The 72,089-nt window shown below is 42.0% G+C and overlaps 1 long non-coding RNA gene across 1 annotated transcript; it reads right to left on the reverse strand.

The window, feature by feature from the left end:
• Positions 1 to 16,414: 16,414 nt before the first annotated feature.
• On the reverse strand, positions 16,415 to 34,129 carry LOC115645740. Its single transcript, XR_003998810.1, has 3 exons — positions 34,119 to 34,129; positions 24,070 to 24,073; positions 16,415 to 16,698 (listed from the first exon to the last, which is right to left on the reverse strand). It is a non-coding gene; the product is annotated as an uncharacterized LOC115645740 (long non-coding RNA).
• Between the last annotated feature and the right edge of the window lie 37,960 nt (positions 34,130 to 72,089).

Below are 72,089 nucleotides of genomic sequence, written 5' to 3' on the forward strand. Positions count from 1 at the left end.
AGAACCTGAACTTACAGGCGGAGGAGGTGTCGGAAGTTGAGGACCCAGTGGTGAGCATCCTTTCAGCAGATGCACCCACAAGAGTGGCCCTACCTTTCATTAAAACCATCCACACTAATGCCACTAACATCTGGCAGTCACCGGCCTCCATCCCTCCGACCACTCGAGGGGTGGAGCGTAAGTACATGGCCCCCTCTAAGGGATACGAGTACTTGTACGTTCACCCGACCCCCTGCTCGTTGGTGGTCCAGTCAGTGAACGATAGGGAGCGCCACGGGCAAGAGGCCCCAGCGCCCAAGTCAAAGGAGGCGAGGCGGATGGACCTCCTGGGCAGAAAAGTCTGTTCAGCTGGGGCGCTGCAGCTCCGGGTGTCCAACCAGCAGGCCCTCCTCAGCCGATACTCCTTCAATACCTGGGTAGCGGCTGAGAAGTTTACGGAGCTCTTGCCCCAGGAGGCACGCCAGGAATTTTCCACCATCCTGGTCGAGGGCAAGAAAGTAGCTAGAACATCGCTACAGGCCTCCCTTGATGCTGCTGACTCGGCCACTCGGACCCTAGCTTCGGGGCTCACGATGCGCCGGATCTCTTGGCTGCAGGTCTCTGGCCTTCCGTCGGAGCTCCAGCACATGATCCAGGACCTCCCCTTCGAAGGCCAGGGGCTGTTCTCAGATAAAACAGACCCTAGACTCAAAAATCTGAAGGATAATAGAGTCATCATAAGGTCGCTGGGCATGCATACGCCGGCGACGCAACGCAGGCCATTCAGGCAGAAAAATCATCAGCAGCAACGGCGGCCATATCCTCCGTTCCGCCCGCGACAGGACCCTTCGAGGCGCCATGGCAGGAACAACCACCGCAGACAGTCCGGTGGACAAACGGGGCAGAACCAAGGCTCCACCAAGGCCCCTCCAGGGCCTAAGCCTTCATTTTGAAGGTGCGCCCGAGGGCGCAGTACCAGTTTCCCCTCCGGATCCCTCCCCGCAGTTTTCCAACCGCCTTTCCTTTTTCCTCCCGGCGTGGACCCGTATAACGTCGGACCGTTGGGTCTTGCGTACGGTGCAGGCCAGTTATCGCCTGCAGTTTTCTTCGCCCCCTCCCTCCCATCCACCATCCCCGTCCCTCTTCAGGGACCCCTCTCACGAGCAATTCCTCCTGTCAGGAAGTGCACGCGCTCCTTGCCAAGGGAGCCATAGAGGCGGTGCCGGACAACGAGAAGGGCAAGGGGTTTTATTCGCGCTACTTTCTAATCCCCAAATCCAAGGGCGGCCTCAGGCCCATCCTCGACCTGCGGGAGCTCAACAAGCATATCGTGAAGTAGAAGTTCCGCATGGTATCCCTTGGAACCGTTATCCCATCTCTGGATCCCGGAGACTGGTACGCCGCCCTCGATATGCAGGACGCCAACTTTCACATCTCTATTGCCCCCCAACACAGGCGTTTCCTCCGCTTTGTAGCCGACCGCCGACATTTCCAATTCGCGGTCCTTCCGTTTGGCCTCTCCACGGCCCCAAGAGTATTTACAAAATGCATGGCAGTCGTCGTCGCACACCTTCGGCGTTGCCGCATTCACGTCTTCCCCTACTTGGACGACTGGCTGATCCGAGGCATGTCGGACTTGCAGGTCCGCGACCATGTAGACAGGATCAGCACCCTCTTTGCAGCCTTGGGCCTCGTAATCAACATGGACAAGTCTACTCTACTCCCCACGCAGCGGATAGAGTTTATCGGGGCTGTTCTAAACTCTGCCCTAGCCAGGGCCTTGTTGCCCTTGCCCAGGTTCCAGTCGTTGTCGGGCATCATTCTACGGTTGCGAGCGGCCCCACTGACCTCAATATGGACATGTCTGGCCCTCCTAGGCCACATGGCAGCCTGCACATTTGTAACGGCACATGCACGACTCCGCATGAGGCCTCTTCAATCCTGGCTCCTTGCACAGTATCGACCGGCCAGACAGTCGTTGGACACGGTCGTCACCGTCCCTCAGAGGGTACTAGACTCTCTTCGCTGGTGGCTGGACCAATCCGTAGTCTGTGCGGGGCTCCCGTTCCATCCGCCCCAACCTTCGGCATCCCTGACCTCGGACGCCTCCGATCTGGGCTGGGGGGCTCACTGCGGCACCCAGAGAACTCAGGGTTTATGGACACCAGAGGAGATCAACCTCCACATCAATGTGCGAGAGCTGAGAGCGGTCCGCCTTGCTTGTCAAGCATTCGTCCACCTCCTTCAAGGTCGTTGTGTCGCGGTGTTCACCGACAACATGACGACTATGTTTTACATCAACAAGCAGGGCGGCACCAGGTCCTCTCCCCTCTGTCTCGAGGCAATACGTCTCTGGGAGTTTTACATAGCCCATTCTATTCACCTTTCCGCCTCCTATCTCCCGGGAGCGCGGAACACCCTAGCGGATCGGCTGAGCAGATCCTTCCATTCACACGAGTGGTCCCTCCATCCGGACGTCGCCCTCTCACTCTTCCAGAGGTGGGGTCATCCCCGGATGGACCTCTTCACGTCCAGGGTGAACGGGAAGTGTCGAACATTCTGCTCCTTCCAGGGTCGGGAGCCGGGGTCTCTAGCGGATGCATTCCTGATCCCATGGATAGCCCACCTGTGTTATGCTTTCCCGCCCATTTCGCTGATTCACAGAGTTCTCATCAAGGTACGCAGGGACAGAGCCCGGGTGATTCTCATAGCTCCAGCATGGGCCAGGCAGCACTGGTACCCCATGCTGCTGGACCTCTCGGTGACCAACCCAGTTACCCTGCCCCTGCATCGAGACCTGATCACTCAGGACCACGGCAGGCTCTGTCACCCGGACCTTCAGTCTCTGCACCTTACAGCATGGCTCCTGCGTGGTTGACAGACGCCGAGTTGTGATGTTCCACCCCAGTTCGCGAGGTTCTCTTGGGCAGCAGAAAGCCTTCCACCAGAGCGACTTACACAGCTAAGTGGAAGCGTTTCTGCTGCTGGTGTTCAGAGAAAGCTTTTCGCCCTATGGAGACTTCCGTCACCACTCTCTTGGACTATATCTGGTCCCTTAAGGCCCAGGGTCTGGCATTGTCGTCCCTCCAAGTCCACCTAGCCGCCATCTCCGTGTTTCATCCCGGAGTAGACGGATGTTCTGTCTTCTCTCATCCTATGGTGGCGAGATTCCTGAAGGGGCTGGAACGGCTTTATCCGCAAATTCGCCCTCCGGCCCCTTCATGGGACCTCAACCTGGTCCTAACTCGACTCATGGGTCCTCCATTCGAGCCATTAGCTTCTTGCTCCCTGCTCTACCTCTTGTGGAAGACCGCCTTCCTAGTGGCCATTACCTCAGCTAGACGAGTGTCAGAGCTGAGGGCCCTCACGGTGGACCCACTGTATACCGTCTTCCACAGAGACAAGGTACAGCTGAGGCCTCACCCTGCCTTTCTTCCCAAGGTGGTCTCAGCTTTCCATGTCAACCAAGAGATTTTCCTCCCAGTCTTCTTCCCCAAGCCCCATTCGTCCCGCAGGGAGCAGCAGCTACATTCGCTAGATGTCCGACGGGCTCTAGCATTTTATGTGGATAGAACCAATCCCTTCCGCAAATCCCCTCAGTTATTTGTGGCAGTTGCGGACCGGGTCAAGGGGCTACCGATTTCCTCCCAGAGGTTATCTTCATGGGCTATGTCCTGTATCAGGACCTGCTATGACCTGGCCCAAGTTCCGACGGGCCGTGTGACTGCTCACTCCACCAGAGCACAGGCGTCATCGCTGGCTTTCCTCGCCCGCGTGCCAATACAAGAGATTTGTAGGGCGGCGACCTGGTCATCGATCCATACATTCGCTTCCCATTACGCCCTGGTACAGCAGTCCAGAGATGATGCGGCCTTTGGCTCTGCAGGACTCCAGGCCGCGACCTCTCACTCCGAACCCACCGCCTAGGTAAGGCTTGGGAATCACCTACCTGGAATGGATATGAGCAATCACTCGAAGAAGAAAAGACGGTTACTCACCTTTGTAACTTTTGTTCTTCAAGATGTATTGCTCATATCCATTCCACACCCGCCCTCCTTCCCCACTGTCGGAGTAGCCGGCAAGAAGGAACTGAGGAGCGGGCGGGCCGGCAGGGGTATATCAAGTGCCATAGTGGCGCCACTCTAGGGGGCGACCTGCCGGCCCACTGGAGTTGCTAGGGTAAAAAAGTTTCCGGCAGACGTGCACGTGCGGCGTGTACACCTACCTGGAATGGATATGAGCAACACATCTCGAAGAACAACAGTTACAAAGGTGAGCAACTGTCTTTTCCACTAACCCTCTTTTTTTGTCCTATGACTGTAGAGGTGTTAACAGGCCACTCTACCGTGAATGGTCTCTCAGAATATGTGCTAACTACTTATGCTAAACAATCTGCTCCGCCTTGCATTTAACTGTGATGCTCAGAGGGCTGGTCTTCACTAAGGCCTAGTCTACACTACGCATTTATACCGAATTTAGCAGCGTTAAACCGATATAACCCTGCACCCGTCCACACAATGAAGCCCTTTATATCGATATAAAGGGCTCTTAAAACTGATTTTTGTAGTCCTTCCCGACGAGGGGAGTAGCGCTCAAATCGGTATTGCCATGTCAGATTAGGGTTAGTGTGGCCGCATTTCGATGGTATTGGCCTTCGAGTGGTATTCCACAGTGCACCATTGTGACCGCTCTGGAAAGCCATCTGAACTTGGCCTGCACTGGCCAGGTAGACAGGAAAAGCCCCGTGAACTTTTGATTTTCATTTTCTGTTTGGCCAGCGTGGAGAGCTTACCAGCACAGGTGATCATGCAGAGCTCATCAGCACAGGTAACAATGCAGTCTCCTGAGCTTCGAAAAAGAGCTCCAGCATGGACTGCACGGGAGGTACTGGATCTGATCGCTATATGGGTAGAGGATTCCGTGCTAACAGAACTCCGTTCCAAAAGACGAAATGAAAAAATATTTGAAAAAATTTCCAAGGCCATGATGCAGAGAGGCCACACCAGGGACTCAGTACAGTGCCGTGTGAAAGTTAAGGAGCTCAGACAAGCCTACCAGAAAACCAAAAGAGCAAACGGAAGGTCCGGGGCAGGGCCGAAAACATGTCACTTTTACACTGAGCTGCATGCAATTCTAGGTGGGTCCGCCACCAGTACCCCACCCCTGTCCGTGGATTCTGAGGTGGGGGTGGTAATCTCAGCCATGGCTGAGGATTCTGTGGATGGGGAAGATGAGGAGGAGGAAGAGGAGGACGAGCTTGCAGAGAGCACACAGCACTCCGTTCTCCCCAACAACCAGGAGCTTTTTCTCACCCTGATGGAATTACCCTCCCAGCCCTCCCAAGCCACTATCCCAGACAATGAAGCCATGGAAGGGACCTCTGGTGAGTGTACCTTTTGTAAATATAAAACATGGTTTAAAACCAAGCATTTTTAATGATTAATTTGCCCTGAGGACTAGGGATGCATTCGCGGCCAGTAAATTTACTAAAGAAGTCTGTTAACATGTCTGGGGTTGGAGTGGAAATCCTCCAGGGACATCTCCATGAAGCTCTCCTGGAGGTACTCCAAAAGCCTTTGCAGAAGGTTTCTGGAAGGTCAGCCTTATTCCATCCTCCATGGTAGGGCACTTGACCATGCCATGCATGTAGCAAGCAATCTGGTATCATTGCATGACAAAGCCTAGCTGCGTATGGTCCCGGTGTTTGCTGGCATTCAAGCAACATCCATTCTTTATCTCGCTGTGTTATCCTCAGGAGAGTGATATCGTTCATGGTAACCTGGTTGAAATTCAGGAATTGAATTAAGGGGACAGAGATGGGTTGGGCTGTTTGCCTGTGGCTTAAAAGAAATCCTTCCCTGCATTTAGCCAAGCAGGGGGAGGGAGGAGGTGATTGGTGCTGAGCTTTTTCACGTTTGGCTAGCTGGGATCTTCCCTGCTACCAGCCACATGGTGGGGAGAGGGTAGCTAGCAGTGATCTTCCATGATACCAGCCATGCGGTGGGGGGAGGGGTAAAGTGATCATCCCAGAGAATTGGTTGGGGACGGTTCTGGTGCTGCACGTTAACAGGAAAGAAGCAGCACTCAACGGGCTTTCCTTGCTATTTGGGAAAGGAGGGTGCTGGATATATGAAGGCTGCAGAAGCCGAAAGACAATGGCTTACCATGGCCACATGCAAGCCGAATTCTGAGGCCCGGACCTGTGTCTGTAATCTCTAACATCAAAGCTGCAGGCACTCAATATTAAGATGCAAAATGCGACCTTGGAGTGAGATCACATGTCCTATGTAAGGTAAATAGTGTTGTTCACCGTGAAAGAGTATAACCATTGTTCTGTAAAATGTATCTTTTTAAATACTTCTCTCCCTTTTTTCCCTCCCTCCTGCAGCTGCAAATTTTTCAAGTCTCCCCCCTCCATCCCGAAGGCTATCTCAGATAAGGTGGCGGAAAAAAAAGACGTGAGACGAAATGTTCTCGGAAATCATGGAAGTGACCCACAATGAAAGAGTTCATCTGAATAAGTGGAAGGATGTGGTATCAAAGTACAGGAAAGATGCCAGTGACCGTGAGGACAGGAGGGACCAATGTGAGGACAGGAGGGATGAACGTGAGGAAAGGAGAGATGCTCGAGATGAGAGGTGGCTGCAGGAAGATCTGAGGAGTTGGGATGCAACTCTGGGGCTGCTGCCTGATCAAATGGACATGCTCTGGCATCTGGTGTAGCTTCAGGAATGGCAGAAGGATCACAGGCTGGCGCTGCAGCCCCTGTATAACCACCCTCTCCCCTCACCATGTTCCTTAGCTTCCTCACCCACCAGACGACTAAGAACGCATGGGAGGAGGCTCCGTGCACCCACCCATTCTACCCCAGTGGACAGCCCAACCAAAAGGCTGTCATTATTTTGAAATTTTTTTAGTGGCCTTTTCCTTCCCTCCTATCCTCCTTCCAAACCCCATCCAGGCTATCTTGTCAATTCTCGCCCTCTTTTTATAATTAATTAATAAAGAATTCATGATTTTTAAACTAGAGTGATTTTATTTCCTTAGGAAGCAAGCGGTAATCAAAGGGGGAGGGGGGTGGCTTACAGGGAATGAGTCAATCAAGGGGGAGGGGGGTTTCATCAAGGAGAAACAAACACAACAGTCACACCGTACCCTGGCCTGTGATGAAACTGGTTTTCAAAGCTTCTCTGATGCGCACCGCTTCCTGGTGTGCTCTTCTAATCGCCCTGGTGTCTGGCTGCGCATAATCAGTGGCCAGGTGATTTGTCTCCCACCCTCCCCCCCCTTAAAGGTCTCCCCCTTACTCTCTCAGAGATTGTGGAGCACACAGCAAGCAGCAATAACAAAGGGAACATTGGTTTGTCTGAGGTCTGAGCGAGTCAGTAATGTGCGCCAGCGCACCTTTAAATGGCCAAATGCACATTCTACCACCTTTCTGCACTTGCTCAGCCTGTAGTTGAACAACTCCTGACTTCTGTCTAGGCTGCCTGTGTATGGCTTCATGAGCCATGGCATCAAGGAGTAGGCTGGGTCCCCCAGGATAACTACAGGCATTTCAACATCCCCAACTGTTAATTTCTGGTCTGGGAAGTAATTCCTTTGCTGCAGCCGTTTAAACAGAGTAGTGTTCCTGAAGGCGTGAGCGTCATGAACCCTTCCCGGCCATCCCACATGGATGTTGGTGAAACGTTCCTTGTGATCCACCAGTGCCTGCAGCACCATGGAAAAGTACCCCATTCAGTTTATGTACTGGGTGCCCTGGTGCTCCGGTGCCAAGATAGGGATATGGGTTCCGTCTATCGCCCCCCCTACAGTTAGGGAATCCCGTTGCAGCAAAGCCATCCACTATGACCTGGACATTTCCCAGAGTCACAACCTTTCTTAGTAGCAGCTTAATGATTGCTTTGGCTACTTGCATCACAGCAGCCCCCACAGTAGATTTGCCCAGTCCAAATTGATTCCCGACTGACCGGTAGCTGTCTGGCGTTGCAAGCTTCCAGAGGGCTATTGCCACTCGCTTCTCAACTGTGAGGGCTGCTCTCATCTTGGTATTCTGGCATTTCAGGGCAGGGGAAAGCAAGTCACAAAGTTCCAAGAAAGTGCCCTTACGCATGCGAAAGTTTCGCAGCCACTGGGAATTGTCCTACACCTGCAACACTATGCAGTCCCACCAGTCTGTGCTTGTTTCCTGGGCCCAGAATCTGCATTCCATGGCTAGAACCTGCCCCGTTACCAGCATGATCTCCAAAGTGCAGGGACCCGCGGTTTGAGAGAATTCTGTGTCCATGTCCTTATTACTCTCGTCGCCATGCTGCCGTAGCCGCCTCCTCCTCAGCTGGTTTTGCAGGTCCTGGTTCAGCATTGACTGCCTGAGAATGTGTGAGGTGTTTACAATGTCCATGATTGCTGTCTTGAGCTGAGCAGGGTCCATGCTTGCCGTGCTATGGCGTCTGCACAGTTTACCCAGGGAAAAAGGTGCAAAACGGTTGTCTGCTACTTGCATGGAGGGAGAGGTGAGACTGTACCCAGAACCACCCGCGACAATGTTTTTTGCCCCATCAGGCACTGGGATCTCAACCCAGAATTCCAATTGGCGGGGGAGACTGCGGGAACTATGGGATAGCTACCCACAGTGCAGTGCTCTGGAAATCGACCCTAGCCTTGGTACATGGATGTACACCACCGAATTAATGTGCTTAGTGTGGCCGCGTGCACTTGACTTTATACAATCTGTTTTACAAAACTGGTTTCTGTAAAATCGGAATAATCCCGTAGTGTAGACATACCCTAACATTGTAAGTTGGTCTAAGTTGCACTACTTTAGTTACGCAACTGAAGTCGACATAACTTAAGTTGATTTATAACTGTATCTACACTGCATTATGTTGATGGGAGACACTCTCCCACTGTCATAGCTTCTGCCTCTTGGAGAGGTGGAGTACAGATGTTGATGGGAGAGTGCTCTCCCATCAACTTAGCGTGTCTTCACCAGACTCACTAAATCAACACTGCTGCATCAATCACATGAGTGCCAATTTACTCAGTAGTATAGACATGGCCTCAGAGTGCCATAGGCATAGTGCGCACTGAACAGTAGTGGAAGGCAGCCTTGATAGAGGACCGGATTGGAGCTATTCTATATGATCAGATCTACATTTCAGATCAGTTGGACACTGTCCAGTATATCAACAAAATGAGTTCAGTATTAAATATTATACTTGGATTCAAAATAAATGATATATTCTCAGTTCTGACTCTCAGTCTCAAATGGAGAGGAGAGTGACATTTTAATGTATGTTAAAGTGAGTAATACAAAAGTAATAATAAAATTATGAGAGAGAGAAAGAGAGAGAGGAGAAAATAGAAAGGAAACATTCTAGCATAATAGTTGAAAACCCAGTGCAGAGTAAAATGCCTTTATACAATTGCAGCAGAAGCAACATTTCATTTAAATTTTCTTAAGTGAATGAGACCCTAACCTCTAAATTAGAACAACTGTGTTTTCTTTTCAGATAACCAAATTTGAAGTGTTAGGTGTGAGCAGAAATTTTTTTTCCTGAGCCTTTTTCCACACCTGTCAGAAACTTAAGCAGATTCCATTTGCCCTGAATGAGCAGAATTATTTCCAGATCTCAACTTCTGCCTTAAGATAAGAATAGCTGTAATTAGAGCATCTTGAAATTTTTTTGATGGAATGGTTTGCCATTGAAAACTGCAGTTTAGTCAAAATTGAAATGTTTTGTGGGAATGTGTCAATTTCACTAATTCTATTCTAAGGGAAGAAGCCTAAACATTTAGTTTCGACAGTGTCATTTTGATTACTTTGGTTTCAATGTTTATATTATATTAAATATTGTGTTTATATAATATTTAATATAAAACTCTACATGAAATGAATCAAAGTGACAGTATTGAAATGAAACATTTTGATGGTTCCAAACTTAATTTTTTTTTAAATTTTCATTTTATGGGAAATTTAGACTTTTGTTCTAATTCGGGCCAATTACCCTGCTGAATTGTTGGGTTTTCCTGTGGATTGGAAATTCAGGTTCCTGGTCAGCTCTAGTTGTAATGTCTTTCATGATTCCTATCATACCATCGCACAATCAATGTGTGTTTATTTCAGGCAGAGGCGGCTCTAGGGATTTTGCCGCCCCAAGCACGGCAGGCAGGCTGCCTCCGGCAGTTTGCCTGCAGAGGGTCCGCTTCGAAGCCATGGACCAGCTGACCCTCTGCAGGCAAACCGCCGGAGACAGCCTGCCTGCCACCCTCGTGGTGCCGGCAGAGCACCCCCTGTGGCTTGCCACCCCAAGTGCACGCTTGGCATGCTGGGGCCTGGAGCCGCCCCTGATTTCAGGCTTTGCTTTGTTACCATAAGACGAGTTCAACAACCTTTGGCATGCAGCCCATCAGGGTAATCTGCTAGTGGGCCGTGAGACATTTTGTTTACATTGACCATCCACAGGCATGGCTTCCTGCAGCTCCCAGTGGCCATGGTTCACTGTTCTCGGCCACTGGGAGCTGCAGGGGGCCATGCCTGCGGATGGTCAATGTAAACAAAATGTCTCTCTGCATACCATGATGGACCGTATGCCGAAGGTTGCTGACCCCTATCTTAAGAGGACTTGCTCTCTACAGGGATATCCTCTTTTCTTTCTCATCCACACTGAGCCTTAGTATAAATAACTCTGAATGTATACGTCATTCAGTATAAGTATTCAAAATATGCTGTAGCTCTTGCATTTAAAAACCCCTCAACTACTGTAATAGCCCACCAAATTATATCTGCTGGAGCAGAATAATTTAAAAGCATGGAGCTTAGTGTTCCATTGCCATGTGACAGCAAAAGGCGATTTACTCAGGATGCTGATAACAAATGTTTGTAATTCGCACAATTTAACATCCAGATTTTCAGTGTCAGGTCACGCAGCCATAATAATTACATTTCCTGTACCCAGCACTGCACACCCAGCATAAAATCCCTCTTAATCATAAAAAGTCATTGAATTGCTTTCACTGTATTGTCAATAATTTTCTAAAGATTTTTCTGAAACTCCATTAAGATGTCATGTATGTGTTTTATATTTTCTTTCTTCCTTCCTATCATTGCTGATTCACCAACCCATATAGGCTGCCCTCTCCTCCTAGATTTCTTTGTGACATGGTTCTTAAAGCGGTGGAGGTCTGTGAGGTGATTCCCTCTAAATGGCAGGCCAAATCTGAAATTTTTAAATTACTTCTTACTCATTCCTTACTTAGGAAGTTTCCCTGAATAAGTCGTCAGGACCTTCCCCATACTCAGCTATCTGCAGGAGGCTGGTCCCACATGTGTATGCTCAGGTTAGGTACAGATACTGACGGGTATCTGAAATAGGTGTGTATGCATGCATGTGTTGATTTCACCAGGGAATATCCTATTAAAGACCTGTGTTTGGAAACTGAGTTCACAGACAGCTCTGGAAAGTTAACTTTGGCTAGACTGGAGCCAAAAAAGGCTAATTATCCACCCAAAGGATGGTATCCAGCAAGAGCCTGGTCCCATACGATCCCTTCCATAAACTTATCAAGCTTAGTCTTGAAGCCAGATATGTCTTTTGCCCCCACTAATCCCCTTGGAAGGCTGTTCCAGAACTTCACTCTTCTAATGGTTAGAAACCTTGGTCTAATTTCAAGTCTAAATTTCCTAGTGTCCAGTTTGTAAACTGGACACTAGGAAGTCCATTTGTTCTTATGTCCACATTGGTACTAAGCTTAAATAATTCCTCTCCCTCTCTCATATTTATCCCTCTGATATATTTATAAAGAGCAATCATATCTCCCCTCAGCCTTCTTTTGATTAGGCTAGACAAGCCAAGCTCTTTCAGTCTGTGCTCTAGCTCAGCCAAAAGACATGGGCTTGATGCAGGGACTGCTCAGTGAAATTCTCTATCCTGTGTTATACAGGATTTCAGGATAGATGGTTGTAATGGTCCCTTCTGGCCTTAAAATCTATGAAATTCTTCAGTAAATGTTACAATCAGTCCTTAAAACAGCATCGTAATATGACTGTTCTCATAAATAAATCTTGCTACCTCCATGAAAATGATATAATTTCTTTATAACTGGAGCTGTGAGAGACTCTTCTGGATTCAGATTTTAAATTAATAGTATTCATTATAAGTGAATACAGGATTATAAATTTACAGCTGGGAGAATATACTCCCACCCAAGATTAGATGCATTTTAAATGTATCATATGTGTAAGCAGAGTCAGGATGAGCTCTACACTAACATCTGGTGGTGAATTGTGGTGAGTGTGGAAAAGAACTTCAGGGGCTGATCTTGTTTGCATAGGCGCACCCACCCCACCTAGAATGAGCCCAAATGGTCACTTTGGCTGCTGTGGGATCCCCAGTTTCTCTGTTGTCAGGGCAGGAAGAATAAAGTGTTGTTACCCTGATTATGTGAATCAAGGATAATGAAACTGTTTTATGACAGAGAGACTCGCCATCAGCTAAGTAGCACTCGCTAGACGAGGGACATGGGTTCGAAAACCCAGTAAAATGAGAGAGGCTGGGAACAGATATTTGTACCTGATGGTATAGGCCCCCTTTTGAGGGCCTCAAATACCAATTGCACCTCTTTCTCTCTCTACTGTGGAATATCAGAGCTAATTTTAATTCCATTAGGAGTCTAGTTACAGACTGCTGAACTGAATTCACTTTGGGCTAATGGTGCACCAGCACTGAGGCTCCCCTACTACAAGCTGAAATCACTGAGTGCTGGGGGGGGGCTGAAGATATGTTGCTGAGCAGATGGCGGAGCAGAGCAATTTGTGGGACAGCTGGTGGAGCAGAGCAGTTTCTGGGATGACTGGAGCAGCTTGTGGGACAGCTGGTGGAGTGGAGCAGCTGGCAGAGCGAAGCAGTTCGCAGAATGCCTGGAGTGGCTCATGGGATGGCTGCAGCAGAATCCCATGGAGAGGTGGGGCAGACGGCCTCAGACCACATAAGGTGCCCCTTAACACTGCTGTGCCTCCCCCACCCACCGGGCTGGGAGGTAAAACTCTGCAGATAAACTTTTGAACTCTGGGGCTGCACTGACCAGGGACAGAGACTTTTGGGTTGTTGGACTTTTGGGACTTTGGGTGATTTTTTGGGTTGCTGGACTTAAGATAGTGAAAGGAAAAAGATACTGCCAAACTTACTTTCTGGGGAAGGGGTCTTTTGCTCATGGTTTGTGTTATGAATCCTGTTTGTGGTGTTTCCCCAACATAATGCCGCATTGTTTCCCTCCTTTATTAAAAGGATTTTGCTACACTCAGACTCCGTGCTTGTGAGAGGGGAAGTATTGCCTCTTAGAGGTGCCCAGGGGTTGGTGTGTAATTGTCCCAGGTCACCGGGTGGGGACTCGAGCCGGTTTTGCATTGTGTTATTGAAATGGAACACCTGGATACTGAACCCGGCCCTTGTTGCTGCCAACTCAGACGGGCAGAAGGGTTACATGTATAAATGGCAAAGTAGACTATTGTTTTGCCATCAGACATTCTAAATTCATTCACCTTTGGGTAGGTTCTTTTGCTGAGGAATTTATTTGAACAGTATCATATGGGTAATTTGTTTCTATAAATATATGGGAGAAATCTGAACTTATCTTTAAGCCTTTTGGTTCACAAATAGCACTAAGAGGCCTTGCTATTGTAACATATGTCATTACATTAACTTAGAATCCCTGACACAGCTAATTAATGATCTGTAAGACAGTACATAATTTATATTCTTCCATGTTGTTATTGCCTGGTTAGCATTATATTGTCCTCAGTTTTCACAGTCAAGTTATGACTATTTGTGTCCTTACAACTTAATGTATTTGGCAACTATGTTGTGGCAAAGACTGCTAAATTGTTGCCAGTCAGCTTCTGGAAAGCTTCCTGCTCCCAGAATAGCTGCATTCATTCAGTGGAAGTTTTGGATGCAATATGGTAGTACGCTAGATAGAGGAGATCTTTTCCAATAAATACTGTATCTTTCCCATCAAAATTTAATTCTGACTGAGCACGTGCCTTTGGGAGAATTAAAAACCCAACCCAACCCAACCAACCAATCAATCCCAAACAAAAACACCTTTCAGTCTGGGCAAGGAACCCGGCAGGATTTAATACCTAATTGTGCAAAGTGCTGAGCACCCTCAACTCCCACTGATTGCATTAGGTCTCAAATGGATTATGTCCTTCTCCTGTCAAACCATCTGGCAATAGGAGAGAAAACAGCTAGTCACTGTGTATTTTTTAGAAAGCAACAGGTAAATGGTTAGAGTGAAATTCTAGCCCCACTGAAGTCAATGGGAGTTCTACCATTGTCTTCAAAAGGGCCAGGATTTCATCCTTAGTTCTTTATTAAGTAGTGGAAGGATTATCAATACTGTACTAATTCCAGAGTTGGGATGTGTTCTGTTGTATTTCTATGGTATTTGGTTCTAGTTTATTAGTTTTTATTCATGCTGAAGCACCTGCTTTCATTTTAAACTTTACGAAAGGCCAGTGAACAGAGGCTGGGAATTACAAAACCTCTGACTTATCCCTGGTAAATGATCTTTGCATTGCTACTGTCACTACTAGCCCAGAGCTGTTGGTGTCTCGCTGACCTTTTCTATAAAATTGTTTGTACATTTCCGTCCTGTACTTTCCATATTTATGACAGCTGGCTTCATGTATGTTCAAGTGGCCATTTCCCCCAAATGGTCTTACCTTAAATCCTTTCTCTGATGTAGTTTTTCTGCAGTGCTTTTAGCATATACTGTATTGTGAGGGGCATGTCAGATATCTTGTCAGCTAAATCTGTTTAGATGGGATTGATACAGTGTGTAAGGCTGTTGGATGCTAATACAGTTAATAGGCATGTTACAGGCACCCCACGATAATAACCACCTCTATAATAAATACTTTTTGAGTGTATTTCTAAGAGAAAATGGGTCCATAGATTTATAACCTGATTGTTCAGGAGTGCTGACCACCCACAATTCCCACTGAAGTCAATGGGACCCAAATTTGTTGTCCTAAATGACAAGGAACTTGCTGTCCAGGAACTGTGGGTAAATCTATTTCCGATATATGACTGTTTGATGAGTCAAGTGAAATGTTCTTTGTCAGAACACAGCATGTGTTTGAAGAAGCAGAAAAATGTACAGTGGCAACCTGCCTAGCCCACTCTGTGATTCATCAAGAGAGTTCTAAGTTAGTGAATTTTGTGTCAATAATCAAATAAAACAAGCAAAAAAACCACCTCAGGGCTTTTTATGAAACTGGTTTAAAATTAGATTTACCTCCCGTGAGACATTATATTTTTAATGGAATCATGTTTTTGTGATTTCAGCCACTGAGGATGATTTTGTTCAGTTTTCAAAGGGACAATCATTTCTGCCTTTTTAAATTAAAATCTTGTTTTACATATATTATTTTGGGAAATTGTCATGGGTATTAGCCCTTGACTGGTCTGATGCCCCCACCCTCAGTTGCTTATCCTGTGGTCTCTCTCTGTGGACTTGGGTTACTCCCTCTTTGTGATGTGGTCCTCCGGTCAGGTCACTATAGTCCTTGATTTCAGAGTATCAAATTCCACTGGACAGATTGTCCCAGCCAGGCAGTCTTCTGATCTACTGCCCAGTCTGTGCCACTTTCCCAGTGGCTGGTAGGGGAACTCAGGCCTTCCCACTACTCTAGGTTTCAGCCTAGGGACCCTATGCCCAGCAAACATGGTCTGCTTGAGCTCCAACCTTGTTGCTGTTTCCCTGGTTTCTTTCCTACTTCTCCAGAAAGTAACTGCCTTCCCCCCATCTTATGGCCCATCCCCAGGTTACCACTGGAGCTTCCGCTGTTCCCTGTGGCTACTTCAGCTCCTCTGAAGTTCTTGCCAGAGTCTCTAGTTCAAGGCAGGATCCCAGGCCTCATTTCTCGCCCCCCCACCCGCTTCCTCCTTGTACCTTGATGACTCCCCTCCTCTCTAAGGAGTGACCATAGAGCTCCTCGCTGCCCCACTCTTACCATCAACTTCCACTCTTTATACCTATTCCAGCCTTCCCACCCCTCTCCAGCCAGCTGGGCTTCATCAGCCATTAGGCCGCTTCCAGTCCCTGGCTTCCCTCCAGGTGCAGCCTATAAAGTTTATTGGTCTAGTTTAACTCTCCAAGTTTTATGCGGAGGGACTCCCCATCATAGAGATAAAGATGAATGTAATTTCCCCTGGGCTCTTTGGTTTGATTCTGCGCCATGTGTGCTGTTAGAAGTTGGGTTACACTCACCAATTTCAATGAGGTTTAACAGCTGTCATCCTTTTGTGATAGATGTAAAAAATAAGAAGGGGTCAAAGCAAAACACAGGAACATGTCACCACTAGAGCTGGGAGAAATCTTTCGGATGAATAATTTATTTGTAAAGCCCTTTGTTTTTTGCTTTTACTTAATTTAAAATTTCCCAGGAATATTAGTGTTCCAAATTTTTTTAAAAATCACTAGCCACCAAAAATGCAGGGCAATGAGTGGAGAAGAGGGATGCTAGGTAATCCCAGCATGGGTGAGGGGGAAGAAATCCTTCCACTCCTTGTGGGCCTGTTGCTGCAGCGGTCCAATGGTCTCAGCGGTCAGGCCCCTGCTCCCTGTCCATCTCGTGCTCTCACTGTGCAGAGGGAGTGCCCAGGGATACGCTGCAGTCTGGCAGGAACTCTGCAAGGGAGAAGCTGGGTCCTGCAAAAGCCAAAATTCAGGTGACAATCCATGGAAGTCAAATATGGTTTTTTCAAAGTCCAAGAATTTTTTGGATTTTGTTGGTAAATACCGAAGACAAAGGTCTGTGTTTATTAACTGAAAAATGCAGTTTCAAGCTGACAGAAACTATGTATGAATGTGTGTCAAGTTAGTCAAACAGTTTCAACTGAACTGAAAAAATCTAAAGGTTTTGGTAATGTCAAAACAAAATGTTTTGTTTCAACCTGAAAAATGTATTTAGATTTGGAGGCATTTTGAGAAAAGCAAACAAAGGGTTCACAACATGGTGATAACAGAAGAGGTTTTGGTGATGCCTTCCATATAAGCTTTAGCTCAGCCTCAAAACACTCTCCTAGGATGTGGGAGACCTGGTTCTATTCTCCCTCTTGCCTGAAGTAGAGAAGGGATGTGAACTTGGATCTTCAACTTTGTGGGAAAGTGCCTTTCACTCAGTGATTTCCCTAATTCCCCAACTCCACCCCACTAGTCACTCACCTCACTAGTTTTGTGAACTAGTTACATGCCAAACCTGGTGGCTGAACTTTGTCCTCACTCACAACTATTTCACATTTGCGGACAATATATATCTTCAAGTCAGTGGCACTGCTATGGTTACCCACATGGCCCATAGTATGCCAACATTTTTATGGCTGATTTAGAATGCTTCCTTAGCTCTCATTCCCTAATGCCCCTACTCTCCTTGCGCTCAGTGATGACATCTTCATGATCTGGACCCCTGGAAAAGAAGCCATTGAGGAATTTCACAATGATTTCAACAATTTCCATCCCACCATCAACCTGAGTCTAGACCAATCCACACAAACGGTCCATATCCTTGACACTATTGTGCTAATAAGCAATGGTCACATAAACACCACCCTATATCAGAAACCTACTGATCACTATACTTACCTACATGCCTCCAGCTTCCATCCAGGACACACCACACGATCCATTGTCTACAGCGAATCTCTAAGATACAACTGCATTTGCTCCAATCTCTCAGACAGAGACAAACATGTACAAGATCTCTATCAAGCATTCTTAAAACTACAATACCCACCTGCTGAAGTGAAAAAACAGATTGACAGAGCCAGAGGAGTACCCAGAAGCCACCTACTACAGGACAGGCCCAACAAAGAAAATAACAGAATTCCACTAGCCATCACCTACAGCCCCCAACTAAAACCTCTCCAGCGCATCCTCAAAGATCTACAACCTATCCTGAAGGACGATCCCTCACCATCACAGATCTTGGGAAACAGGCCTGTCCTTGCTTGCAGACAGCTCCCCAACCTGAAGAAAATACTCACCAGCCACCACCCACCACAGAATAAAGACACTAACCCAGGAACCTATCCTTGCAACAAAACCCAATGCCAACTCTGTCCACATATCTATTCAAGTGACACCATCATAGGACCTAATCACATCAGCCACACCATCAGGGGCTCATTCACCTGCACATCTACCAATGTGATATATGCCAGCAGTGCCCCTCTGCCATGTACATTGGCCAAACCGAACAGTCTCTACGCAAAGGAATAAATGGACACAAATCTGACATCAGGAATCATAACATTCAAAAACCACTAGGAGAACACTTCAACCTCTCTGGCCATTTAGTAACAGATTTAAAGGTGGCAATTTTGCAACAGAAAAGCTTCAAAAACAGACTCCAACTAGAAACTGCTTACCTTGAATTAATATGCAAACTAGATACAATCAATTTAGGCTTAAATAGAGACTGGGAATGGCTAAGCCATTACACACACTGAATCTATTTCCCCATGTTAAGTTTCCTCACATCTTCTTGTCAAACTGTCTTAAATGAGCTATCTTGATTATCACTACAAATGTTTTTTTCCCTCCTGCTGACAATAGAGCATCTTAATTAATTAGCCTCTTAGAGTTGGTTGGGCAACTCCTACCTTTTCATGTTCTCTGTATGTATAGATATCTCCGCACTATAAGTTCCATTCTATGCATCCAATGAAGTGCGCCCATGAAAGCTTATGCTCAAATACATTTGTTAGTCTCTAAGGTGCCACAAGTACTCTTGTTTTTTTTGTGGATACAGACTAATACGACTGCTACTCTGAAACATGCCAATTTAGTGACTGTTTCGAAATTTGAATTGAAATTGAAACGTTAATACACACTTTAAAAGCATATACAGTGTATGATAAAATACGTGTATCTGAAAGTAGAATAGATTTGAAAAGTATGAACACAGTCTAGCTTCCTTATACAGCTGTTTTTTTATGACAATGTCAGTGCATTCATTTCAGTGATGTTGGCCAACCTAATAATTTCAAATGATGATTTGTAAGCAAAGTCTAAATGAGCTCTCCCTGACAGCTAATGATGAGCTGGGGGGGAAAGGCTTCAGGACCAGATTGTATTTACATTCACATCTAATCTACCTAGGTATTCAGCAAACGGAGCTGTGTTGCCCAAGTGATAGATTTTGGCTGGGGTTGGGTTACAAATCACTTGAATGTAGGGGGGGGGGGGAGGAAATGAAATGTTGTTCTTATTGTATGAGTAAAGGGCAGTAGAACTGTACTTAGGCTGTGCTGATTGAGGGCATCAAAAGAGAGGGTGGGGACCTGTCCCTCTCCACTGTTTAAAGACAAGACTGATTAGGCTCCATAGTCAGTCTTTTGTTCTGTTAAGTGACCACTGCAGCTGAAATCACTGACAATCAGGTCTAAGTGCTTAGTCCTGCTGTGGGGTCTGTGTTTTTGTGTAAAAGACAGCCCAGACTGCACTAGCAGAGAGATTCCCCCACTGAGAGCTCAGCTGAAATCACTGAGAGCTGGGTGGAACCTCAAAAGACCAACTCTCAGAGGTCACAGGGGCAGGTGGCAGCAGAAGGTGACTGTGCAGGGCCATTGGAAACAGAGTGGTGGAGTGAACGAACAGCTGTGGCCAGAGCGAAGAGTGAGCAGCTGGAGGAACGAGCAAGGTGCCTTCTTGCCCCCCACCCGGCAGGTGTACTCACATGAAAGCACCTCTGATGGCTTAAATAAGGGGCATGTTAAATAAACATTTGTTTGTTGGACTATATTTTGTTGGACTATATTTGCTCCAGAATGCTAGATTTGTGACTGGGAATGGAAATTTATATAAATATGTTTCCTAGTAGGCCAAGATTTTTAAAATGCAGTATTTGCCAAGGTTGTTATCTCACATTGTTGCTATCTTGAGAGGTCATTATGTTGAGGAGTTTCTGTACTAAACATTTTTATTATTATAATTATTTTTTACATAAGAATGGTCATACTGGGTCAGACCAATGGTCCATATAGCCTAGTATCCTGTCTTCCGACAGTGGTCAAGGCCAGGTCCGTCAGAGTGAATGAACAGAACAGGTAATCATCAAGTGATCCATCCCCTGTTGCCCATTCCCAGCTTCTGGCAAACAGGTTAGGGACACTCACAGCATGGTGTTGCATCCCTCCCCACCCTGGCTAATAGCCACTGATGGACTTATTCTCCAGGAATGTATCTAGTTCTCTTTTAAATCCTGTTATAGTTTTGGTCTTCACAGCATCCCTTGGCAAAGAGTTCCACGGGTTAAACTTTATGTTGTGTGAAGAAGTATTTCCTTTTGTTTTTTTTAAAACCTGCTGCCTATTAATTTCATTGGGTAACTGCTAGTTCTTGTGTTATGTGAAGGATTAAATAACATTTCCTTATTCACTTTCTTCACACCAGTCAAGATTTTATAGACCTCTATCATATCCCCCCTTAGTCGTCTCTTTTCTAAGCTGAACATTCCCAGTCATTTTAATTTCTCCTCCTGTTTCATACCCCTAATCATTTTAGTTGCCCATCTCTGTACCTTTCCCATTTCCAATATATCTTTTTGGGGATGGGGTGACCAAATCCCCTCACAGTATTCAAGGTGTACACATACCATGGATTTATATAGAGGCAATATGATATTTTCTGTCTTATTATCTATCCCTGTCTTTAAAAAGCAACGATTTCAGAATAGCAGCTGTGTTAGTCTGTATCTGCAAAAAGAACAGGAGTACTTGTGGCACCTTAGAGACTAATAAATTTATTTGAGCATAAGCTTTTGTGGGCTACATCCGATGAAGTGGGCTGGAGCCCACAAAAGCTTATGCTCAAATAAATTTGTTAGTCTCGAAGGTGCCACAAGTACTCCTGTCCTTTTTAAAAAAGCAAACAGAATGTTGGGAATCATCAACTGCTGCTGCACATTGAGTAGATGTTTTCAGAGAACTATTCACAATGACTCCAAGATCTTTCTTGAGTGTTAACAGCTAATTCAGGCTCCTTCATTTTTATGTATAGTTGAGATTGTTTTCCAATGCTCATTACTTTGCATTTATCAACGTTGAATTTCATCTGCCATTTTTGTTGCCCAGTCACCCAGTTTTGTGAGATCCCTTTGTAATGCTCCGCAGTCTGTCTGGGACTTAACTATCTTGAATAGTTTTGTATCATCTGCAAATTTTGCCACCTCACTGCTACCTATTTTTCCAGATCATTTATGAGTATGTTGAACAGTAATAGTCCCAGTACCGACCCCTCAGGGATACTACTATTTATCTCTCTCCATTCTGAAAACTGATAATTTATTCCTACCCTCTGTTTCCCATCTTTTAACTAGTTACTGATCCATGGAAGAACTTCCCTCTTATCCCATGATGGCTTACTTTTCAAAAGTCAATTTAAATTACATACATTTTTTTAAAAAAATTGTTTTTAGAAATCTAGACCTGTTATATGTTTTGGTGCAATTTGCATTATCCTAACAAAATATTTACTTTATTCATATCTCTTTTATATAGCTCATCTGTCCTGACACCCCCACTGTAAATTCGAACACCTCCCCTATATTCAATTCCTGGGGAAACCACTGCTTCCACTGATCTACGAGATATTCTGGTCTGAGGTTTTCTCTCTCTCTCCTCTTAGGGCTGTTCCACTTTTTATAACTAGTGAAATGATCACTGCAGCAGGAACTTGAGCTTGGGTTTCCCACATGAATGCCTAACCATCAGACTGTAGAGTCATTCTCACTTGCTTTTCCTGGCCCAATGACTATTCACTGTTATTCATAGTGGTGCTTCATAGTCATTCATGAAGACAATGAATAGTTGGTTGGGACATGGGAAAAAAGAGGGAGAATGACTCTCTGACTCTGGCAGTTGTATATCTGAAAGAGAGAGACAGAAAGCAGAGTTTGAATTCCCTAGAGTCAGATGTTTGAGTTATCAAAGTTTTGAGAGAAAGGATGGTCCAGTAGTTAGGGCAGTTGTGTATAGGGTGACCAGATGTCCCTATTTTATAGGAATGGTCCTGATATTTGGGGCTTTTTCTTCCATAGGCACCTATTACCCCCCACCCCCGTCCCGATTTTTCACATTTGCTGTCTGGTCGTGTAGGACTTGAGAGGCCTGGATTTGAGTCCTTGCTCTACCACAGACTTCTTGGGTGATCTTGGGTAAGTCACTTAGGGTATGTGTACATACCCCACACTGCAACAAAAGATGCCCAGCACAGCTGTTGCTGGCCTGGGTCATCTGACGGGCTCAGGCTGTGCAGGCTAAAAATTGCAATATAGATGCTTGGGCTGGAGCATGGGGGTCTGAAACCCCCACAACAGTGAAAGGTCTCAGAACCCGGCTTACATCCGAACATCGACATTACAATTTGTAGCCCTGCAAGTGTAGACATACCTTCAGCCTCTCTGTGCCGCTCTTCCCCATCTGTAAAATGAGACTAATAGCACCTTCCTATGGCAGAGGAGGTGGAGTGAGGATAAATACATGAAAGCCTGTGAGGCACTCAGATACTATGGTAACAGGGCTATACAAATAACGTAGACATCTAAGATGGATCAAAGTGCAATATTTCTACTAGGCTAAAGGGTATGTCAGCTATCTAGTGCTAACTTTCTTTGGAAGGCCATCTTTAACTGCAGCATCTCTGTTTTTAGTGAGAACAATTGTTCTGTGTGGTAGAGGAAACAGTTAGTGCCAGTCAAATAGCCCCTTCTTTACATGGTGGGACGGTCAGCAATTTTCACCCTCTTAACATCCCTCCTCTGATCATCTGAATACTTTTTTTTTCAATTAGTCTTGTTACGGAGTGCTTTTTAACTTTTTCTATTAGTGCCATACATAGGGGGAAAAAACAAACAAAAAACAACCAGATCCAGACCACTCTAAAGACAGAGTTTACAGTTTTAAATGTTACAAATAATTTTTAAAATTATTAATTTTTGATGACTCATCTTATGTAATATGTTTTAATGATGTTTTGCCCTCTGCGTTTTAACTTCCTTTTTAAATGATAATTTAAAGGGGAAAAAGTTACACTCCAGTATTTTCTGAGGTGTATCTTGTCACAACCTGAAACTCACACTCTGGCTCTCGGTCTGGCGATCGTCGGTCAGCACAAGGTCAGTATAGGGCCGTGTGTTACTAGTGGGCCATGTGCTACTGCAGGGCCATGTGCTACAACTGTGCCGTGTGCAAAAGTGGTGTGTCATGTGCAGCCCCTAGTGTGCTGGGTGCAGCTCCTACTGACATAAAGGGCACCAGCTCAGAACTCGATAAGTGCAGGAGCTGGGAACCAATCCAACGCCAACACGAGTAAGAGTCTTCAGATAAAACTGTGTCTTGCGCCAAAAACCGTTAGAAGTTCCCGCGTGTTAGCTGAAAGGCCTGATCACCCTTTCAGCCAGGGTCTTCTCTGTTTTGCCGGCTCGTGTCGTGTTAGGATTTGCCATGAACTCAGTGTCTGTGCTGCTGGTCAGCTGCATCTGGAGTGTGGAAAGAACATTTAAATGTTTGTATATAATCCATTTTGCCTAGTTACCTTCTTCTGTTTTTTCTTCCTTGCTTGGTATAAATTTTTGTATAAAGTTGTGTATAAAGTTTTATATATAATTAATAGTATTCTTGATTGATAAATTGCCTTGTTCAATTTGAATTGTAATTCGTTCCTGTTGTTAGTCCAGTCTGCCTATCTCCTTGTTGTTGTTTTTGTTGCCTGGTACCAGGTTGTGTATATTTTTATTCTGATAGTGTCTGTAGTTGTTGAATTGCCCTATTCTAATCCAAGTTGCAGTTTATCCTTGTTGCTTGTTCGGTTAATAAACAGCTGTTTGGTTTTGAACTTTACTCAGTTGCATTCGGTTGTTCCTCACCGATTAAACACTTAGTCGAACCTGATTCGTCTCGGTCATATCTCAGGCATTGTTCACAATGGTTTTCCACAAACATTTGCTAAAGTTAACGCTGCTGAGATATGGGCTTCCATTGTGGGTTTATTTTAATGCCAAAATGCCATCTGCTGGGAAACCCTGCTTCAGGAGCCTGGTTTAGGATCATTCTAACAAGTATCTGCTCTTTGCTATTTCTTTGTGACAAGAGATTTGCGTGACTGTACTTATTTTTACTAAGGTCCAGAAGTGATGCTCTGTTTGAAATAGGTTGCTGAGCATGTGTTCTTCAGCAAGCTATATAAATATTAACCTTCTCCTGGGACAATTAGTAGATTCACAAAACAACCTTTTAGTCTAGTGACAATGGTGAGATGAAGATTTTATTTCAATGGCTTGCGATGCAGATGCTTAGTTAAACATCTGATGGTTCCATTCCTAGATCACACTGAAGCTGAGCAAAAGAAAAATATTGGTCTTGTCTACTTTTGGAATTTATCTGGATGCCAGCAATTGATGACCACTCACAGGGATAGCTGCACCACTGGAAATGCTGAGTGTACACCAGGAAAATGAGGATTTACACCTGAGGGCAGGGCTATCCCTACCCATACACAAACTATACAGCTGCACAGGGCACCAGGAAATTTGGGGAACCAAATTGCCCCAAATTTCCTGGTGCCCTACGCAGCTGCATGCTGCACCCAACTCCAGTGGCCACCCTGATACCCTGGACAGCTGAGCCAGTCTCCGCCTGCACCCTTTCCCACCTCTTCCCCCCCCAAACCCTATCCCCTGAGCTATGCATCCCGGGGGACTGAAGCAGGAGTCAGGGTCGGGCCCACCCTGCACTCACCAACCTGGCTGCAGCCTGCTCAGCTCTGCCAGCTCCCAGCCACACAGTTTCCCCCCTTCCCCCAAGCCTGGGATCCAGGGGAGCAGAGTGGGCTGGGGCCAAGTTGCTTCACTTCCTGCTGCCTCGTGAGTGTGGGCTCGACCCCTGCTGCCTTCCTGCACTGGCTGCTTCTGCCTCCCAAAGCCTTTGGGTGCAGCCCTCCCCACTCCCCACCTCCCCGTGGAGGCCTGGAATACCACCCACCCCCTGCAGAGGCCTGGGACACCTCCCCTCCTCGGAGGCCCGGGCCCGGCCCTCCTGCAGGGGGGCTGTGTAGGGCACCACAATCTCTAGGGATGGTCTTCCCTGAGGGAATGTGGCTCAGTTTCATGCCAGGTTAAGAGAGGCTGTTCCCAATTGCTTCATCATGGCTGTCCTTGTCTACGCTTGAAGTATGTACTAGTGCAGCTGCATTGGTGTCTAGTCTTTGCTGGAATTAGGGCAGATTCCCAAAGTAGGCAATGCCATTGAGTCAACAGCTAAAAGTAATTTTTAATTTTTCTTTGAGAGAAGTTTTAGGGTGGCTGCTTAAGAGGCATGTACAGGTCCTGGATCATGATGCCGGTTAGCAACAGCGTCGGTCTACTTCTGTCTATAGTGCGCTGTGGCCATGTGAGAAACTCAAAGCTGCCTATGTTCAGCACTGCCCTGTACCATTAGGGATGTATGTATCAATATGTACAAAGTTTGCCTTCTTAGCCTGCACTTGAAATGAGATGACATCAAATAAAATTGCTCATATTATGCCTTTTTTCAGTCAGTTGTTTACTTTTTAAGATTAATGGTTGGTTTGGGTTCATTTGCATTCAGGCTATATCCCTCAGTGCTCCATGCTAATATAATTTGAATGCTGAAACATTTTCCTGTCACGTACATGTTGACATGCCCAACAAGCTTCATGTGTTACCCACATGTGGTTCCCATGTGTCATCTGCAAATCTTGTTTAGTGGTTAAATAACATGCCTTAAATTATTTGCATCCTTTCCTACTGGTGTTCAAGTGTTCCTGTTTTGGCACATTCATTTCAGCAGGTATGATCAGGTTTTAAGTATGGCACCAGCATGGTACAAAGGGGGTGGAGGGTGGGGAGTCCTGTAGAACAGATATCACTTGCAATAGCTTGCAGGCTGTTTGCCCACATTTCCACCTGTTACCTTTTAACTGAGGGAAGATTCTGATCAGTTATCACAGTTATATCACAGCACTCAAACCGATTGGCATGAAACTAGGTAATCAATTAGCGATATTTGTGTGTGTGTGTAAAGTACTTCCTAGGGATGTAAATGATGGGGAGGAATAGCTTATCCAACTGGAGGTTCTAAAGTTGGGCAATGAGGGGTCTTGACACCATTGTAACATTCCTGTTATGCCACATAGATGTACAGCTTTCAGAAATAGCCGGTCCCAAAATGTTGTGTCCATAGAAGTTCTTGGATAAGCGAAGCACTTAACATTCCTGTGGATCATCGAACATCCCCTATATTTGGTGATGTGCTTGCTTGTGGCCAGACTTTTGTTCTGTCATGGAATCCTCTTCTGTGTATCCTTTTTCTTTCTCATCATAGGAGAATCCTACAGACTGTGCCAGAACAGACATTCAGAACCTGGTATGAACACGATCACTGGCTGCAGAATCCTGATCCTGCAGGCTAACATGTCTGGAAAGGGTTCCTAACCTGGTCAGGGCTATTCACAGCCCTTTGCGGAAGGGATCATAATGAAGCCAGAAGTGTTGTAAGGTTTAGTAAAACTGCTCCAGTTAGGGAGGCAAAGTGTGTTGATGCGCTTTAGTAAGTTAAAGAAGGTCTTAGAATGGAGTGACAAGATCATAATCAGGGCAGGCTTGGGCTAATTGAGAGATGTTGGTTTATTAGATTGACAGCAACAGGAGAGCACTACTCTGGTTTCAGAACAAAGATTAACAGCAAGAAAACTGTCTAATTTGAGGCAGCATTTGCTTTCTGAAGTGGCAGATAACAGCTGAGCAGCAAGAGGACTATATTCATATAGACAGGCTCATTATAGAAAGGAAATAGAAGATTAGGCCACTGTTGATTCTCATTGCTTTGGCTGACTCAAAATCCAAGAGCTCCTCACAGTTTGTATTCTGTAATCTTGCCCTCCCCTCTCATCTTTCCCTTTTGAGAACATTTCTGAACGTGCTAGGCAAAGATTTTTATTTAGACTCCTTCTGAGACTGAAATGTATTGACAAGCTGAATGTGTCAAGGATGCTTACGTATGTTATTGCCTAATAATAACAACTCAAAACCACTGTGAGGCTTCTCTGCCAGGCCTGCAGCTCACACAGGAGACTTGAATGATCCTGTCCACTGCAGAATCACTAGTATACTGCTCTCCTGGGGGGTAAGATTGTGATTAGCTTTCTGCTCTAAACCCAAATTCTAACCCCCTCATCTCTCTTCAACAAAGTAATTCAATGTGCCTGAATGTTCTCATGTTTGATTTTCTATTTAAGGGTTAGAGGGTTTTGGTTTTGAAAGACTGGTGGGAGCTGGAGAAAATCTTCATGAAATAGGATATTTTGCAAGGTTTCCTCACTTTTATTTTTTGTCGTATTATAGCATAAAAAAAACACAAAACCAAACAAAACCTTGGCATAGAAACTCCACATCTGATTTAATTCTGTTGTCCTCAATGAGGACTGGTGCTTTTGAATAATTTCTACTTTTCAACAAATTGGTGGGATAATTTTGAAGTCAGTTACTAATTCTACTTTTGAACTTATGAGAACTCTGCAGAGTTTATGAAACTTGCAAAATATATTGTTGGATTTCATGCAGATTGAAAGGTACAGGTAAAAATCCAAATTGTGTAAGCCCATCCCACTTTTAAATTGGATTTCAAGAAATGTTGTTCTGTCTAATTCCATGGAGATTCCACTCACCACAACTGTATAGCCCCACATAAAGTGTCATAATACAGAACCAATAAAATGTAAGATACAATCATTACGTCATTAAAACAAACTTTAATTAGCTGGTTATACCCCAAAACAAAAATCTAACTAGAAGATCAAGCCATTGCTTTTACCATCTCAGTTCTGAATTGAGAAGTATTAACTTTTCCTCAGCTCTCAGAAGGGGAAGAGACTAATTTCTGGTAAGTAGCACTGAAATCCTGTACCCCTTTACTGCAAATAGCACAGAAAAGCCCAACATTTTTGAAGGGGAAGTTATTTAAACACCTGAGGCTCCAATCCTACAAGCTACTTTGTGAGTTCAGGACTCTCCCATACAGAACAATTTGAATGATTGGGACCTTAGATTATAAACTCTTCAGGACAGATGCACCAAGTGCACTTTTGGATGTGGGAAAGAATGATAGAACTAGTATGTTTTTCATACACCCAAAAGTGTTCTAGGTGTCCCACAGGAGCAAGCAGATACAGCTTCTGCCCTGTAGAGTTTACCACCTAAGGTCCCAATCCTGCAAACTGTTCTGTATGTGGGAACCCTGTGCTCTCAAAGCAGCTTGTGTGGAATACTTTAGTGTATAAGACTATCTTCACTGCAAAAAAGTCAGTGTGTTTTTATATTGAGATAATTAAGTTGGGATAGCTATCTGAATAGGAAATATAGCTAGCTGAGGTCAACCCTTTACCCAACCTGGTGTTGACCTTGATTAGCTACATTGAGGTAAAAACTATCTGTGCCTTGTCTCCACTAGGATTTTACATACAGAATAGCTGTCTCAAGTTAGCTATCTTGATGTAAAATCACTTTTTTTTTTGCAGTGAAGACATAGCCTTAGATACAAAGATATTACGCATATTAGAAATACTTGAGACATTTTTTCTGTTCCACCTTTTTTAGTGGCGGTTCATCACAAGATACATTAATTTGGGGATATTATTTTAATTATAGTTATAGACACATGAGATCACATGATGTCTTAGTGTATGCTACTCAAAATCTAATTTCCCTTATTTATTTTTTTGCTACTCGATCACACTGCATGCTTTGCTTCATATCCAGAGTCCCTTATCCTTGCTTGGCCATATTTTTTGCATCTCCTCCTCAATGAGTGACTACAAGTGTTTCAGATGATCTTTCTTCAGATGCATCACCTTCCATCTTTTCAGATTGAACCTTTTTGGTATGAAATTATATCTGTTGTGTACTTTTGTTACCCTTCAAGTTCTCTGGTCTCCTTTTTGTTCTTAACAGCTACCAATTCCCTGCACAATAAACTACAAAAAAAAATTTTTTTGGAGACTTTTATTCTGGATCATTAATAAAGTTCAGAACATTTCCATGAACTGTAGCAAAACTTCTTAGATTAGATAGTGTCTTGACTGCATGCTGTCCTCCCATGGGCTGCAGAACTGGCATGAGGAGGCTTTTCTTAATTCAAAGATTGAGGCCTGCAGAACCTGCAAGTCTAGTCACAAGTATAGTAGGATATCGCTGCTCATAATACTGGTTAGAAATGACTATTTATCTTGGGTATTTTTACTACCATATTTCTCTTTGTCTTCTTATAATTTATAATTAATAATTTGACTGTGAAGCTTCCAGGCATGACTAATACCCTGTTGGCTTGCAGTGATGTCTGGAGATTGAAAATGTAGGACAATGAGTCACCACAGAAATCCTTCCATGCTTCTAATTTGCAGCTTATGTTTGCTGTCAGCTGGTGAAACAAACTGTGTGCTACAAGATAGCTGCCATTACTGTTCTGCTACAGTTGTCAGTGATACGATCTTTTACAGGTTCCTTGATCCACAGTTGCCAAGTAGCATGATATTAGAATTTGCTTTCTTGGCATCTTATTATCAGCAAGAAGCTGGTACATCAGCTGTACTGTATCATACGTTTAACTTTTTGTACTTGAAAGAAAAGTCATCAGTTAAATTACTTGCCTGGAAGTAACAAATAAAGTACTGCAAATTGCATTCCTTTCACCTCAAATTGCGCTTGTAGCCTGCCACAAATGGGAGAAAAAAAGGTTGTTTGATTTCTGTAGCATTAACAAAAAGATTGAGAAACATGTTGGATGGACGCCAAGTGTATCTGTCAGGTGCATCAAAGCAATGAAGAGACGATAATGTACTTTCATTTTCACGAAGGAAAGGAAGCTGTTCCTCTCTATTACTTTTATCAAAGCCATCAACCTTAGAGACGCTTGTACTTACAAACTGGTTTGAGACGTCATTGAGGGTTTATTACCATTATGCAAGTCAATGCAATTTTTTGTTTTCTTCCTTGAAAACTGTATCAGCTGTCTTTGCATAACATCTCGCATGTCTGAATTTCTCCATTTTAAATGTATTATGAGATGGTTTAGAGAGATAATTACTGATAATGGATGCTTAATAATATCCCATAGTAATACCACAGCATTAATTACAAGATGACTATAAGTTTTGCCATGATGAATATTAGACAATGATGACTTATCCTTACAAGAATACATTATTTTATTATTCAGCATGCACTTATGAGATTTTTGGACTCAAAGGAGATATCTTGATAGAAACCATAAACTATTCTGATTTTTGCTTCATATTCTACTCCAATATGTATGCTGCTTAATAAAGGATTTTGAGAGACTGGACACAAGACAGAGAGAGAGAAAAATATTGGTGTGTTCATTTTATAATTTTGGGAGATGCTCAGATACTACAGTGATGGGTGCTATGAACTTACATGGTTAGATGACTTGAGTTCCTGGTATTCCCAGCTCAAGCTCGAACTTTCTCCACACTGTATCAAATGTTCCTCCTTTTGGACTGCTCAGTGCCAGGCCCTAGATTCATTTGACTAGAGGATCATGCCCATTTATTTGATATCCAAGGTGAGTCAACAAGCTTACACTTGCCTCAGTGAGTCACCAGAATTCAATAGCACCAACCTGTAGGGTTCTACCTAAAGCTGGTCAAAAATTTTCCATTGGAATTATTTTTGAGCTGAAAAACAAAATATTGAAACATTTCAATTGAAGTTTACTGCTGCAGTGCCTCAGGGGAGTTTAGTTCACATGCCTTGTGTTTCCATTTTCCTCTCTGGCACATTCATGAGCTGTACTTTGTCTCCCATTCACCACGGTCATAGGACTGTCATGATGCACCTTCCACTCTCATTAGGAGGGGAGACTGTGTTGCATCATTGAAGCTGTAGCTGACCAGGGACCCCAGCCTGAAGAGGGAAATGGGAACATGGGGCACCCAAACTACAACTCTAGTGCCCCATAGCACCATTTATGGATTGAAATATTTCAGTCTTTGATTTTTTTGCTGAAAAGTCAATATTCCACAGGAAAATAAACCATTTCTCAACCAGCGTTCATTCTAACACTTGGTGACAGGCAGGCTCAACTAAAGAACCCAACCATCCTGCTACAGATTGATTGTATAAAGCACTTGCAAAAATACCTTCCAAAAGAAATTGAAACCAAACAAGGTATTATTTTTGTCTTAAAATGTTTAACCTGCTGTCTGTGGCGTGACTGTAAAAGCAAGGGATCTCTACCCTGTTTTCTCTGCTTGATGGTTATGAGGATGAACACAGAACATGACAAATTAGGAAGGGCAAAGTGTATGCATACATATGAAAAGAGCCACATGGGCACCTTGATAATCGCCTTATAAATTACAGGCTTTCACGGCTTTGTATTTTACAGTGTGATCCTTCAGTGACAATACAAAGTGCATTAACTAAGGGGTATATTTTTCTTTGGACAAAAACAAGCAACTCCCAGTAGTGTTAATAAGGGTTACGCAGTCACATTGTGAAGCTCCTTCAAGTTTAAAAGGAATTTTATTCTTCACACCACAGCAAAATATTTTCGTGGACGCAGCCTTGCTGTTTTGTTTGAAGAGCAGTGTGAGACATTTATTGAATATGAAAGACAATAAGTGATGTAAAATGCATAGGGAAATATAGGGCAAATGACAGGAGATGTTCATTTAAACTAGACTGGGCAGGTACTGGCTTGTATTTTAGTTCTCTGTCAATGGATATAAAATTTGACAAAATGAACCAGAAGCAGCCTGCACACTATTCATACAGGTCACACCTGACCCTTCAAATATATATGCATGTGCTTAACTGTACATTTTCATTGTGGATGACATTCTCTACTAAAATATCAATTCTCTCTATCTGTATGGATTCAAACTTCCATTTTCAAGTCTGGATGGACTCCAGAGAATTTCTGTTCTTAGAGTCCAGATGGCTGGAGGAAAACCCTTCAAAAGAACTAATCTTTTAGGGTGGTCAGCATTTTATATATTTCTAATAGTATTTGTAGGAAATCCTCTTTGAACTGTATAGCTCTATTAGATTTTGCTCTCTGAATATTCTTGCATGAAAATCTACTTTACCTTACCTATCCATTGTGTGTATGAGACTATGCATAAATTTGATCCAGGGCAATATTTTACAGTATGTGATTTATATTCAAGCAAATATAACTTAACTTGGTGAAAATATCTCCCTTACTGCATAAAATCCTAAGTTAAGCTCACCCTTTTTACAGTATAAACACTTTTTTGTGGTAAAATGTCAGAAACAGTCTGTTTGGTTTTAGGGGAAAATTCAAAGCAAGAATGATAAATGTTTTGCTCTTCCGTGAGCCCTTGAAAATGTGAAAATTCCTCGTAGAAAGATTTATTTTACATAGCTTCAGGGGTGAGTTTCCTGCTTGCTGCTTTGGAAGATTTTCATGTAAATAGAGGGATTTTGTTTGGAATGTTTTTTAGCTGGTGAGACCATAGAAGAATATCCTCTTCAGTGGGCATTTTAAATCTTGGCAGTGTGGGGAAAGGGAATTTTGAAGATGATCCTCTAATGGTTGGATTATTCCAATTTAAATTCCATAGACTGAAGTCTTTTTGAGCTGGCAAGAAAACGTTTTGTTTAAAACACCCCTTGTAAAGATTATAACATTTGTTGCTTGTTTTTCTGTATAAAGTGTGTCTGTCTGTCTGTCTGATTTTTTAAATATTTACCTGCAAAGAAATTTTGCTCCATTTTACAGAGAGACTTCAGGAATCCCTTTCTTTAACCACAGTCATGCAACTTGGGAATTTGTAGGGCAAGAAGGAGGTTGAGTTAGATTACCAAAGGTCAGCTCAGAACTGAGAAGCATTGAATTCATTTAAAATTTTAAACATTTAAGACACACACACACAGACATATCACATGAAAACTTGGAAAATAAATTGCTGTGGAAATGCTAAAGGCATAACATTCAAACTCTTCCATTTAACTCAAGCCTTTATTTTCTATTACCTAGATAGCTGTGAAGAGAAATAAATGAACACCCAGACTCAGTCCTCAGCTCAATCTGAGGAGCTCTTAACACAGTTGAAGAGGCATGTTGTGTAAAGGTGGCTTTTAGCCATTGTATCACCCTCCACAATTCCTAAGCAGCCCTGGCACAAAATGATCTCTACCATAAATCAGAGCATCCTGAAGACTGTTCTAATCTGCTTGGCTACCAATGACCCAGAGGGGTTGTTTTGACAGCTGGAGAGTACTGGGCACAGGGATGACATGGCCATGTCTCCTTTTCCTTGGCAACACTCCCAGTGCTCGTGGCAACTAGTTTTATAATGACAATAAAATAAATGTTTATTTCAGACAGATCCCAAATCTCTTTACAAACTATGGTCTTGATCCTGCACTAACATCCACACAGATGGACACCGATTGATGTCAGTGGTGATTGTCCAGACAAGCAGAAGACTTTGTCCATGCACAGCCAAACTCAGGCTTGGTGTGTTCAAAGCAGGTACAGTTGGGTGCCATTCTACAGTTGAATTTGCATGGAAGGACACTTTTGCTCATAGGGCGCTCCTCTGACTTCAATGGGCATCTGCTCATGAAGATTTGATTGCAGATTCAGGGCCTATTACACCAATGTGATCAAAGATAACAAAGTATAGGGCAGGAAAATGCCTGTGTAGTTATCTAAAAGCTAAGAATATGACTGCAGAAAAGGCCAGGTAATTCAGACATTAATATTCCTACTGCAATATTAATTGTGCCACATAACACTTAACACATAACATTTTAGGTTGTTTATGCTTTGAAATATATGCTGTAATATATGAGTGTGGCTGGGTCTTAAAGTGCTGTGAGAAACTTAGTGTCTGAATCTCCTCATTATTAGCCAGTTAAATGCTCAACCTTAGCATTGTATAAATATATTGCCTTTTCATTCCATGGCCTTACAAGAAATGAATAAGTGTCCCATATAATCCCCTCCCTGATGCCAATCCGCTGGCCCCCTGTGACTATGCCATTGCCTTCTACCAGCTTTCACACTGATGCTACTGCTTCTCTGACTTGCCCATGATCATTCTAATTCCCTGCTTCCAGACTCACTCCATTCCTCTCTCCCAGTAACAAGTCCTGACCCATTTCCCTTCCCAGTTAAAGAACTCTAATGGAATGACACTGGGTTTAACAAATTCCATGGAATAAATAATGACCACAAGTGTGTCAGGACCCCAGTTTTCCATCTCATCCCCGAGACAGCACCTTCAGCAGTCCAGTCTTTGCTGACATTATGCCAGCAAATTGTGCAAGGAGTACTCTTTTGAATCACTAGCAATGCCCAAGAGAAATTCTGTCCAATAATCACACTGCATCCTTGTGTTACCATATCTAATGCAAAACACTAAGGGAAAGATTTTTCAATGTTCGCTATGTGCAATTGTGCACACACTTTTATGTGCGTATGTTAAACAAGGCAAATACACAGTGTATGAATATAAATACCTTATTTGGGTGTGCAATTTGAAAAATATGTATGCAATTGTGTATGCAAGTGAAAACCTGGCTCTAAAAAACATATGGTAAACAGATAAGGTAGGTGTTAATTTCTTCATATGTAAAGCCCTTTTCAAAGAGAAGGGGACAAAATAGTTTTTACAGAAATTTGATCAGTTAATTTCATCTCTTGAAAAATGCTTCATTAAAACTGAATAAAAGTGAATGCGTACAATATTTCTATGTTTTGTGTATTAAATAACAGTAAGATAATTTTGTGTATTTTGTTTAGGCATTTTTTCAGGGATTCATCATCACTTTCCAGGTGTAATGACAAACTTAGTTTTTACAGGATACTACAACCTGCGTGTACAAAATGAAGAATTTTTTAAACAGTATGTCAATAAATTCCTCCATACTCTCTGGTAACAAAGAGAGAATGATTGCTACCCGGAATACTTGTTCATCTTGGTGGTAAGATAATCCAGAATCTGGTTTATTCATGTTCCTGAGCGACAGAGATAAGAAAATGAATTTACTAGAGTTCAGTCATGGAATCAAGATAAAATATACCGTAGCCTATGAACCATAGCTTTAATATCAGTTTGACTTCATCAGACTAGTAAGTGGTTAAGGAAACAGAAAGCTCACTGATCTTAGACCTTTAACATTAAATAAGGCTGAAAGCTCAATTTTCTAACTAGAGAGAGAGAGTTATTTTTCCTAATTCTGAATTCTTTTCTCTGAAAGGCAAACAAGAGCATGCAGAAAATACAGTCAGGTCTCAAGGGAAGAATATATGCAGTACAAATATTATTTCATGTAGCAATTGACATATGCAATGGTTGTTAAACTCTTTACTCTATTGATCTATTCTTCATTGGCAGGCTACTGGTTTCTCATGTTTTTTTGTTTTTTGTTTTTTTCAAGTCTACAATCTACTGATAAATTAGAGGTCAAGCATTTGAATCCTCAGCACACAATACTCTGGTTTAGGGAGTGTAAAATTTATAGCCCAAAATGAGGAAAACGTATCTATCCGAAAGATAGCACATTACAGTTATGGCAGTTAGAAAGAACATTTCAACATCACAACCTGAGTATATTTGAAAGGTCAAGGCAGAGACAACATCCATGCCTGCTCTCATGAAAAACTGCCATGTACACCAGCTAAGAAGTCATTAGTAGAGCTAGGGAGAGGTTTTTCAAAAATGTAAATTGCAATTAAAAAAAAAAGTCTTGCTTTCATTACTGCTGCTTTCTGATAAAGAATGTCTCAATGTTTATTTTTAAAAACAATTTTCCCTGCTTGTTTTTGCTTTTTACCTGTGAATAATCAGAGCTATCAGGTACTTGCTTCCCTCTCTTTGCTGGAAGACAAGATTTGGAGGATCTGAACAGTGAGATAGCTCTCCGGAAGTTAACCTGAACTGCAGGTGTCCCTCTCCTTAGTTTAGAGGGAAGGAAATGTTTGATTCTTGAGAAATCCTGGTTTAATCAGTGACATGTACAATAGCCTCTGATTTTTATTCTGGTCTTGTAAATGTAGAAGAAGGAAGATGATATTAAAAATGATATGACAAATTCAGGTTTCTTCCTTGATGGAGAATCTAGGAATTGGCTCTGAGCTTAGGGTCACCCTATCTTCTATTTAATATTTTTAGGAAGACAAGAAGATAAAGAACCTTACTTATATACTTAAATATTTATGTAAAATAGTCAGTAAAAAGTACAGCCCTTTTGAAATAAAGAAATTAACATGCAGACCAAAACCGTCAAACCTGGGAAATTAAAATAAGACCCTTGAATGCGTATTTGGGCATCTAAACCAGTGGCCTACATTTCAGAGGATCTGAGCACCCTTTGCTCCTGTTGAACACCCCTGTTCAAATCAGGCCATTGGTTCAGGTGCTCTGAAAATGTTGGCCTTATTATTTGGCTGTAAGGGCAAGATGCTGGTACCTTTACTCAGGCTGAGTTGAACATTATTTAGTGAGTAGTCCCATTGATTTCAAAAGGAGTTGAAGGATTAGGCTGCAGTATTTGACTATTTATACTAATGTTATATCAAATATGGTTTAGTCTGTTGCAAAATATTATATATTTCTTTATTATAAAATATACTATGAAGGAAACAATAAAGAGAGGCAACAGCAAAAGTTAGATACAAGTGAAGTGGGAGGCTTGAGACACTAAAGGAAGTCAAAAAATCAAGAAGAAAGATGTATAGCAAAAGTTTTGCCTTATATATTTTTACTGGTTTCAATTACTTTGCCACTGTTTCAAGAAACCAGTAATACAGGCCCAAAAATCCAAGGAGAAATACAGAGCAGACATCTAGCAAGAGATTCAGTGTATTCATCTTTATAAGAAATTAGGAAAAAGCATACTAGAAGGAGACTTTTAACATCTACTGTAAAAAGTTATTGTGAAAACTCTGGAAATCCAGTCCTGTGGTGCAACTTCCAATATTACAAAATGGCACTGCAAAGCAATTTTTCATTGGTTTGTAACTTTGGTAATGGTATATGGTTGTTGCATTGGTGGTAGTATATTTTATATTGCTATGTCTGATTTGGATTTTAGTTTTCTCATTTAAAAGTTTGTATAACTCAAGCATAACTGAACACATGAGCTTTTCCTGTGAAGTTTGAGGGTGAAGAAAACAATGCATAAACTGAGAAAGAGGACTTGAAACTATACTGTTCAGCAGCCAGCCAGAATAACCAGATGTTTCTGGCATATGTGCTGAAACTGAGAGGAGCTATAGAAATGGGAGGACTCTGAGAAAACATTCTTAAGAAGCTGCAAATTTGTACTTCCCTAGTTGTTCCATGTCCTGATTTGATTTCTAGGAATCAAGAGTTTCTTTTCCTTAGTCTTACAGACTGGAGTGGTTGGAACAATGTGTGGGTTAGCCAGCTGTGCAAGGCCTTCTGCAAGCCAAGGTAAAATGTCTTGATTTAGAACTTTAACTGAGTGTTTTCTTTCTTATTTTTTTTTACTAATTACTGAAGTTTAAGTTAAGAGTAGCATTTCTTGTAGACATTCACTTGTATAAAATAAGTATATGCACATGTCCTCTAGAAGTAAATTCTAAGGAGTCATATGTTAAAATTAGGACTGTTGATTAATCACAGTTAACTCATGCGATTAACTAAAAGAAATTAATCACAATTAAAAAATTAATCACGATTAATCGCACTATCAAACAGTAGAATACCAATTGAAATACATTAAATATTTGTGGATGTTTTTCTACATTTTCAAATATATTGATTTCTATTACAACACAGAATACAAAGTGTATAGTGCTCACTTTATATTATTGTTTTTGATTACAAATATTTGCACTGTAAAAATGATAAACAAAAGAAATAAATTAATCTCATAGAAGTACTGTAGTGCAATCTCTTTATTGTGAAAGTGTAATTTACAAATATAGATTTTTTTGTTACATAACTGCACTCAAGAACAAAACAATGTCAAACTTCAGAGCCTACAAGTCCACTCAGTCCTACTTCTTTTTCAGCCAATCGCTAAGACAAACAAGTTTGTTTACATTGACGGGAGATACTGCTGCCTGTTTCTTATTTACAATAGCAGCAAAGAGTCCTGTGGCACCTTATAGACTAACAGACGTATTGGAGCATGAGCTTTCATGCTTTCCCACGAAAGCTCATGCTCCAATACGTCTGTTAGTCTATAAGATGCCACAGGACTCTTTGCTGCTTTTACAGATCCAGACTAACACGGCTACCTCTCTGATACTTATTTACAATGTCACCTGAAATTGAGAACAGGCATTTCCATGGCACTTTTGTAGCTGGCGTTGCAAGGTATTTACATGCCAGATATACTGAACATTCATATGCCCCTTCATGCTTCGGTCACCATTCCAGAGGACATGCTTCCATGCTGATGATGCTCATTTAAAGAAAAATGCATTAATTACATTTGTGACTGAACTGCCTGGAGGAGAATTGTATGTCTCCTGTTCTGTTTTACCTGCATTCTGCCATATATTTCATAGCTGTCTTGGATGATGACCCAGCACATGTTTGTTTTAAGAACACTTTCACAGCAGATTTGACAAAACTCAAAGAAGGTACCAATGTGAGATTTCTAAGGATAGATACAGCACTTGACCCAAGGTTTAAGAATCTGAAGTGACATCCAAAATCTGAGAGGGACGATGTGTGGAGCATGCTTTCAGAAGTCTTAAAAGAGCAACACTCTGATGCAGAAATTACAGAACTCGAACCACCAGAAAAAATCAACCTTCTGCTGGTGGCATCTGACTCAGATGATGAAAATGAAAGGGCGTTGGTCCGTTCTGCTTTGGATCGTTATCGAGCAGAACCCATCATAAGCATGGACACATATTCTCTGGAATGGTGGTTGAAGCATGGAGGGACATATGAATCTTTAGCGCATCTGGCACGTAAATATCTTGCGACGCCGGTTACAACAGTGCCATGAGAATATCTGTTCTCACTTTCAGGTGACTTTGTAAACAAGAAGCTGGCAGCATTATCTCCTTCAAATGTAAACAAACTTGTTTGTCTGAGTGATTGGCTGAAGTAGGGCTGAGTGGATTTGTAGGCTGTAAAGTTTTACATTTGTTTTATTTTTGAATGCAGTTATTTTTTGTACATAATTCTACATTTTGTAAGTTCAACTTTCATGGTAAAGAGATTGTACTACAGTACTTGTATGAAGTGAATTGAAAAATACTATTTTTTTTGGTTTTTACAGTGCAAATATTTGTAATCAAAAATAAAGTGAGCACTGTACACTTTGTATTCTGTTGTAATTGAAATCAATATATCTGAAAATGTAGAAAACATCCAAAAATATTTAAATAAATGGTATTCTACTATTATTTAACAATGTGATTAATCACGATTAATTTTTTTTAATCGCTTGACAGCCCTAGTTAAAATGATGATGCAGCAAGTTTTGCTATATAAAGAAAAGACTACAGAGTGCGTTTAGTAACTGAAACAGTGGATCGGTATAGTCTGTTCTGCTCCCAAAGACCAGAGTGCTCCTGTGCTAGTAGGAACCCTCCACTGCCATCCGAGGCATCTCTTTGGGTTGGGACTGGAGTCTCTCCTGAGCCTTTTTATGGCCTGGGTGCTGCTGGATCAGACTCTACCTGTTTGCTCTTCGTCCCTTGAAGGTTTCTTCCCAAGGGTGCACTGGCAACATTTGTTATCCTGGCCCTTATAAATAGGCTTGGACGTATTAAATTTTTATAGGTAAGTGTTGGCAAACATTGATTTCACACACAAACCAATGAAAAAATATTTCCATCAGTAATGATCTATATTTACTGATATGTAAAGTAAGAAAAATGCTACTTGAGAACTTCGATTTAAGGATATTTACTTTGCATATTTTGACATGTGATGTTGCCAATTTGTGTTTTAACAGTTATAAAACTTTAACTTTTTGAATCTCAATATCCACTGTCATTAAATAGTAATTATCTGACACCCCTATGGCCTGACCTCCCATAATTTCCTGCAATTGTGAAAATTTAAATGAATAAAAATAGAACCCCCCCGAGATATTATCTGTTGAAATTTAAAAAAAATAAAATGTTGCCAAGTCTACTTATAAAGCAGCAGAACAGCCTAAATTCTATTGCTACTGAAGCTGTGTACTGTCTCTTTAAAAATGGAGAGAGACATAATAATAAGGAAATTAATATACTCTTGTATGTGCCCCCATTGCAGGATAGTATGGGTCATGAAACATAGGTTATAAATATTAAAGACTGATAGCAATAGCCTAGCATTTTAAAATCTCTGTCTGCATCTTTTGCCTTGTTCTCGCCCTCTTTCCCATTTCATAAAGGCTGTCCTTAGACAAGCATCATCAGCTGCTGTCATGAAAGGTTGTGTCACATCTTTAGTTAGAGGTTTAGGTAGCTGCCAGTATTTTTAAATTCCAGGTCATCTAGCTCTGATTAGAGCAGGTGAATAGAACCCAGTGCTTAAAGTGCTGGCAGCTGCCAATACCTTGTCTACGTTAGCACTCCCACTGGTGAGGATGATTCAGTGGGAAATTTTAGCACAATTTTCCTAGTATATACAAGGCCAGACATGCTTTACACAGAAACAATTTAAAATTGCAAGCTCAGGCAATTATGTAGATAGTTTAGCAACAGGCAGTGTGCTCTCCCCAAGCATGCCCCTGCTATGGCATGATGTGGCCCTGGATGGCACCCTACCTTCAGTTCTGTCCTAGTTCTCCCAATTATTTACTCACAGCCCAGAGTATTTAATAGATTAGGCCCCACAAAGAGGAATGTTTATGTCTTTATAAAACATAGGTCTCTTTGGCCCTTCTGACCCAAATCCATCCCTCTTGGGGTTTCCAATTCATCCTTGTTCCAAGATTTCAGGTTCCCTTCCAGTTCCCACTGAGTAGGGGAGCTCTGCCAGTCCCACTGCAGCCCATGGCCTCTCTGGTGAGTCTCACAGGTCTCCTCCTGACCTGGTCCCTGGACTCAGCTCCTTCCTCTTGCAGGGGTAGCAGATTTGTAGAAAATTTGGTGGTGCCCAGAATGCCCAGAGGCCCCCTCACAACTCCACCCTCCCACCTAAGGCTCAGGGAGGAGGTCTGGGGTGCAGACTCTGGGCTGGGGCAGGGGATTGGGGTGCAGGGTGCAGTATGGGTGCAGGAGAGGTGAGAGATTGGGCTCTGGGAGGGAGTTTGGGTGGGGAGGGGGTCTGGGGTGCAAGCTATTGGATGGAGTTTGGGTGCTGGGTGCAGGCTCCAGGTTGGGACAGGTGGTGAGGGTGCAGGAGGGGGTGAGGGGTGCAGGCTCTGGGAGGGAGTTTGGGGACAGGAGAGGGTGTGTGGGAAGGGGGTGGTGGTGAAGGCTCTGGGACGCAGTTTGGGTGTAGGCTCTGGGCTGGGGCAAGGGGTGGGGGTGCAGGAAGGGGTAAGGGGTGCCAGCTCTGGGAGGGAGTGAGAGCACTGGGGTTCAGGCTCTGAGAGGGAGTTTGGAGGGGGGAGGCAGTGTGGGAAAGGAGAAGAGTGCAGGCTCTGAGTAGGGTAGGCAGGTGCGGTGCTTACTTGGAGCTCCTAGGTAGGGCGGGCAGGGGGCCTCCATGTACTGCTACCCTGAGGCACTGCCCCCACAGCTTCTTATTGGCTGCAGGGGCATTTGGGGTGGTACACAGACCCACCCTGCCCAGAGGCTGCAGGTGGTGGGTTGGGACCCCTGGCTGTTTTAAATTGCCTGGGGGACACCCATGGTGGGGAGGAGGAGAGCCAGGGGATGGAAGGTGGGGCCAAAGGAGAGACCCAGCCTCAAACATTGCTGGAGCTGGGCCCCAGGCCAGGAATATTCCTGGTGCCCAGACACCACGGGCCCATAGAACTCACCACCCACATCCTCTTGGTTAAGGGATCCCACAGCTTTCCTTCTTGGCACTTTGCTGTGAGTCAGGCAGGCTTCCCTAGCCCACCAATTGCCCTTCTGGGTTAGGTTCCCATTCCAGGGAGCCTTTCTCCTGACTTGATGTCCCCTGTAATTTTCAATTCCAGGCTATCTGCCCTCTCTCCTCTCAAGAGTCTCCTAAAATCTGGCTTTTATCATGTTTAAGAAGTCAGTGCCTGATCAGTACCAGGCCCCATTTCCAGCAAGTCTGCTGCTCCCTTGAATACCAGTTTCCTTAAAGGAGCCATATAAAGGAACAGGGGTTGGGTGGTCCCAGGCTCTCTATCCCTAAACAGGGACGGACCACCATGTTTCATACAGCAAGTTGTCCATCCTTAGGCTATTGGTACATACCCTGGGTTTGTGGTGAGGATTGGTTTTGAGCATGAATATTGAGACTATCGATATAGAAAACAGTCTTACCTGAGAATTTCCAGACTTGGGTATATTTAACTGTAATATTCTTTACAACTAATTTTGTCAGAGGACAAATTAGCAACCTTCATTTAGTGCTAATGGTATTTTTGAGGGAGATTTAGGTTCCTATTTTCCAGTGTTTATCTAGACCCCAGCATGTCATCCATAGAATTTCTGGAAAATTAATTATCCATGCGAATCTGTTCATTAGTAAAGTTTGTTGTTGATGCCTTAAATCTGATTTTCAGAACCACCCACCTGCCTTTACCAGCCTATAGGGTCATATGGACTAGAGCTAATATCTCTCCAGGTTCTGCCAGGAGCTTTTTTATCATGCCTCCTGCACTGGCACCTGCCAGGAGCACAGCAAGCTCTCAGCCTGGTTGCTAGGCAACCCAGGAAGCTCATCTGGGCCCAGTGAGCCTTTGCCAAAAATGATGCCTCCTGATTGGGCAAAGGAGCCAGTGGCCTGCTACTTGAGCTTTGCAATAGCACAGCAGCTGCTCTATGCATACTGTCAGGGCTGGCTCCAGGCACCAGCACAAGAAGCAGGTGCTTGGAGTGGCCAATGGAAAGGGGTGGCATGTCTGGGTCTTCGGCTGCAATTTGGCAGCGAGTCCCTCTCAGAGAGAAGGACTGGCTGCCAAACTGCCGCTGAAGAATGCAGCGGCGTGGTAGAGCAGCCGCCGAAGTGCCGCTGATCACGGCTTTTTTTTTTTTTGGCCTTGCCACTTAGGGTAGCAAAAAAGCCAGAGCTGGCCCTGCATACCATGCCCACAGCTGCACTTGCCCTGCTCCTGCTTCGGTTTCCGGTCCTTGCTCCAGCCCTTCTCCTGCTTCTGCTTCCAGTCCTCACTCCAGCCTTGGCTTTGGCTACCCTAGTCTGGTCTTTGTCTCCATGCCCTACTCCTGATTCTGACTTTAGTTCTGACCTTTGGCCTGGCTCCTTGGCCCTGACTCTAGCTTCACTCCCTCTGCCTGGTATCTAGCTCCTGGATCTACTCCTGCCATTACTCCAAACTGGCACCGCATGCTCTGAGAGCTTACAGCATGCAGAAGTCAATAAACCAAAAGAGTTCTTAGGTTGCAATTACACAGTACACTATTTTTATTTGGAATTAAGTTCCCTACCACACCCGCTATCTGCCTCTTTCTATTTGACCTGTTCCTTTCCTTTCCACATGGGCAGTGGTTGTACTCCCTGCTGCTTTGATGCTTCACTTCATTAATTTTTCTGATCTATGTTTCCATTGTATTGCTCAGACTCATAGACTCATAGACTCTAGGACTGGAAGGGACCTCGAGAGGTCATCGAGTCCAGTCCCCTGCCCTCATGGCAGGACCAAATACTGTCTAAACCATCCCTAATAGACATTTATCTAACCTACTCTTAAATATCTCCAGGGATGGAGATTCTACAACTTCCCTAGGCAATCTATTCCAGTGTTTAACTACCCTGACAGTTAGGAACTTTTTCCTAATGTCTAACCTAAATCTCCCTTGCTGCAGTTTAAGCCCATTGCTTCTTGTTCTATCATTGGAGGCTAAGGTGAACAAGTTTTCTCCCTCCTCCTGATGACACCCTTTTAGATACCTGAAAACTGATATCAGGTCCCCTCTCAGTCTTCTCTTTTCCAAACTAAATAAACCCAATTCCTTCAGCCTTCCTTCATAGGTCATGTTCTCAAGACCTTTAATCATTCTTGTTGCTCTTCTCTGGACCCTCTCCAATTTCTCCACATCTTTCTTGAAATGCGGTGCCCAGAACTGGACACAATACTCCAGTTGAGGCCTAACCAGCGCAGAGTAAAGCGGAAGAATGACTTCTCGTGTCTTGTTTACAACACACCTGTTAATGCATCCCAGAATCATGTTTACTTTTTTTGCAACAGTATCACACTGTTGACTCATATTAAGCTTGTGGTCCACTATGACCCCTAGATCTCTTTCTGCCATACTCCTTCCTAGACAGTCTCTTCCCATTCTGTATGTGTGAAACTGATTGTTCCTTCCTAAGTGGAGCACTTTGCATTTATCTTTATTGAACTTCATCCTGTTTACCTCAGACCATTTCTCCAATTTGTCCAGATCATTTTGAATTTTGACCCTGTCCTCCAGAGCAGTTGCAATCCCTCCCAGTTTGGTATCATCCGCAAACTTAATAAGCGTACTTTCTATGCCAACATCTAAATCGTTGATGAAGATATTGAACAGAACCGGTCCCAAAACAGACCCCTGCGGAACCCCACTTGTTATACCTTTCCAGCAGGATTGGGAGCCATTAACAACTACTCTCTGAGTACGGTTATCCAGCCAGTTATGCACCCACCTTATAGTAGCCCCATCTAAATTGTACTTTCCTAGCTTATCTATAAGAATATCATGCGAAACTGTATCAAATGCCTTTATATAACCAATGGGGGCTGAATTAAAAACTGAAAACCAAAATTGAATTTTTTCAATTTTTTCCTCACTGAAGTGAGAACAACAATAACAAATTCATTTTGGGTTGAATAAAATGTGTTTTTTGTTTCATTCTGGCTTGTTGTCAGGTGTGTTTCATATCCCCTCCTTTTTATGTTGTTTTTATTTTTTAATTTAGCTAAATTTCATTCCAAAATGAAAAGTTGAAAAGAAGCATTTTGGAATGGCTGAAATGAACTGTTTTAACTTTTTTGAAATTCAATCTAAATTCGTGGATTGTTTTGGTACCCCCCCAAAATGCATGTTTTTTGGACAACTTTATTATTCACCAAAAGAAGTCATCCAGCTATAATGCCATCTCTCCTGTAAATTGTGTTTTCAGATCTCTGAATTCGAATGGTTATAATGCATAAGATGGAACATACTGTACAGTGAGAATCCTCCTTAAATCTGTACACATTAAAATACTCCTTGTATCTTATTTAGGGCTGCCAAGTGATTAAAAAAGTTAATCACGATTAATCACACTGTTAAATAAATGGTATTCTTTATTGTTTAAATATTTTGGATGTTTTCTACTTTTTCAAATATATTGATTTCAGTTACAACACAGAATACAAAGTGTACAGTGCTCACTTTATTTTTATTTTTATTTTTTGCAAATATTTGCTCAAACAAGTTTGTTTACATTTGAAGGAGCTAATGCTGCTGGCTTCTTGTTTACAAAGTCACCTGAAAGTGAGAACAGGTGTTCTCATGGTACTGTTGTAACCGGCATCACAAGATATTTACGTGCCAGATGTGCTAAAGATTCATATGTCCCTTCATGCTTCAACCACCATTCCAGAAAACGTGTCCATGCTGATGATGGGTTCTGCTCAATAATGATCCAAAGCAGAATGGACCGATGAATGTTCAATTTCATCATCTGAGTCAGATGCCACCTGCAGAAAGTTGATTTTTATTGGTGGTTAGGGTTCTGCAGTTTCTGCATCAGAGTGTTGCTCTTTTAAGACTTCTAAAAGCATGCTCCACACCTCGTCCCTCTCAGATTTTGAATGGGACTTTGGATTCTTAAACCTTGGGTTGAGTGCTGTATCTATCCTTGGAAATCTCACATTGGTTCCTTCTTGCTTTTGGCCAATTCTGCTGTGAAAGTGTTCTTAAAACGAACATATGCTGGGTCATCTTCTGAGACTGCTATAACATGAAATATATGGCAGAATGCAGGTAAAACAGAACAGGAGATATACAATTCTCTCCCAAGAAGTTCAGTCACAAATGTAATTAATGTGTTTTTTTTTTAATGAGCATTATCAGTATGGAAGCATGTCTTGTGGAATGGTGACCGAAGCATGAAGGGACTTATGAATGTTTATTATATCTGGCATGTAAATACCTTGCAACGTCAGCTACAGAAGTGCAATGCAAATGTCTGTTCTCACTTTCAGGTAACATTGTAAATAAGAAACGGGCAGCAGTATCTTCCATCAATGTAATCAAACTTGTTTGTCTTAGCTATTGGCTGAATAAGAAGTAGGACTGAGTGGACTTGTAGGATCTAAAATTTGACATTGTTTTGTTTTTGAGTGCAGTTATGTAACAAAAAATCACTTTCACGATAAAGAGATTGCAGTACAGTACCTATATGAGATTAATTGAAAAAAATACTGTTTCTTTTGTTTATCATTTTTACAGTACAAATATTTGTAATAAAAATAATATAAAGTGAGCACTGTACGCTTTGTATTCTGTGTTGTAATAGAAATCAATATATTTGAAAATGTAGAAAAACGTCCAAAATATTTAATAAATTTCAATTGGTATTCTATTGTTTACCAGTGTGATTAAAATGGTGATTAATCACGTTTCCTTTTTTTGAGTTAATCTCGTGAGTTAACTGCAATTAATCAACAGCCCTAGTCTTATTTTTAAGGTAAGAAGTATTTATATTTATAAACCATTCATAAATGATTGGCTTATACTCCATTCCATCTCTGTCAATCAAAAAGTGGAAACAGACTCTTCTTCTTAATGTCTCATCCATTTATGGTGCTGGGTATGACTATAAACTGCATCTGACTGAAGGGCCTGGTGGCAATGTGGAGGAGATACTTCTGCGGTAGCATCTATAAAATATCACAATGTTGCAACCTTCAGAGTAAGTCGAGTACAGGGTGTCTCAAAACTCTAGTCCCCACTGCCTTGTGGGCATTCGTTGGTTGGAGTAAGGCTAAGGGACATCACCCTGGCAGAAACATGCCCTCACTGAGGCATTAGGCAATCAGCAGCAGCTCTAATCTGTTTCTCTCTGGTAGAAGCTGCAACCACTGAGGCACTGAATGTCTAGACCTCGTCCGGCCTTCGAACTCTGTCTGAATGGTTTAAAGAGGGGATGATAGGTCTAGGGCAGCCTCCACTGCTCCATGCTCTTGCCTAGACATATGCATTGACAGTAGTGTAGCCAGGTGTCTGGTTTTCACCTAGAACACCCAGTTGAAAAAAGACCCTGGAGGCTCTGGTCAGCACAGTATGGTTGGCCACAGCGGGGCTGGCAGGCTCCCTGCCCAGATCTGTGTGGCTTGCAGGAAGTGGCCAGCATGTCTGGCTCCTAGGTGGAGAGTTGGCCAGTGAGACTCCATGTGCTGCCCCCTCCCTGAGACCTGGCTCTGCAGCTCCTATTCACTGGGAACTGCAGTCAGTGGGAGCTGTGGGGGCAGCACATAGAGCCACATGGCCTCTTCTCCACCTAAGAGCTAGAGGGACATGTCGCTGCTTCCCTGGAGCTGCCTGAGGTCAGCGTTGCCCAAAGCCTTCACCCCAAACCCCCTCCCACACCCCAACTCCCTTCCCCAGCCCTCAGTCTCATCCTGCACCCAACCTCCCTCCTGGAGCCAGCACCCCCCACACCTCAACCTCCTACTCCAGTCCTGAGTTCCCTCTCACACTCTGAACCCTTTGGCCCCAGCCCAGAGCCCCTTCTTGCACCCTAAATCCTTTATTCCTGGCCCCACTCCAGAGCCTGGACCCACAGATGGAGACCTCATCCCCTCCCGCACCCCAATCCCCTACCTCAGCCTGGAGCCCCTTCCCACACTCTGAACCCCTTGGCCCCACCCCCAGCCCAGAGCTCCCTCCTGCACCCAAACCCCTCATCTCTGTTCCCACCCCAGAGCCTGAACCCCCAGATGGATTCCTCACTCCCTTCTGTATCCCAACCCCCTGCCCCAGCCCATAGCCCCATCCTGCACCTCAAACTCCTCATCCCCGGCTGTACTCCCAGCCGGAGCCCTCACCCCTGGTCGCATCCTTCCCCATCCCAGTGAAAATGAGCAAGCGAGCATGGTTGGGGGAGAGTGTGTGATGGGGGAGAGAGGATGGAGTGAGTGGGGGTGGGGCCTCAGAGAAGGGGTGGGGGAGAGCAGGGCTTCGGGGAAGGGGCAGGGCAAGGGTGTTTGGTTTTCTGCACTTAGAAAGTTGGCAACCCTACTCAAAAGTCTTGGCATGATGGTTGCAGAATTCCATAAGGGGCATAAGGAACCTGAGGCAGCTACCTAGGTGCCCAAGCAGCTCTATTCAGGGGTGGCCTGCTTGCCTCTCATCCATTCATGTTCTAGTGCTCTGTGCATGTAAGAAATAAACAACAAAATAACAACAACAAAGTGGGGTAAACATATTTTCTGACCATAACAGTAGCCATTTCAAGGGCAAACTATAGTGATTGTCATTGCAAAGGATAAAAAGCCAGCACAGCAAAATTGAATTTAAACACTAAGTTATAAATGCAGTGATTATCCATTAGACATAGTAGTGCATAGTTTGTTTTTTTCAAACAATTTATCCTTGGTTCGCTAGCTATAAACAAATCTAGCTAAATTAACTATTCTGTTATGATACAATCTAAAGGAAGTACCTGAAATGAGGTATTATTAGAGACATCTTAAAAATGTAAGACTAATTCATGGAAAAATCAATCTAGCATGTATTTTATCTTTTACTTCTCTTTGAGAGAATTGCCTCAGTTGATTATTGTGGACTGTTATAAGATGTAATTTGTTCGTCAGTTCTCTGAAATGTTTTACAGATTAGGACGTAAGAGCTGGAATTTACAAACCTCCTACTGAAGCTAATGTGTAGCAGTACACATTTTTCCATATATTTATTTCTAGAACTGCTTGTGTTTTTTGTTTAAGAATGTGTAGATTTAATCTCTGAACTCTTTATTGGGAATGCAAATAATGGAATTGATCCTGCAAATAGATAAGATGCACACATACCCTGAATTCCCTTGAATTCAGTGGAAGTTTGCACGGGAGTAAGGGACCACAAGTGGGGACCTGTTTGCAGGATTAATCCCAATGAACAAGTTTTCAACTGTATATTTTTATTTCGGAAGGGCTGGTGAGTCTTGAACTGTTGTGGTGGTTATTTATTTATATTCTGGTAATGTCTAGTGGTTCCAGTCAGGATTGGGGCCCTGCTTGGTGCTGTACAGCCTCATTAAAAAAAACAGAGAGAGTCCCTCTCTGGAAGAACTAAAAATCTAAATAGAGAAACAGACCAAAGGTTGAGGGGCAGAGGAGAAGGATGCAACATAGAAATGAGAATGGGGGACAAACATTGTGGTAGCTCTGCTTTTAAAAATAATTATTTGTATCACTGTGGGTTTTGATTTGTTAAATAAGGGCAAAAAATTCAGGGGCTGGGTTAACTGGATCATAGGAGTCGGAAAAAGAAGGAAGGAAGGGGCAATATTGAGGGAAGAGGTGGATGAAGGCTTTCCTTATAGTTATGAAACTGAAAGCATGGCCAGGTCTCAGTCTGTTCCCTAATGAACAAGTGACCATATCACAAAAGTGAACCACCGCAATTAGCACTGATTTGCTGGTATCCTTGCTGGCAGTTTCAGGAGAGGAGACACCAGGCTTTGAAATCTAAGATAGCTTGTATCCCCCTAGAAGTGATCTCTCCAGGTCCTTGCATTGATTGGACAATGTGGTCAGGGCACTTTTTACTGCATCTCTCTTTGTTCTGCATCTGCTATGGTCTCCAGGACGGGCAACCTAGCACTTATCACTGGTGAGAAAGTCATTTGATTTTTTTTTTGACATTAAAAAGTAAATAAAAAGAGCATTCCTAGACATGACAAGAGCAAGTTTTGTAGAATTTCTAAATCTAATCAATGCAGAATTTTTATTGTTAAAAAATTGGTGTATTTTTGGATGATATATCAGACTTCTGTGGAGATGTTTTTTGATCATGGTTATAGTAAATTCAATAGATTTTGTCACTGTTTTGTATTTGATGTTGCAAATCAGGCTTTAGTGTCTACAATACTTTTCAGTGCCAGAATAACTTGTATCCTGAGTGTTAGCCTCTTAATAGGCTTGCTTATTAAAAGAACATCTGCTTCTCAAAATATTCTGGCTCATCACTTGAGAATTCAGTCTTAGTCTGAATTTTCTGCATGGCTGCTTCTAAGATTTTGAAGATATACCTATATTGGTTTGTCCAGGCCTTTGGTTGGTTAAAATACAGCAGTAAATATATGAAAAGATAAAGGAGTATCCACACTTGGGGAACCTGTTTGGTAATGGGGAAATTAAGTTTTAATGTCAGGATGAATTAGGCTTATTGCTTGGCCAAAATGGTGACTATGTAGATATAAAGTTCTGTGAAGGAAGAAATGAGACTTTTGGATGACTGTCAATATTTTCTTATTAGGACAGTGTACTATGCAAAGCTAAATTGAAATGCCCTATTTCTGGGCTTTATAAATTACTCTGTGTACAAAATGCTTCCAAAATGGATGTGAGAGCTGTTTGTGAGAATGTCAGGCGCAGATTATTGGATCATGATGGAAAACTAACATTAACAACAACCGAGGAAGAAAGGTGGTGATATTCTGTTAAAACCACACTCATAATCCCCTGATAACTATGGCCAAAATTCAGACTAGAATAGAAGAACTGGGGCATGAAAGGCAGTAGCTTCCTGAGCAGCCTTCACATGTGCTGCGCCTATATATCAACCATGTGGCAGGTGCTGCAGGCCACATGGTGCCAGTGGACACTTGGAAAAACAAATAAGTTTGGAGGGGAGCAATGTCTGCACTGTACTGTACAAATTCATGCCATCCTATTTGGCAATATCAAGAGGTGAGTTACAATATATAAAATCATACATAGAATTTATTAAACCCCACTATGGCTTCACAAGATGCCTCTTGTGGTATTATGTACATAGTGGCAATGTTGTGACAGCAGAGGTTCTCTAACACATTTACTGTGGGAATGCCCTATGGCACAGCTCTTGATTAGAATTCTTTTAGCCTTGTAGCAGCAGTTTCTCCTAAATTGAATTTAATCATTAAAGGAGACATTAGTCACTTATTCTTTTTGAGCAGTCCTGAAGACTTGAGAATCGCTTTGGCTACTAAGAAGATCCTTCTCAACATGTGGAAAAAAATTCTGAGATTCTGTATGAGATTTGGTGGAGCAGTGCTCTCCTGGCTGTTGCTAAATTTGAGATGGCGTCCTTAATCCAGGTGAGTAAACTCCACATGTCCAAGCAGATTAGGTTAGAAATATCTAGTGTCTCTTATGATGTTTTATAAGTTATAGTGCTGGAGCCCATTTAAAACTTGAATTTTCTTTTTAGTTTCTAATCTGACTCTGAGGATGCCCTGCACATATGTTACTGTTTTCAGGAATTCTCTGTGAGGTGGTACGCTATACGATGTAGTCTGTGATGTAAGTTTGACCTTCATTTATGGGTTTTGTCTGGATGTGTCAATGTTTGTCTATGTATGGTGGCATTTCTCCTACTGTTGGTTTTGTTCATCCAAGGATGTCGGATATAGACTTTATCTTTTTTACCATTGTACAATATAACTGGAAATTTGTAGTGACTGGGCCTTACAAATTGTTTACGGATGTGTAGATTTGTGGTCCCAGTACAAGAATGGTGTTGGTTAAGGTGAAGCCAAATTGTACCCCTTGTAATCTTGTCTGCTTATGTTTGTTGTTCTAAACCTTTTCAGTCTACTTTATAAAATATATACAATAAATCAGAGGCCAAAAGATATATAAAAGTTTTCTAGAAAATGAGTAACACATCAGAAAGCAATGGGCTTAATTTGTAGCAAGGGAGATTTAGGTTAGATATTACGAAAGACTTTCTAACTATAAGGGTAGCTAAGTTCTGGAATTGTCTGCCAAGAGAGATTGTAGAATGCCCATCACTGGAGGTTTTTAAGAACAGATTGGACAAACCCCTTTTAGGGATGGTCTAGATATACTTGGCCCTGCTTTAGCACAGGGAGCTGGACTAGATGAACTCTCAAAGTCCCTTCCAGTCCTATATTTCAATGATTCGATGACCCCAATTGTCTGAGGTGCTTAATGCTTTTATGAAGCTATCTTCATTAAGTGGGGGCACTCAGCAGCCTTTAAAGGTTGGGTCCTTGCTTTGGAGATGCCTAGGTATTGCACAAAAATTGGAACATTGCTTGCAATATTTCACAAAGAAGAACAAAATTCACTGTAGTTTTTAACCATTTTTTCCTCTTTTCTGCTGGACCAGTAAGTAACACAAGAAGTGCAGTGATACATCTAGTGATGTAAAATGAACACTGTTAAAAATGAGGAGATGATACTCTAATTTTTTTTCTGTTCTCAGTCAAAAATAAGTTTTGGTCAATAACATGGGGTGGGTGACAGACTAGCTCACAGAAAAAGATACATTTGTTAAATCGGTGACTGTTCTGTTTTCTCGAGGCAATCTGTAATATTATTAAGACGTGTATCTTTCAAGACTTTCAGCAGACTTCCTTGAAAGCTTGGGTGCTTTATAATAAGAGTAAATTGCCAAAAGCAAGTCACTTGATGTTAGATGAAGTCCTTGGCAATTACATGAGGTGAAGAAACATCACAAAGAGCTCAGGTCAGAGCTGCCTTTGTGAATACCAGTGTCTTGCAACACCATAAAGTCCTCTTTTAAATTCAGTATTAAAGGAAAAAAGAGATTCAAATTATTGCATCTAATTACCAAGAAGAGCTGATTAATTTTTTGTGTGTGTTAATATAATAGAAAAAGAACAGTAACAGGAACCTGCCAACCTAAGAGTTTGGGGCTGTAAATTTCATGGCACACAGAATGCAGATCACCATGTGAATCATAAGAAAGGCACTTCATGTCAAGTCGGGGTCAGCTTTCCAATGGCTAGAGGAATGTAGCACTGCCAAACTGGATCAGCCCAGTAGATGATCAGGTCTGTTACCCTGTCTCTGACAGTGGTCAATACCAGATGCTTAAGGAACATGTTCAAGAAATCCCATAATGGGTATTATGGAATAATCTGTCCAGAGGGGATATTTCTTCTTCACTCAAAACAATTAGTTATTGGCTTATGTTGTGAAGCTCACAGTTTATACCTCTTCTAATTGTTTTAGTCTGTCCACTATTACTGTGGGTGATCTGATTTTCTGTGAAGATATGCAAATTTGTGGAGTCCTCCTGAGATCTTTTCCTTCTACGATATCTTGCGGCAGTATGTTCCGCAGGTTAATTATGCACTGTGAAATAAACTATAATGAAAGGATGAATTCCAGGCTAGGTGAGATGCTATCATATCAGCAATAGTTTCTATGCAGTACTTTATTACATCCTTATATTTGATTTGCTGTTTTTCCTACTACTGCCATTGTTAAAATGTTTTCACTGAGCTTACTCACAGTTACCACTAGATCTTTTACTCTTGTTGAGTATATTTTACACATCACATGTGAACCGCATGTTGGGTAAGGGAGGTCTAGTCATATTGTTGCTGTTAAACTGCACATTTATGTAAAATAAATATTTAGATAAACTCCGCCATTTCAAACCTCTGCAGTCAGTGGTGTAGTTGAGGGTAAACTGAGTTTACCTACTTGTCATATGGGAAATATAGAATTTAGATTAGATTACCCACTTCTTTTTTGGCCACATCATCACTGTCTGCAGCAAAACATTCTGCAATCAAATCTCTGTAGCAAAATTTAAATTAGGTCATGCAACCAGACTGCTTTAAACTAAAAATCCTCTTCAAGGAACATTTGGTGGTTCTAATTGGAATAGGACCTCATGAAAATTGCAGCATTCTGGTACCAGCAAGTTTGTTTTATTTTTCTTCACTATCTTTTCCTGTCTTGTTTCAAGTTGATTTGCTGGCTCTGCTTCTCTATATATCCATTGTGTCAAGGGAAAGTAAGAAGGTGAATACACTACTAATTGTACTTTTTTTTATTAAATTGCCTTCTGCCAATTTGCTGTTTGATTATTTGTCATTGGTTGTTCTATGAAGCAGAGAGAACTGAGAAGTCTGAGGAAGGGAAACAAATAAGGGACTAGGGGATTTACCCACACAATTCCCTTTAATTCATCTTTGTGAGGTGCTCAGATACTGTGGTGATGAGTCACATTAAAAACAATAAATAATAAGGAAGAACTCCAGATGATAATGCATTTCAATCATATAACACAAGACATATTTGTACTGCATAAAGGGCCTTTCTGTCTCTTTCAATTTGCTCCTCCCCACTTTTAAAACGTTTATAGTGAGGGTAGTGAATTGTTGTGACAAGGTACGTAGGGATGTGGTGGAGTCTCTGTCACTTGAAGTGTTTAATCAAGACTGTATGTCTTTCTGACAGATATACTCTAGCTCAACCAGAAGTTATGGGCTTGATACAGGGACCATTTGCTGAAATTTTATAGTTCATGTTATACACAGGGCCAGATAAAGTGATCATAATGGTCCTTTCTGGCCTTAAATTCTATGGGTGACACCTGGCCCTTTTGAAGTTAATGTCAAAATTCAATGCTGCAAAAACTGATTGTTACATTCCACTGACTTTTCTAGTATACAAAAAATGTAGTACAGTAATAGCAAATTGCAACCAGAGTGAGAGAGGCTGCTTATGTATAGTTGTGTGGTGACTCTCATAGCTTTCATTCCCCTTCCTTTGCATGTGCAGATTCCAAGGCAACATTTCAATATGTCTTCACAGAAGACACTTCATGTCAAGTCATTAAGTTTAATTTTTCACTTTAACAAACTGTGAAATATTTGATGGTTTCATAATGAAAAGTATAAGATACTGTATTGTACTCTGCAGCTTGGAAAAGAGACGATTAAGGGGGATATGATAGAGGTCTATAAAATTGTGACTGGTGTGGAGAAAGTAAATAAGGAAGTATTATTTACTTTTCATAACAGAAGAACTAGGGATCACCAAATGAAATTAATAGGCAGCAGGTTTAAAACAAACAAAAGGAAGTATTTCTTCACAAAATGCACAGTCAGCCTGTGGAAATCATTGCCAGAGGATATTGTGAAGGCCAGGACTATAACAGGGTTCAAAAAAGAACTGGATAAGTTAATGGAGGATAGGTCCATCAGTGGCTATTAGCCAGGATGGACAGGGATGCAAAACCATGCTTTGAAGTGTCCCTAGCCTCTGTTTGCCAGAAGCTGGGGAAGGATCATGGGTCACTTGTTGATTACCTGTTCTGTTCATTCCCTCTGAAGCACCTGACATTGGCCACTGTCGGAAGACAGGATACTGGGCTAGATGGACCATTGGTCTGACCCAGTATGGCTGTTCTTATGTTCTTAAGGTCAATGCAGCCTTGTTAGTGAACTTCACTTTTATCTACCCTATATAATTTGACTAAGAGAACCTATATTTCTATAACTATTAGTTACGGATTGTCTAAGAAAATACATAGTATCAGAAGCAACAAACCAGTGTTCTAAAAGGATTAGATATTGTTGAGACTTGTTTTACTTATTTCTTAAACTTTGCCATAAATTAGGAAACTTTTCTGAGGTAATCCAGTGAGTCAATGGCAGAGCCAGCTATAGACCTCGAGAGTTACTTCCTGCCTCCCATTCTCGCGCTCAATCTACTATCGTTTGTATTATTATACATCTGTGCCTTCCTGAAGCTAAGAATATTCATTCAACAACGTTCACAGGGCCAGTTGTGGTTATTTATCTTTTGGAACCAAGGAGCTGTTTCTGTAGCAAGTTTACCCTTTAATAATCATTTAGGAGGGAGAGGCTCTTGATGTATTTCTTGTGGAAAGAGTTGATAGATTTGATGCAGAGAAAATGTGACCTGTGAGTAAATGTCTTGAACTGCTCTTTGTTTGAGGAGTTTCTGTCGTACACTGAAAAGAGTATGCATGAGAGTGTCTGATGAACAGTAAGATTTTAAAAACAACAGGGAAAGAATAAACAAATACATTCTGGAACATGAATAATCACTATATAATTTTCTTGGGAGAAATGTACTTATTTCTTGCAGACATTAAAAAAAGCAGGCATTTAAACAGAATCAGTAAAATGTATGAAAGGTGTCCCTAGTTTTCTAACATGTTGGTGTTTATTCTCCTTTGCCAGGCGTGCATGTGACTACCCCTTAGCATTAATGAGAGTTATGTATAATCACCACGGAGGTGTATATACCAGAGCCTAGGAGGAAAAATAATCATCCCAACATCAGAGATTGATGTGCATACATTTAATTAAATCTCTTTTAGCATGGTTTGGAAAGGGGAGGCAAATGAAAACAGTTCTAAGAAAAAGTTATAGCTAACTGAAAGGTGGCTGTTAGTGGAAAAGAAAATGTTTATGGATGAGAATGTGCTGCAGGTGCAAATAAGGTGTTGTATGGGCAGGATTCCTCTATAATTATTCACATAGGCAATGCATGTACCTTTCCATTTCAACTATCTCTTTCTGATTATGCTCTTGGAACGCCTTTTTCAATGATGTCGGCAGCAACAAGGGTCGATCCGTTTTTGAAGGGATTCTCTATAATTTCTTAATTTTTTGGCTTGAGTCTCCACTTAGTATTCTGGGAACCTATAACTGGTCTGGGTACCTTTGCTAGCAAATCTGTATCCACTCACTAGCGCAGGAGTTTAGCAAACAAAGCTGTTTTTTTTTTGAGGATGGAAAGAAAGGGGAAAGGCCAGGTTGAACTGGGACAAATATTTACAATTTAACACCTTCCATCACCATTTACCTCAGTGTGCATAAGTCACAGTCCCAAACAACTGGACCCTGAATGGCTGATGCAGTTTGTTCTGCCTCTCAGATTCCCATTTGCAATTCCTGGGTCCCCCACTTCCTCACTCACAGTTTGTGGTTCCAAGAGTCCAGGAAGAGCAGGGTCCTTGTTTCATCGGCAGCTGTGGGGCTCTACCACCTGTCCCACTGTAACAATTTCAGCAGCTAGGATAGTGAGGCCTTACCATAGTCTATAGGCTGATGTAGACAGTTGCCATGAATACCTCTGCTCCCACAGTAGTGCATGCAACTGCTCTCACTCTGCTGTTCTCCTGCTGTAAGCTATGGCCTGTGGGTGAATCCAGCTGCTGCTTTGCTCTGTCTGCTGGGTGCTGTGGCAGGGCCCAACTGGTGCCTTGCTGGGCTCTGATCACTGCCTGCCACTGGCTACACAACTGGAACATCTGGGAAGCTCTGCCCACATAAGGCAAGTACAGTTCTTAGAGGAGTTCTTTCAGAGTCCCTGCTGCCCACAGAGACATTCCCAGCAGCAAACCAAAAACATGTCCTCTCTCTCTTTGCCTCTAGCTTTGTCCAGCTCTTACCCCACCTCGGCAAATATCAATTATAATTAGGGTGATCCTATGCTTAGTCACTGTCCAGGCTTTGCCCAGGTGGGTTCCCAACAGTGTAACCTCAAAAATATGGGCCCTAAGTACAAAATGTAGTCAAATTATACTCCAATGTCCCCAAATTACCTTAAATTAATATACAAATGGGTATTTCTTGCTCAGTTGACTCCCCTTGCTCTCTAGCCGATGCCATCAGAGAGCTTGCTCAATTATCTCCCTTCTCTCCTTGGCTTCAGGCCACAGTGCTTACACTCACTGTTAGGATCCTAAAATAGTTCAGAGGTCATTTTTATTTCTTTGAAGTTATACTTGTAACTTGAAGTGAGGAACAGCCAGCAGGAGCAGATGAAACTGAAAGAGACACCTAGATGGGACCCAAAAACTTGGGCACCCAAGGTTAGTGGACAATTGAAAAATTGGGTGTAAGTGCCTGTCTCTACTTCTGTTCTTGCTCCCACTGAAGTCAATGGATATTTGTCATGCACTTCAGTGAGCACAGGATAAAGGCCCTAAGATTTCAGTCCTTCTGCAATGTTGTTACTCATGGGTGGAATCCTCTGAGTCCCTGTGGAGCTCCGTAGACTTTGATGGGGCTCTGGGTGGGTTCCAGGGTCTACCCGTGTGCAGTGAATTGTAGCATGGGGTCCTAAGTTTGTTGATTTATCATACAATGTAATTTGAAGTGATCTTGGGAAACAGCTTTTAGTAATTATGCCTCATGTCTGTGGAACCTACTACCTGGTGATATGTGTTTCCCCTTTTAAATCCAGATACCCCATTACATTCTGCTTTTAATAGTACTGGTATTATTAAGTCCCATCTTTTAACATTCATGTTGATATTTTTACTATTACTATGATATTTAATTATGGCAAAAATTACGTTTTTAAAAACTTCATAGATGAATCTATTTCTTCCAGAAATCTAGTTAAATAAAACATCTCCCTTTTTTATTTTGCCAGGACATTTTTCTCATTAGTGAATCTTAAGGGCTGGGGGTGGGTGGGGAGAGAATAGAACTGAGCCTATTGCTAAACTTTAATCCATATTCTTTGTGCATGTACCATCTGTGGGTTAGAAGATAATGAATTTTATTCTTATTGATAAAAGGTAATTTTCTATTAAACTGATGCTAATGTCTATCTTATATCTTCATATATCAGCTTCCTTTGCACTGATGTCTGGTTCATAGAGTCTGAAACAAATTGTATCTTTAAAAATGACCACAGCCATCCTAAATGAAACTTGAAGGAACATAAGCAACCTGAAAACAAAAAATACACACAACTTTTCATGTTTAAAGCTGTTTTTAGAGATAGGGATATTTTGTTCTCTTTTTTTTTCTTTAACAGAGTCAGATTTCTTACATTAAAATAAATTGAGTTCTGATTTCTGAAATGCTGTGTAAGTTCTTGGGTCATACATTTAAAGTCTGACTCCAAATAAGAATACTTGAAGGGAAACACATGATAAGGACCCCACTGTGAAGAAAGGCAGGTCTGGCTTATATAAAATTTGAAATTAAACTGTATCAGTAAAAGAGTGGCATGTCTTTCTTTTCTGGGCTGCTAAAAGACGTTTTGCATGATTTCAGGGGCAATTTTAAAGCTACCTTATAGGGAAAAATACCACCAGAATGATGAAAATATGATCATAGATCAGATCAAGATCTTCAGACATTTTTGAAAGGGTAAACTTAATGATTTCTTCATCAGAACTGTCCTTATGGTCTCCTGATCCTGGCAGAAGAGATATTTAAAGGACAGAGACAAAAACAGATTTATCTGAATATATCTATGCTGCTTAGAGAACTTTTCAAAGCTTCAGTAATGTACACTTCTGTGAAATTATCCTCATCCAGGGGCAAAACAAATGGCTTTGATTTAGAAATATCCAACTTCTACTGTTTGTTCCACAGTTTGCATGTGAAGTGTTTTCCACATGTGCAGTACTTCAGCAAAAGTGCTTGAAGATATTAGACCAAATTCATCTCTAGAACATCTCCATGGAAGCCCTGGAATTGTTCTAAGGATGAATTTGGCCCATTTAATTTCTGAATATAGTTCAAATTAATAATAAATTCTATTAAGGCTTTAGATGGCCGTTGGTCAGGGCTGGATTAATTGGATAGTGAGTTATCCCAACCAAATATTGTACATACAATTTGTTTCTTCCTTGTACCTTTTGTTTAATGTTACAGAGAGACCTCCTAAATGATGTCGCTGTCTCTTTCATGTCTTTGTTTTATAAATGAACCTTATTTTTAAGTATAATTACACCAAATATTTTAAATCATTCTTAGACATTGGTTTATGGAGAGCTCAGCAGCCTAGTCTATTGGTCCTTACTTGTGTACCCAGCTGTGTCTCTTTGCTGAGAAGGTTGAATGATGTCACATGCTGGGCATGTGAGGGATTCAGGACAAATGGTTACAAGGGCTAAGATCCCATGATCCCTTTGATGGGTAGGGGGATGACAAAGCATGAAGAAGAAGTGGTGCGGGGAGGATTTTGCATCCAACCTGTAGTGCAGATCTGCTGCTCCATAGGTATATTGAGTTAAATATGTCCACCTGTTGCATGATGAGAGAAGTATAGGGTTGGTGTGTAAGTCACCCTGAATCTGCTCCAACATAGGGGCCCAGATGGGGTGATCAGTTCTCTACAGTTATGGCACTGGAATAGTCAAAACTTAGTGTTTGGTGATTTTACTGTCCATGTAGTTGGTAATTCTTGTGGATTGGCTGAGACTTTTATGGCTGCCACAGTAACAGCGGTATTGTCCCAGGTGACTGTAAGATCCACTCATAAGTTTGGGTGCACTCTGGATCTGCCTGTTGGGAGGGAAGAATTATTCACCCTCTGCTATAGACTGACGATTGTCTCCTTTGGTTTCTGTTTGGAATGCACCTATCCCAGCAGAGTGAGGGACCTGTTTTAATGAGCCACCAGTGGAAGGCAATTAAGTCAAAGAGTTCTAGGCAGCTTTGAAGAATAAAGTTGTTCTGATTATCCACTGTGTTGATAGTTCATCAGAATTTCATAATAATCATTCATCCTCACTACCAACCCGGTGGCCCCTAAATTCCCTGACAACTGATCTCTGCTTCACAGGTCACTATGTCTGTAGAATGATCTGCAACAGATGAATGAGAGGAAAGTCAGCTAGAGTGCCAATGACAGAAGTATCAGGCTCAGCCCAACCATATATGAAGTAGATTTTTTTTTAGTAGCTGCAAGTTGTAAAAGTTTTTTTCCAGCTCCGTCACAACATCTGCAGTTACACACAGCAGAATCGTTTCAAGTGGTTGACAGCCTGGCTGACAATCTTGCCTCTGCTTTGTTAGAGTCTAGTTTTTCTCATGGTGAAGAATTTTCATATTACTTTGCTGGTACAATTGCTTGGATTCAGACTGAGCTGTCTACTGTTTTGGACACAGAACAGTGTTTATGGGAGCAAATTTTGTGCTTGAATTTAAGCCAGCGTTACTCAATGAGGTGATGGAACAACTGCAGAGCTTTGTGTTACAGCCTGTGATCTGTACCCTTAACCTGCCTGGCTGGTGAAAGCCAGTGGGGAAATAGTGTTTCTATTGTTTGAGATGTCAACTTTTCCTCATGTGGAGGATTGGGGAGGATGCTAGTTGTTCTTAAAGATTATGTTATGAGGCCAGTGCTCAAGCTACCAACTCTTAACATGGACAGTCTGGCTACCTGTCAACCAGTATCTAATCTTCTGTGTTTTGGAAAGTGAATTGAAAGTGGTGATTAAGTAATACTGATGATTTCTTGAATCCTCAGATTTCCTTGACCCCACTTAGTCAATTGGACATGTGGTAGAAAATTAATTGGTTGTATTAGTTGATTATCTTAATCCACAGCTAGGAAGAGATCATGTCTGTGCAGATACTTTTAGATCTATTGGCAGCTTTTGCTACCATTGATCATGAATGTTTGTTGACTCATGGCCCTTAGCAGGAGCAGGTGGAGTACACTCATGAGTAGATCCATTCTTACCTTACTAAGAGATCTCAGAAGGTAACTGTGGACAATGGTTCTCTAGTGCAGGGTGGTACAGGGTACCATATTCCCACCTCTCTGGGTCAACATGTACATGAGGCTTCTGGAAAAGTTAATGAGGAGACATGGATGGCCATATATTCAGTATAATGATGGCAGCCAGTTCTATTATATCTGACCTGACCAAATCAGTAGACCCAGTGTCTTAGTGTCTAGAAGAGCTTGTGACATATTGGAACTAGTTGGCTGAAATTTAACCTGGGCAAGATGGCAGTAATGTTGGTGGGCTGAGGGAAGCAGCCAGAGGAGTTAGCAGAATTTATACCGATGACCCTCTTCAGGAGGAGTGCTATGGGCATTTCTAACACAAGGGCGCACCTTAGGTGTGGGGCAAACTCTTGGGCTGCTCCTTGATGCAGAGATAGCAGCTGAGACCGAGAGTGTTATTTACAGTGGTTCCTGATGTGAAGAGTGCAACTTTTCTGTCAAAATAGACCTTGCTTCAGCTAGTCACAATTTGCGATGAGATTGTTGAAATGCACCATACATAGGGCTACATTAATTGGAGATAATGCAGAATGCTGCAGCCCTCTTAAGTGGAGTTTCATTGTTCTAGCATCTCCATTGGTTGCCAATAAGTTTCTGGCTAGTTTTAAACTATGAAGTCCTAAAAGATTTGAACACATTGACCTGAGACCACCTCTGTTTTGGTACCATACTGCCACTGTGCTATATAGATAGTAAATACTAGCCAGTCTTACAGAATAAGATTATTACTCTGTTGATGGTTTGAGAGAGAGAGGTTTCCTAACTATAAAGGGAAGGAACAGCTGGTAACATGTTCTCTGTGAGGGTTCCTTGACTTTGAATCCCAGCAAACCTCTAAAACCTGGATTTATTCTCCTTATGGGCATGCTCCAAAGACCATGGTTTTCTGCAGGCTATTATGGAGGTGGGAGAAAGGTTCAGGTTTATTTTATTATCATCATACTGAAAGAGTCAATGTGATTGACAGCCCTTTATATTGTATTTTGTTTTGTGTATTTTAATTGATTGGCTGTGCATCTGTTAAGATTTTTATAAATCTAAAGAAATAAGAAAAATAAAACAGGAAAAGGCCTGGCATTGTCTTTTGCAACCTTACGATCCAACACCATATTTCTAAGTACTTTTACAGCCATTACTACAAGATTTAATGTATTTCCTCCCTGCCCGCTTTACTAGAAGATGGAGGAGTGTGGGTTAATTACCTGTTTTAAAGCTTTTATTCTAATGCACAGAGCTAGTAGGATAGTGGAAACTGATTTAATAGGAGATAGAAGAGTTCCTAGCTCTTCTGGCTGCTTCCTTCAGCCCACTCCTCCTAGGAAACCTTGATTTTTACCTTGTTGTTATGTTAGTCTCTCTTAATGACTTTCCAGTTGCCTTAAATGATGTTAGGCAACCAAACATTTTAGCTCAGCATCTAAAATGTTCTAGTTATTCCCTTATACCAAGTATTGGGTAGTTTAGGTGATAAAGAAATAAAGTTATCTTTAATAAAATAGGCACATTTCTAAAGGAGCTACTATACTGTATATAATAGGGCACAACAATCTGGCAACTGTAGGATGGAAACAAGGTGCAAAATGTTTGCTATTTACCAGCTTGCTCATTGCTAACAACACTAATCTGCCTCTGTCCTTAGAGTCTGCTTGGGGAAACTGAACATTTCATTTTTAGTGAATACTTTTCTTGATCCACATTTTAGACCTAAAGCTGTGGTTATATACAGCCTATTGCAGTTTATTTGTACACAGCGTTAAAGAAGACGTCTGGAAAATACATACAATGGTTTGGTGATTGTGAAATTTCCCAGAGCACTGGACGTATGCTGTCACAGGAAGCGGTAGCTCTAAGAACAAGCAATGACACACAAATTGTCATTGTAGAAGGTCTTTATTTTTTCCCAGCATTATGTTTTTGACACTTATCCTAGTTCTACTGCATCCAGTAACACACTTCAAGAGACGGAAGGAAAAAAATTGCATCCATAACAATGGACAAGAAAAACTAATTTGAGCTTTACTTGGTCAGGGATCTAATGAAGCTAAATCCATGTGACTTAATATTATATTTATTTATGTATAATTTTCTTTCCCTTTATAAGAACATTCCCATCCAGTGCTCTAGGCACATGTAGAATCTCTATAAATATTAAATGAACAAAGAAGACCTCAAGTTCTAAAACCAAAGATGGTTCTAAATCCAGGTCAAAGAACAGAAGTAGTAATTACTTTTTTAAATATTTATATAGCACTTTTCAGCCAAGTACCTTAAAGCACTTTGCAGCTCAAATTAAACCTGACCCCCCCCCATCTCCTGCCAGGAGGTAGGTATGAAAGGGTTAAATTCTGATTATCCTGATGATGATATGAGTTGCCTGTATGTTTCAAAGGTCAGAATTTGAACCTAAGACAGCTTGTTTGGTCAAGGCAGTAAAAAGGTTCAATTCTGACTTTGCCACTGACACAAAATGACCTAGTGCAAGAAGTCAAGTTACCTTTTTGTGCAGTTTTGCCGTTTGTAAAATGAAGCTAATACTCAACTTGCAGCAGTGTTGTGAGGCTTGTTATTTTTATAAGCACTTTATATTCCAGAAATCAAAGTGTATATTGACCTTAATATTTAGGGACAGTCTGTGAACCCTCTACCCATATCGAGGATCAATTACTCAGTGAGCAGTCCCAATTAAGTTAGTGGGACTATTTGTGTGAGTAGCTGCTTACCAGTTTGAGTAAAAAGGTTCACAATCTGGCCCTTATTAAATATCAAGATTTATTTTGCCTTGCAGTGTTAATCATCTTAAATACATTTACTTGATATTGACCTGTGAGCTTTTCCATCTCTACTCTCTGATCAAATGAATTTTTGTGTTTGTGCTACACAAGTAAAGCTTCAGTTGAGTCATTCTGGTGGAGAAGGTTGGAGAAATTCAAACAAATCGAACCATTTCTCTGTCAGCATATTTATCTTAATGGATCTTACTTTAACCCTTTGGTTCTACTATGTCATTTGTAGAGATGACCAAATGGTTGTAGAGTTCAATGACCGTTTCTATTATGACATCATCTAACTTGACAAGAACATATTTCTTCTTGTGGGGTGGATACCATTTGCTTGGACTACATTGGCATTTTCTTGCTTTCAGGATGTGCTACACATAGAGAAGTTTCCTTCAAAGGTTACATTTGCATTATCAGCAGAGAATATGGAAAACTGCACAATTTTAGCTGATTACAAACTAAAGAATCTTTAACCAGCTCTGTAATTTTAATTGCTTCTTGCTGGGTTCTTTAACAAAGTCTACCAGCTAATTTACGCAACCATATTCAGCTGTGAAGAACTGGCGATCAGTCAGAGGCTGCAATAACTTCCTGCTTCCTTTGTTTGAAGCATCTGTTATGATAAAATAGTAAACAATTTATTTTTTGAATAATTCCCAAAGAATTCATTCAGTGTTATTCATCCTAAGGAAATCTTAGACAGCACACAGACTCCTTTTGTTCTTCTACAACTTCATAGTATTAAGAATACATTCTATTATTGTGTGATGCCAAATGGAATCTATTAAACAAATGAAACAGGAGTCTGCCAATTACACTGCTGAGGGACTGACCTTTATTGACGCTAAAAACAATGAAACGTCAGCCATTCAAAAACCAGCTTTTTCAGAGCCATACAGTAAACTTTTAAAAATTTTCAGCTTTCGAGGGGAAAAAGAAGCCTCTTCTGCGTGAACCACAAGAAAATGTTCTGCTTTAACTAAACCAGAATGTCGTTATGGTACTATAAGCAACAATTACTTCTGCGTCCATTGTTAGGTATGACAGGAATAAAATTCTTGCTCAGTCTCTTCAGTTGACAAACAAATATTTAGGTCTTTCTTCAATTTATTTTTGCTAAAAGTCACAACTTTGCTCTGGCAAATTCTGTGACAATATCGTATTCCATTGTCCTTAACTTTTGATCAGATTGAATCAACTTTTCTTCTTTACCTACAGGAATTTGCCAAAATATTGTGCTATTTAAAATGAATGGGGAAAAATGTACTTAAGGGACTGGATGGCTCAGGGGGCTAGAAAGGGAATGTTTACCAAAGTTATCAAATGAACCAGAATGCTTATGCTAAGCTATGAACCAAACTCAGGCATTCTTTTGTACCTATGCTAAGCTCACGGTAAACTCTGTATAGCCTCTTCTTGTTTCTGAGAGCTCAGTAGAATAAAGAAGTATGAGATGTACCAAATATGAACTATTAGTGCCAATGTCTTTAAGGTTTATTAACATCCAACATATTACTGTTTGCCTCATACAGCATTCTAGGGAGGAAGTCCTTGTCCCCTGAAAAATAGATATGAAACTAAGATAAAGAAAAAGGGAGTGAGGTATTAGTCTTCAGCTTGTTATAAACAAACCCTCTATAAATATAATTCGAATTAAATTCCTACTTTGGAACAGAATTGAAGATACTGTATGGTGTTCTCTGGACTGGTGAGCTATTAACCCTTGTCTTTCTGTTTGTGCTGATTTTTCTGTGTTCAACAACGCTGAGCCTGGGTTATCTGAAGTTTCATCAATCAAATCCTTGAACCTTAAAAGGAATATAGAACCTTTTGGCTATAGATTGAAAAGGCTATAAACTTGCATTTGCAGACTGCTGTCTCAGTGGGAGAAGAGCCCCAGAACAAAGCACAACTGGAATGAGGGAAGGCATGTTTGAGCTGTGGTGCAATTCAGCACTGATGGGAGTTGGCTGCTCATTGTTGTTAATGGACTAAAGTAAAATCTGTAAAATAAATAATTTTTTTTACCATTGACTCAAAGCTAAATCAAACTGGTATTCACCGAATAAATGCCCTACTGAGAGACAGAAGATTAGTAGTAAATAAATCAGAGTATCGAGCAACTTATTAATTGGACAGAGTCCAAAATGTAAGGTTATTTTCCTTGTGACCAAGTGCCATATCTATACACTGAGTGTATGCACCTCATGTTCCTTGGAGCCCAAGCACAAGATCTTGAAGTCAGAGTTGCTAAATTGGTGGAGAAGAGAAACACAGAAGTATTTATAGATAAAGCATTCAGGAATATTGAGGAGAAGACTCACTTTCCCAGCTGTAAAATGGAATTTCTTCATTTCTCTCACCCTTTCTCAGTTTTATCTATTTTAGGAGAGATTTTTCAAATCCCATCGGCACTGTTGATGATTGACCCCCCAAAAGCTGTAAATGTTTTGGGGCTCAGATTATATGTATGCATAGTGCTTAGCACAGTGGAGGCCCAGTCTTGGTGGAGACCTCTAGGCCCTCGTGTAAGACAAATAATATCACCATTGCTTTCATTCAATCTCAGCAAAAATGGCTATAATGATAATAATCCAAGTGGTTAAAGAGACCTCCCCACAATTTGCCAGATTAAAAATTCATATCACAGTACAGAAGCCACGCCAACTGTGTTCTTGAAGCCCTATGACAGCAAGACAAAAGACAGGCTTTTTAAGATCAAGATTATGGAAGTGTGACCCATTTTCTGTATCCAATTTGCTCTGATAAAAGATTAAATTGAATGCTGCCATTGAATTGATATGTGGGTTTGAACAGAATTTCTGTCCTGCTTCGTTTCTACAGATATTTGCTTTGAATGACCCTTTATTAATAGTCCATGGAGGCTGCACTGTCAATTCCTAGGAGATTTGCTTCTCACCAGCTGTCTCATCATTGCTTCATAAACCTTAAGTGAATCCTTTAATGTGCAATGTGACTCTGAAACATCAGCTTGTCAAAAGTGAAACTCTCCCCCTCACAGATTTCCATTGTGCTGCAGGAAAACTTGTAGGTAGCTCATCTGTATAGTCAGATGCGATTACTCATTATTATTTATGCGCCAGTGTTGAGGGGCTTCATGGAGAAATCAAATGTTATATCTGCAGTAGCTAAAATTGTTCATATGAACCTATGTTAACAGCTAGAATAAGTCAGAGCTGGTTTTCCCCAAAGAAAGCAGGATGGGATTTATGCAGATAATTCTAAATAATGTGAATGTGACCACCATAACCACCCCCCCGCCTTGAGATGTCTCCTTGTCTACATGGAGGTGTATGGATCTCAAAGTGCTTATTGAGGGAAGAGCTTAGGGGGGCCCACGACATTTTGGCACTTGAGGCAGGGAGCTCAAATGATGCCTCCATACCTCCTTGCTTGGGCCAAACTTTGAAAGGTCTTAATTCTGCTTTCTTCCTGTTCTACTCCTTTCATGGTACTGCTCTGCTACCTACCACAATAAAGGTGAACTAACAACTTAAAATGCCATGTTCAAAAATTTTAAGTAACATTTAACTTTCAAACGCCTGACCAGCAAATGTAACTTTTCTTGTCTGCATAGTAAACACTGGCATTTTTATCTGTTTGAATAAACAAAGTGGTGCTTTCCGTGCCTTCTTGATTGCAAAGATTTGAACTGCTTCCTGAAGGCCCACAGTCTGGGCCAGCTCATATTCTATTGAGATGGCTGCAAGGCCAACCAGCCTCTCCTATGTCATTATGGAGTGTAGATGTGTTTTTATTAACTTCAGCTCGGAGAAGCTGCGCTCTCCACTGGCAACTGTTACAGGAAGTGTTTGAAGTATGCACAAAGCAACAAAAGCATTTGGAAACAGGATGGTCATCTTATTTGTGCACATATATTCCAGAACAGCCTTTGGAGTTGATCCTGCTAAAATGAATCTTAAAAGGGCTTTCAGTTCATCACCTAAATCACTCGCATCAATATTGCACGTCATCATGTGTCAACACTGTCTCTAGTGCCCTGCATTGTTGGTGTAGGTCTTTTTCAGGTATAGTGAGGAGTTTTGGAATATCGTACAACATCCCAAATATACTGCTGCATTCCTTGAGCTGCATGAAACATTCTTCAACTGACTGTACAACTGCACAATCTAGCACCTGGTTAAGAATTCAACCTTAAATTGTTGTTTGGGGTCTCTTATGGGATTATCCCATGCCTCGTAATCAAAATGTCGTCTTCTTTGGTGACTCTTGTATTCTTGAATGGATGGGAAAATAGCTTCAGTGTGAAGTTCCTCTGCCAACTTCTATGCACTCTTCAGAACGTTTTGAAATCCCTCATCCAACCGGTAAGACTGTAGGTATGACTTCGCTTTGTCCAGTTGTTCCATTGCTCCAGATATATCAAAGTCAACACCTTGGAGTCTCTTGCTTACAACATTTATTTCAAACAGTACGTCATGCCACAACACTAAGCCACACACAAATTTGAAATTATGTATGTTTCTGGTGATTCCATTTCCCTCTGCTGCTATTCTCCCATGAACAGTTCCTGTCATAGAATTATCCTCCATAATGGCAAATATGGCATCATCTATCTTCCAAATTTGGTGTTTGATAGGCTTTATCACCTCCACTTGACTTTCCCATCATGTGGCACTCAGTGGTTTCAGTGTCAGAGAGGGTGCCCCCAGATTGCTTCAAAATTTGCCATCAATGAGCTGATGCAGAGAAAAATACATAGATGCTTTGAATTACATTAAAAAAGTCAGCAGCCTCACTAGAAGCTGACACTGCATTACTGACCACCAAGTTCAATGAACGAGAACTGCATGGGACAAAAAAGCCTCGAGGATTTAACTCTTGGATCCATGTCTGCACTCCTCTGTTCTTTCCTCTCGTGTTGGCACCATTATCATAGCCCTGACCTTTCACATCAGCTATTGCAATTCCTGTATCTTCCAGCTTTTTAAGAAGCATATTTGTCATTCCAGCTCCTGTAATATCGTCAATGTCAATAAATTCTAGAAAATGCTCTCTGACAGTCACCATTGCAGGGACATTTTCATTAGGTTCTGTTGTTGTTACAAAATGCACCATTAAAGTCATTTGTTCTGTATAGCTGATGTCAGGTGTGCAGTCCAGAATAACAGAGTAATATCTTGCTGACTTCAGATCTGCCACAATCTTCTGTTTGATTTTTTTTGCCAGTAACTGTATGATCTCATTTTGAATTGTTTTTCCAAGGTAGTGGTGTGTGTACATTTCTTGGGTCGTGACTCTTCTTAGATGCTCTTTGATGCTATACTCCAGCTCAGCCGTCACTCCACAATTTTAAGGAAGTTTCCATTGTTAGGCACATACGGCTGATCTGAAGTGCCATGCAGTGCTAGGTTTTGGGTAGCAAGCATTCTCACGATGGCAATGAGCCTTTTCAGAACATTTTACCAGTAAAGAGACTCTGATGCAATCTTCTCTTGATGCTGATCGTCTATGGTGGCCTTTAACCTTAGTCTCATCTCAAGCTCTTTCCACCTATGGAATGCTCTCTGGTGATTTGCTGCCTTCTCATGGCTTGCCAGATTTTTCCAGTCCTTTGTTCCTGTAGAACCCAGTGTGGCTGGAGCACTAGACTGCATGAGTTTGCAACAAAAACAGTATGCAGCATTCTGGGTTTTTGAGTACATAAGCCATGGCCTCTCCACTTTGTCACCATTGGGGATTTCACACCAGTAATGTATTGGATGGAAACTTCTATTTTCATTGTCTTTGGGGAACATGATTTTTTTCATTTGCTGTGGCCCATGCAGCACAAGGAAGTCCCTCAGGCTATTGCTCAAGTGGGTCCCCAGTCCTGGATCATCTAGACTTAAGTAACTAAACTCAGCAGCAGCTGTTTCTTGCACCTCCACCACACTCTTCTCTGATCTACACTTTTTTTCAGGAATGTGCATGGTTACATCCATTTGAGATGGAGATATGGATGGGGCAGTAGCTGCCAGATCACCTGCACTCTGACTAACTGGAAGATCAGGCATCTCCTCACCACTCACATCCTCACTGGGGCTGGAAGGCTGACCATGAACATTTGTGTCTATGTATCTCAGGAGAGCTCCTTCCTGCTTAGATAGAAAAGCTTCCTTTGCTTGCTTTCTTTTTCTGAATGCTGCCCCAGAGGGGCGTTTTCTTCTTTCACACATGACTGCTGTTCTGTGCCAGCTATAGTGTCTCTCAACACTCAGTTGAAGGTGACAAATAATCAGGCTGGTAGCAGGGCCTGAGTGAGGGAAGGTATGAGCATCTTAAGGGCCTAACTGACTCCTACTACTTCGTTGACTGCCTGTTCTCCTCAGGTGGGTTCAGGGAAGCAGCAGGAAACAGGAAGCTCCCTGAGAAGCTGGTGTTAATCAGTCCAGGCTCCTGGGGGTGCCTGAGAGGTGCATAAGAGGCTCCTCCTCTCTCCCCCTGCAGCTCCTGCTGCTTGCTATTATTCCCTCTCACCTTTTCTCCTGCCTGCTTATGTCTCTCATGCCCTCCTTCCTCCAGCACAGCAGTCCCCCATCTCTGATCATGTAGAGCACAGAAAATACACATGCACCAGCAGCAGACACAATTTTCTATATTCTGGGTCCTAGTGGTACCTTTCCCACTCCCTTCCCCCTGACAGTCTGGCACTTGAGGCGGCTGCCTCAGTTCACCTCATGGGAAGGCCAACCCTGGAAGAGCTCCTTTAAACCTCAAGTGAAGTTCTTTAAGTAACTAATGCCACATCCCTTTAGAAGCAGATACAAAATGTTGTGATGTCAAAATATGCAAGATTGATGAGCCTTAAAAAGGAGGTTTACTTCAGACAATTCCAAATTTTTGATGTCTTGGTGGAGCACATCCTCCTTCTCTTTGCATCTAGAAAAAATCATTAAAAAAAATCTGACAATCACTTTTTTCTTAACATGCAAGCTTTATAATTGACTAAATTTTAAATACAACAATGGGCCAGTAAATCCATATTTTTCACTGGAGTAAGAAGTGCTCATAGATTGGATTTTTTAAAAAACAATTTTGGGTCTGTACAGCATCAGTATTTACATGCAGTACTTTTTCTACAGAATACACCACTTTGGGCATAAAAAGCAGATCCTAAAACTGAAATACATATTTTGAAAGTGCTTGTTTAGTCTGGAAAATATTTAGCTAAATTATCTTGTCATTTTTACTGACTTACATTTTTTTTAAATGAAAGTTTCTGATTTATTTATATTTTTTACTCACAGTAAGTCAATTTACTGATAATTTGAATGGCAACCTAGTTTGCCTCAAATTTAGGAGCCATCAATTCTGTGAACCTGTCTATTAAAACCTGTATTGATTAACTAATTAACTTTAATATCTAGTATTTGAAACCTGGAGCAAGGAGTGCTCTGCTAACCACTTGTTCTGTTGTGTTATGATCATATTGCAATTGCTCACAGTGGACAGTTGAAAAGCTTGACATGTCCCTATCTTTATTAGCCTTTCTACATCGGGAGTATGTAAGGAACATAGAATTTCTAGTCACTGATGTTAGCTTTCAAGTGTTCTGTAGTCCTGCAGTCCAGCACTGCAGGGAGACTGTAGTTTCTGTTTGTTAGGATTAACTAGCTAGGCCCAGATCTTCGAAGGTATTTAGGAGCCTAAATCCCATTAATTTC

The sequence above is a fragment of the Gopherus evgoodei genome, chromosome 2, assembly GCF_007399415.2.
Source record: "Gopherus evgoodei ecotype Sinaloan lineage chromosome 2, rGopEvg1_v1.p, whole genome shotgun sequence".
Taxonomy (NCBI): domain Eukaryota; kingdom Metazoa; phylum Chordata; order Testudines; family Testudinidae; genus Gopherus; species Gopherus evgoodei.